The sequence below is a fragment of the Pinus tabuliformis genome, chromosome 9 (genome assembly GCF_031772625.1).
Source record: "Pinus tabuliformis cultivar Carrire ecotype Pingquan chromosome 9, CPIR1, whole genome shotgun sequence".
In the NCBI taxonomy this organism is placed as follows: Eukaryota; Viridiplantae; Streptophyta; class Pinopsida; order Pinales; family Pinaceae; genus Pinus; species Pinus tabuliformis.
The window spans coordinates 201676704-201748792 of record NC_142307.1 but is presented as its reverse complement, the minus strand read 5'-3'; positions in this window follow the sequence as shown (position 1 = coordinate 201748792).

The following is a 72089-nucleotide window of genomic DNA, read 5'->3' as shown; positions in this document are numbered from 1 at the left end:
GAAAATTACAGAGTTATAGTTGAAGGCCCAACCTTCAACTTCACCAGAAGTGAAGGAATAGCGGGCGACCACTGTCACAGAAGCAGTCGCTGCAGTGGATAGTGCAGTAGAATAATGCACACAATTGTTTGAATAGTCATTTGAGGTCCTGACCAGTTTGCAGGAGGACCCCAATGTACAATGGCTAGAGACAAAAGTGCGCAAGCTACAACAACGCTTCGATGATGTTAAGGGCATAACATGAACTGTAGCATTAACACAAATACTAGCCAAGCTGCAAGAGGCCAAGCAGCTGAAGGAACAAGTGGATGCGGTGCTACATAAGGAAGCAGTGTTGAAGGCAAGACTAAAGCCCTGCTTGGATGAGGCTTATGTAGTGACAAGATCTATTGAAGGAAAGCTTGCAACTTTGCAAGTGACGCAACAAAAGATTCAGGCCAACAACGTGGGAGAAATGACCTAACAGACAGTGGATGACATGCAGCAGGCAGCGGCACAATGCACGGCTGAGGTTGCGGTCATACGAGTTGAGCTAGAAGGGCTTCACATAAAGATCTCCACACCTACCGAGTGACACAAGGGCAAGTCAGGATGTTTGTGTTGGGGGCCTATTGGGAATGGGATCCCCGAAGGACAGTTCTGGGGCTAAAAGCCCATGTTTTGGTCAAACTTTGTAATAAAATTGTAAAGGCTCCGCATTTTGTGGTCGCGGAGCATGAAGGTGTCATAAGTCATAAAGGGTTTTCTGCCCTCAGTTTTGTAAAGTAAAGTCGGATGTAAGAGATCTACCCATGGTCTGTGGACCATGGGATTATATAAAAAGAGCTAAGATCTAAGTAGTTACAGTCATCAATCATGTAAGAGAGTTGTAACTCTAAGGTAAAAAGTCCAAGTTTAAGGTCATAGCGTAGGTAAAGGCTCTGCAGTTGAGTGCGTAGAGGCCTAGGGTGTAAGTCCGCAACTAAGTGCGCGGACCCTTATAGTTGTGTGCGCAGGGTGGATAGAGTATGTAATCACTTGGAAGATATCAATAAAGATAAATATTCTGCAATTTTTGTGTCTTTGTTCTGTTGAAACATCTTGATATGTTATGTATGAATTTCCTTTATTATGCTTATATGATGCGCGAATGAATGTAATTACATTGGAAAAATAAATGCAATTAAAGATATCTGTTTACGCAGTGTTAACTATAAAGGTTTGATAAGATAAGAAAGTCACTTAGACTAATTTTCGAATCTACACGGTTCGTTTCCATAGCAGCATGAAAGTACCTAAGCTACAGGTTAGGGCTGTGCGAAGGGCAATCGTACCCTTTCGTAGAGGTATTGAAGGGCAGAATAAAGGGCTCATCTGGCAAGCCCTAGACCAAAGTGACCTGCATGTTATAGACATTTTTGGGCATTGCAACACCAATCATAAATGTCCATAAACCAAGGGCTCTTAAGTCCCTAAAAGTGTTGTTCCAACCTCTAAAAGAACAAGGTCAACTGATTACATCTTCTCCCAGAAGTTCTCCATGAAAAACTACTCAGAACTGGTCAAAACTGGACCATCTCACCTACTCCATGGTCAAAGTGCGCTGCATCCCACCTAAATACACATGGGAGGTGCGATGCATACTGAAAAGCCCTTCTATGGGGTGCGATGGGCGAGAGTGGACAAATGGCAGGGTCAATCTGCAAGGTGGAGGATCATGGAATCTTCCAGAAACTTCTCCTGTGACACTTACCTCTCTACATTCGCCCAGGGATGAGTAAGAGATCATCAATCTCCAAGTGGAATCAAGAATTATCAGAGAGAGGACACTAATCAAATCTCAAAAGCTGGCTCACCCCCCTTGCAAACATCTATATATGAATCCCTCATCCTAGAGATCCTGAGGCTGGAATTTTGTATCTTGTAAGGAAGTGTTGCTGGTTTCTTGGTGTAACATCATAGTGTTGGGTGATCTAAGCTTTTCATGAGGTGAAGAAGGCCTTTCTTGCTGAGAGGATGATGCTCGGTCAGAACAATTGGTTGTAATCCTCTTTGCTATTCTTGATTATTAATAAATCTATTCAAGTTTTCCTCCACATTCTTGTATGATTGATGATATATGCATTTGTGTGGTCAATATATATCTGGTCCTATATTGTTTATGATAGTAGATCTATGTTCTTGGATAGTGTTATGCTGCTTTGATTCTATAGGTGCTCTTTGAAGCTGGGTAGACGAGGAAGCGAGTGGCAAAGATCTATCAGAAGGGAGAGGAATCAAGTAAGGAACCAAGCGCAAGACAGAGATTGGTCTCTTTCTTTCCCCTCTTATCTACTTCTCATAAAGGGAAATGAAAGTGGTTTTAGTTTGTTTGTTTCTAAGATAGCTACCAGCCTTAGTGGGACTAGCAGCTCTGCATAGACACTAGATTTCCTGATAACACTGCATGGAGGTAGGAATAGAAGGAATCAACCAACATCACAACCATCTCAGGGTGTAGAAACTTGGTTCCATCATCCCCCCATACTGCTTCAGGTGAGACTTCAGTACGCGCTCTGTGGGTTGATGCTAAAAGGGCTAGAAGTGTAGGGATTTGTTTGGCTAATTAATGCCGAACCTAGGTTAGGCCCCTCAAGCCAACATTTTTCCATGTCAAAACTTGCAAGCATGGAATCCTGAGGGTCAATACCACCAGTTTCTGAAAGCAGAGCTTTCCTTTGTGCAAGACAGGTTTGTAATACTTCGAGCACCAACATAACTAACGGTTGTTGCACCAAATATTCTACAATATTGTAGTTCTGGGCAGCACGTGTAGATGTATTTTGCGTTGTGCGATGAAGTGCCCCTTTTGGGGGAAAATCACAAGATCACCAACCAAACTTTCGATATGAAGATCGTTAGGCAGCGGTGGGTTTTGAATCGAGGAGGCTTCCTTAGCATTAGCAACTAGAGATCCATAAGATTTGGTTCTGGTTTGTGAATCTACCATTTCAAAGGTGTAAATGGTAGAAGGTCCTTCACCAGATAAAGGATGATGCAAACCGCCATTTCCCCCTTGCAGGGGTTGGGGTTGGTTTGCAAAGAGGTGTTGCTGCTGCTGAGTAGGGAAAGGATTATTTAGGACTGTAGGGGACCTGCCGGTGTCCTTTTTAGCGATGAAATCTGTGCATTCTTGGAGACACAAACAATGATATGTCCTGTGGTCTTCCACACAAATTTTGCAAGGGAACTAGGCAGGTTTGTCCTTTCCATCGTCAGGAGGTGCAACAACCTCCTACTTTGGGTTGTACTGCTTTGTTGACTGCTCTTCAGAAGGAGTGGTCTGTTTCTTATTCTTCTTGTTCTTACGACCGAGATTTTGTGTAGACTGCACAAAGTTTATTGTGGTGGTAGGAAGAGCATTCAATTTGGTAGAGGTGTCAATTGACAACTGGGAAATGTGACTACTGAGTTGTTTTACAACATCCCCAAAGGTTGCGCCAATAATCCCATCGGCATGCGCTTTGGGTTGCTGAGTAGTGGGAGCATTGGGAATGATGTCATATAAAGTGTTGGACTATGAGTATATCAAATCTAAGTGCTAGGAATGATGAATGGATTGGTCTTCCCTGACCACACCACCTAAGGCAACATCTTTAGTGATTTGGGGGAGTAGAGAATTGTAGAACCAATCCGCTAATAGATAGTCTAAGAGGGGAGCTTTGAATAGCCTCCGCCTACGTCTCCATTCATGTATATGATAAGAGATGTGGGTGGCGGTGTCCTGACATAATGAAGTGAGGCATTCCGTCCCAGTTTCATAGCAGACGGGTAGCTAGAAGTTCTTTAAGAATTCCATCACTAAAGCACCAAAGGTATTGACTGACGCATGTGGTAATTCAATGTACCACTTGGTTGCATTGCAAGTAAGGGTGCGGGGAAAGAGTTGTAGCTGGATACTATCATCCACCATGGAGTTATAAACACACCATAAATGATAGGTGGTGATGTGTGTACCCAAATCCTCCCCTTGTTTCCCCTCGAACTTCAGGATGTCTGTTGGGATTTTATGCGGGATTGGTGGCCAAAGTAAGTTGTGATAGATGGGGTCATTTGTGAGTTTGTACAAGTCGGGTATATCAAGTGTTTCCAAGAAAGGAAAGGTGTTTGATGCCCCCAAATCTGACCAAGGCGATGACATATGACTTGAGGATCCTTGTGGTCCTCCCATCATGTTTTTTCCAATATTATACACAGGTTGTGTGGTATAGTAAGTGCCTTGTGGTATAGTATTGTACTGTGGATTTCCATAGGGGTTGTTAGAATGGGGGTTAGAAGTGCCCCAAGGATAATGAGTGCCCTCTTTACTCATTTGAGTTTGTCAGTAGGGTGCCCATATGGATTGATTGGGACCTTGTTAAGGGTTCACACTCACCACATAACTAAATATAGGTCCTTGAGTGACATAAGGAGGGTTCATGTAAATCAATGAATGACCCTATTGACCTGTAAACAGAAGGGGAACTGTTACGTTCCTGGTCAGTATATGCATATTTGGAACTATGCTCCCAGGCATCTGAACCTGGGGGTTAGAAATAAATAATGGATTCCAACCATAGGGGTGGTTGAGGGGACCCGTGCTAACCATGCTATATTGAGCGTTATAAGGAGCGCTATATGTAGCACTTGTCGAAGGTCTAGGGGCTGACAAAAAAGGGGTGGAACCTAGAATGTACTGGGTTCCACTTGTGGTGGGTGTCATGATAGGGTTTGAACCTGGGATAGATGGGATAGCAGGGTTTTCCATTAGAGGTGCAGTACTGACTATTGACTGGGGAGGTGGTGGTGGACCAAAAGTGTCCACAAAAGCCCATGACCCATTAGTTGTCGATGGGATGGGTGGAAATGTTCCAACGGAAGACAAAGGAGGTACAAATGCAATGGGAATCAAGAGTGGTCCCAACGGATTCGTGATCAGAGGATTATGTGGAGGAAGGAATCCTTTCGTAAAGAAATCTTCCAGTAAGCTTGAATCGTGGGATGTCCAAACTAATTCTGTGTTAGATCTCAGATACTGATTGCTTGAATATGGGGAATTCAGTTCACTGGGGCTCAACAGATCCTCCACAATGAGTGGGGGAAGACCTAACAACCGTCTAGATTGATGATGAGGGCTAGATGTATCCATGGTGGCTGATAAATTTTATCTATAGATTTTATAGTGATATTTATTAAAGTCTCGGTGATAACAATCTGGCACTTAAAAAATAAAAAATACACTAAGGAAATCAATCAACAAGCAGAGGGAAATGACCTTGCTTGAAAAGCATCGATCATTGGAGATGAAACCCAATATCACAATGAATAACAGAGAGTTGGCCAAATGTACGGTTACGATTACTCATGAGCTTTGCTCAAACCTCAGATTAAGGGGCCAAGTACTATCATGAAGATAAGCACCCTCCCAAAAATCAAAGATATAGTAGGTTTGTCTATGTTAGGTACCAGGGAAGCCCGCCCCAGTCACCTTGTGTTCATCCCTAAAATTATGGCCACTAAGGATACCTCAAATCACAGACACTACCAAGGGGGATATAGTTGTAGATAGTAGATTGTGTGGGCAGGATACCTAAGTCCCTGACTCAGCTCCAATATCCCCGATACATAGAATACCCAAAGGAGATGTAAGAAAAGGAAAGCTACCTTCACTTACAGTCCAATGTTGTCTTGTATTTCGCTCCACTTTTACTAGAGATGTCCCGGATAGTATGAGTACAGAAGGATTTCTCTCTTTAATGACACTAGTTTTGGCATATGGTCTTGGGCAGTTAACTCACACTACCTATCCCAAGATTCTAGCCTAAACTAATGTGCATTTACTCTAAAAAGAGTTGCTGATTGATTTTATTAGGTAGATTTTAAATCTACTTCATTAGAGTCTTCAGTAGGGGTTTTGACATATGAAGTTATATGGGACTCTGACTCAAATCATGCAAAAACAATGCTTGTAAATTTTCACTTTCGATGAATAAGTTGCTTCTACAAAGGGAGAGTCATGCATACATCAAGATATATACCATGCATCCTATTTAGTAAAACACTAGCATAATCGATAGAACTTCAATGCTCACTAACAACTTTTCAAACCAAATAATGCAGATCTAACCAGCTAAGCAGAAAACAATAAAACAATTTGTATTTTTTCTTTAATGAAAACAAAAACTTTAAGAAGTAAAGCTATTTTCTTAAAAAAAAAAATTATTCAGGACACAGATTAGTCAAACAAGTGTAGATGCAGATCCCTGATCAATCTATAAGAATATTTCCCAACCCATGAGGTCATAGAGCTAGTTGTTTATCAAGAAATGGTTGGCTAACGCTCTGTACTAGAGGCTACAAAGAGTTAGTTTCAGTACTAACACACTATTTGTGAGGACACAGTGCTTTATAAAGCACTGTTTACACTAGTAGACAATGTTAGTGAGTTAGAAGGCTCAAAAAATAGGCCGTGGGGATCACATCTAAGGTTGAGCACTAAGATAAGGGTGTTGTATAGTCCTCAGAGGTCGGAAAGGGAATGAAGAAGTATAGGAAGGCCTGGAAGAAAGAGAGATCTAGGAACTTTCTAGGAAAATCGGGAACTAAGTGTAGTCCCCAGCAGAGTCACCAATTATACTATAGGAATTAATGCACGGGTGTTTGGTGATGTAGAAACCCTCAAGGATCTTCCCGAGATCCTTGGCAGATAATCAGATTAGTTGCAACTGTCACAAAGATGAATGCATATATATGATTAACAAATGTATCAAAGTGAGAAGGAATTATTACCTCGAGTCTTAGTGTGGTGTTGTTGGGGAGCACAATGTAGCTAGGTGGAAGACCCCTGAGCCAACTACAAATAAAAACTTGCACATAGAAAAGACAAGCGTAATATCACATCATAAAACCTTAATAAACAATGCATGAACATATAAAGATATCTAGTTGCATATATCTAAGCCACTCATGCTAACGATATTGAATAAACATATAAACAAGTTATACTACCAACATCTCGGAGTGGACAACACAGTTGCAGTTCTATATTGATGTAGAAAGAGTGATTACAACCATCATTTGTATCAGCCTTCCCTTACTCCTCCAGCTCCCCTCTCTCTCCCTCCTTAATCTCTTCTGATGCCTTAGTTTGAGACTCTACTCAACAGTCAAATAGGCAATCCTTTCAAATGGATCAATATCTTTCACAATGGCCCTAGCCTTGCATATATAGCATGTGAGGATAGGGTTTCCAAGTCCTTCATGAGTTCCATTAGGCAAAAGCAGTGATGTTTCCATGCCTTTGTGCTCTTTCCCATTTGCATACTCCATTAGGAATTAGTAATTCCCCGAAACAGGTTGAGTTCTAATGTTTCCTTGCTTTTGTGAGTTGACATAGGGGAGAATCTTGGGATATTTCTCAGTCAACGCATTCTCTTAACCCATAGAAACTCATTAGGGTTCACTAATGCTCTTCTCGAGGTAACAAACAGAGATACTTTATGCACTAACACACCCTTAGGCTTGCTAGGAAGCTTTATAAAGCAGGTTGCTAGTGTTTAGACAATGTTAGCTTGACAACTTGGCCTGTGAACTTGGTTAGTCCTTCAGTCATCATGTATTTCTCCTCTGAGCTGAGGAGGAGGTCATTTTCCTGTATAACAATTTCCTGCTTGACTTCCTCAACTAGATTCTCTATAGCTGGTACTTCTGTGGCTAACCTAATTATCTATTGTGTCTGTTGCAAGCCCGTTGGCTTCTTTTGAATATTGGTTGTGACCTGGTAAGATTCCTCTAACCAAGATTGCAGCTTGGCCTTAAGCTAGGCCTCCTTTTTATGTGTCGCCTCTATTTGCATGAGGAGTTGCTTCTCGTCCTGCAATTTGGCCGGGCGCTGCGTTGGTGCAATGGAGTGGGTCATTGCCCCGACTTTGTCATACTGCCTTTATAGCTCCTTGACCTATGTATTTAGTTTCTACGGGTTTGGGTCGTCCTACAAAGTTGTAACCAACTCCATTGTTTTCTCAAATAACGCTGAAGAGTCAGCGACTATGGCATCTAGGGTGGCCATTCCTTCTCTAATGCTGGCTCCGCGCTGCTCCCAGACTTGAGGCAGAGTCGTGGGTTGCAATTTTGACTACAACTTAGTTATTTTCATATTGAGTTCAAATTTAACTCAGCTAACCTCTGCCTTTGCTTCGTGCACCCCAGAAACTAATTTTCTAATCTTCACTTCTGCTATCCATCCTGAGAAATATGTATCTCGGGCTTTTTTCTCCATGCCTTTGCGACTGTGGAGTCAAGTCAGGAACTCTATTCTTGTAGTGTCTCCTTTTCTTTTAAGGCCTGCATCTTCTCAACAAACATCAGCTCATTGTTGACTCTATATTCACTAATGAGATTGAGAGCACACTACTCCTGAGCTCTCAATTCCTCTGTGACTCCTGCATGCAGCACGTGGAGGATCTTGTTGGGGAGCATTACTATGTTCAGCCCAACGTTCTTAAGTGTGCTTAAGGTTATGTGATCATCAGATGTATCCACGCGAAGGGACCCTTCTGGTAATGCAATTGTCCTAAGATTTAGGGTCCTTACCAATTCATCTTCTTGACTCGTCCCAAGTGCTAGGCTCACTTGTTCTCCGCTTGCTTGACTAGTGCACGCCTGTATCTTGCTTGCCTAAATATGCAACTCACACAGATCCTTTTGGATGCTCCCTACCATATGCATATATTGTTGCTCAAACTGATGCAAAAAATTAGTCGTAGTGTCCCTTATTTTATCCCCTATCTCATTGAGATCGCCCTCCATCAAGACCATGGGATCACCCAACGACTTGTTCGATTTTTTATTTTTCCGGGGAACTTCCTGCTTCCCCTTTCTGTGCTTCTTCATAATGAAGGGGGTGCTCTGCCCCTCATCTCCTTCACTGCCTTGTTCAGACAATTCTTCCTCATTGGTCTCTGGTAAAGGTGATTTTCCACTTCTTTGTGACTCGCACTCCTCCTTTTCTTCCGTCTCCTTGGTAGTGCACTCTTTCTCCATTCAAGCCTTTTTAAGGCTTCCTTCTTTCTTTGTGCAGCCAGGTTTAGCATAGCATACTTAGTTGCTTCCTTTCTCTTCTGTGCTACCAAACTTCCCATTCCCTTTATTCTTCTAGCATCTAAGTCTGAGGGGGCAAGCCACTCTATTGGCTATTGCATGATCAGCTCTTCTACATCTATATCCATCGCCTAATATAGAAATTCATGCCGTTTCTGATGTGGATCCTTTCGCGATTGGATATAAACTCTATGGAAATGAGCCTTGAATGCTACGTAGTCTGACAACTATGTATACAAGGTTGTGGAAAACCTTAGCCTCTTATTGATGGCCATGGGGAGAATTATTTCCATAAGGACCCAAAATATCTTTGTCTCTGTGATCCACATGGGGTCCTTTGTAGCCCACAAGGAGGCAAACTGCGCTGCCTCCGATAATCCTTCTTTCGGTGGAGGAAACTGGCTATCCTCTGGCAACTCCCATTCAACCAAAATAATAGATAAAAGCAAACAAGCGTAATTAAATGGCTTGGTCTCATCCTAGGCCTTGCGGCAATTCACGAGGAATTCCTGGCACAAGTACCTGGACCAGTTGAACTGCACGCCGTTTGTGCACTATGCAGCTACGGAGACTACGGGCATCAGAACTTCATCTGTGCGGAACTTCCTCATCACCTTCCCAGCTAAAATTTGGGTGGAAATTTGAAACATGGGGTCATTGATAGAGGTGATAGAATATCCTTGTGCCTTCTTCATGAGGTCGAATTCCTTCTTCATTATTTTTGCCAAATCTCTTTCTCCTATCTTTCCACCAAACTGCATGGCCAGATTCAATCCCTCATTTGGTAGATGTGTAATCCTATGGATGAGAATGTTAGTGATGGGGATAGGCCCTTCTAGCCATAAGCACCCATCGTGCACCAAAGTGAGCAGTTTACACGCACAAATTGTGTTGATACGGGTGCGGTGATAATGGGGCACCCACAATAAATTCAGTAATGCTGAATTCTCCACACCCTGGATCCATTCCACCGTCTCTAGCATGGTAACACTCGACTTCGTGTAGTAGATGCACTTCATATATTTATCTATTGTTAAGTGAGGAAACCTAGCATGATCTGCGAGGTCCCAATCTTCCATCTTCAACAGTGGGATCCATGCAAGCCACATACCTTCAGTGAGAACTTGCTCAGGTAGCAAGGGCATAGAAATGGAAAATTTATCTGATTCTGGATCCTTTGTGACCTTTGACTTCTCCTTGCATGGAGGTATATAGTCGGGTGGCTTTGTAATGGGCTCCACTCCCTCAGCATCTATGTCTTCTGTACCCTAGCCTTCCTCCACCTCTAGGTCAACTACCTTCTCAGGCTACTTGTCTTTCTTTTGTTTCTATGCCACATAATTCTTCCTAGGGGATTCGCGCACTGGTACCAACTTTTTCTACTTATCCTTCTTTGGTTTAGCTATCTGGGTTTCCCTTGCAGAGGTAGGCTTCAGCCTAGGTGACCTCGACTCCCTAGGCATAGGAACTGGAGCTTCCCTACTTACCTCTTGTTATAGACATATTTGGGCACTGCAACCCCAATCACACATGTCGATAAACCAAGGTATCTAAAACCCCTAAAAGTGTTGTTTCAAACCCTAAAGGATCAAGGTCAACTGATTACATCATTTCCCAGAAGTTCTCCCTGAAAAACTACTCAGAACTGGTCAAAACTGGACCATACAGATTGCTCCATGTTGAGGGTGCGATGCATCTCACCTGTTACACACAAGGGGTGCGATGCATACTGAAAATTCCTTCTGTTGGGTGCGATGAGTGAGAGCAGACAAATGGCAGAGGTAGTTTGCTAGGTGGAAACTCAAAGAATCTTCTAGAAATTTCTCATATGACACTTGCCTCTCTGAATTTTCCCAGGGATGAGTAAGAGATCATGAAATCTCCAAGTGGAACCAAGAACTATCAGTGAAATGACACTAATCGAAAACCTAGAAGCTGACTCACCTCTCTGCAAATATCTATAAATGGATCCCTCATCCCAGAGATCCAGAGGCTGGAATTTTGTAATTTGTAAGGAAGTGTTGTTGGTTTCTCTTTGAGACATTGTATTGTTGGGTGATCTTGCTTTTCATGAGGTGAAGAGGGCTTTCATGCTGGGAGGATGATGCTGGATCAGACAGCTGGGTTGTAATCCTCTCTTCTACTTCTACTATCAATAAAGTTATTTGAGTTTTCCTCCATATACTTGTGCACTTGTAAATCTTGTATTTGTGAATGCAATTGTATGGTTAATGTACATCTGATTCTACATTGTTTATGATATTATAGATCTCTATGCTTTGATGGTATTTTGCTGCTTTGCCTCTACAGGTGTTCTTTGAAGTGGGACAAGTGAGAAAGGAGTGGCGAAGCCCTATCAAAGGAGAGAGGAAACAAGCAAGGAGCCAACTGAAAGAATGAGGTTGGTGCTCTCTGCTTCTCTCTTATCTATCATCCATAAAGGAAAACAAAAGTTGCTTTGAATTATTTGTTTCTAAGATAGCTACCCATCTTAGTGGGACTAGTAGATCAAATAGCGACACTAGTTTTCCTTGAAAGAAAATGGCGACCATACTGGCGAACGAATAGTTTTTGTTTGTTATTGTTGTTTGCTTTATAAACTATAGACGGCGCCTGAAGTTAAGCCAGCTAGCCTTCGAACTGCACTTGCTATGTAAGTGCAAAGTAGATAAACTCTGCTTTAGTCAATCTCCAGGTTGGTTTATGAACTGAACATCTGACTTGCAAACATCCTAAGTGCCCTGGTGGTAGCTCAATAACCTCATAAGATCATACCCCTATACTTTGTGTTTACTATCTATCATAGCTTGATGAAATAGCTGAACTTAGCTGTAAATTTTGAGCAAAAACCAAGCTCAGTTTCATTCTCTAGACCATCGCACTGTCTCTCATTGGCAGTTTGGATGCCTCGCACCTCCCATGTGCTGCAGGTGAGATGCATCCATGTTTCCCTTAAGGACAGGTGTGATGATTGAATGAGACTGTTTCTCTCTCCAGAAATTGGTTTTTTCTTCATTTTTTTCAGCTCTATTAAGTAGTTTTACAGCCTATGATCAGTATATCATTGTTGAAGCCTTCTTCCTTTACATTATTTAGCCTCCATTGATAGGGAATTGTAAACGTTTTTTAATTTATTTTTCATCATTTATAGTCTTCCTTTGCAAATAGTAGCTTAATCGAACTATCGTCTTTTAATTCCAAAGTGTCGCAACTATCATTGTGAGTAAAAAAGAAGAGTGTCGTAAAGTCTTCCTCTTCTAGATAGTCAATTGTTCTTTTGCCATTGTATTTGATTTGAATTGCCAATATTTGCAGTGTCGAATGCAGTTTCCCATTCGAAATTGAAACTGTCGTCTTAGTGTTCCTTTCGTTTTTTGAAAAGAAATTGTTGAAGTGTCGCTTTGAAGTAGTTCATATCTATACTTATTTTTCTTTTTGGCATTCTCACATTAAGGAAACGGAAAAACAAATACATGCATCTGCATTTGCATTTAGACTGCTTGCGGAAATTGATTTAGGAAAAGAGCATTTAGTGTGTGGTCTCTGCTCTCTATTGAAAGAATCGTACTCTTCTTTCCTTAGTAGCTAGGAATTTCATTGATAAAAGAAAACAAACGACTATTTGTCATTTTAGATTGCATATTTAGGAATTTTACATCTACATCATGTGGTGAACCTTGAAAGGAAAACTTCTTAAGAAAGATCAACTATAAAATAAACCTCAATGAACATAAAAATGCTTTGGAACCTAACACACAACATCTAGAAGTCTAGGCTAGAGACGTATTCCGGCGTCGTAAAGCCTGGTAACTATCATTTTCATCGTAGGTTGGGTGATTCCTCCTCTTTGATACGACAAGTGCCAGTATGGACTTGTGCTCCCCATACCATCGAGTATATATTGGGAGACCACAATAGGCTGATATCCTTTATCCTTAGGAAGTCGTATCTGCTGCCTTATCGATCGCAATGCACTGAACACAACATTCGGGAAGATTGACTGCCATACGTACAGTCCTTGGTAATTTCTATTTAATTTACCACTAAGGTGTATATTGCAGTTTTTCGATTGGTTTGGTAATCCCTCTGTCGATATTTCCAGAGTAGTCACTTTCATTCCTTTTCAACTCCTTAAAAGAAAAGGTCCATTTGAGCACTTGGCACTTCAGGCTCATTAAAAATCGAAGGTGACTAGAGTCACCTTTAGCTTTTTCTTGACTCTTAAAAATTGAAAAAGCAAGTTGTGTCAAAGCGTCATAAAATTCATTTAATTTGGAATAACATTTCCCCTTTTAATTTTGAGTTGATCAAGTAATCCACAATCGTGGAATAAAGTCAATCAAAACCCTGTCGTTCGTGGAGACTAACGAGTCAACCATCTTTGACTCTGGAAGCGAAACCATTCCAGGCGAAATGGTCTCATTTAACTGGGTTGAAATCTCCTCGTTTATTTGAAACTTGTGTTTCAACATCATCAGAAACTCCAGTTATTCCAATTATTTCCGATACATCTGCCTTTATGGAAGAAGTTCCGCAGTTACAAGAGGACATTAGAACTGATCCTAGTGTAACGGTAGACACCTCAATACCTAAAACAGCTCCATCTAGAGCTGGTCCAGAAACTGAAGATCACTCTCCTGAACATCTGGGAGTTGAGTTCCAGAATTTAGAAGGTGTCACCCCTCGTGTATCTATCAGTACAAAAACTATACCTTCTTCGGCCCCAGAAATATTTTACGGACCTGACAGTCTACCTCTTCCACCTGGACTAGTTGCTATAGAAGAAGTTGTAGAGGATCTTCCATCCAGTACTCCATTGCATTTTGGAGCTGGGATCCACTTATACCCTTATATTCTTGAAGTTGGTTCTTTCAATCATCCTTCATCGCAAGTTCCTGTCGAATCACTAGGAAATCTTTTGGATAAACTGAATATGTCTGAACAACCATCAACATCTAGGACTGTGTCATCCGATATAGCTACAGTAGAACCTCCTGCTACCACTCCTATGATGTTTGCCAGTATACCATCCATCCCAACTAGTTATCAATCACTAGATGGAGTCCACCTAGGGACTATTTCGACAACATGGTCTGTTCCCATTAGTTCTTCTGGGACCCTATCTAGCATTTATTATGTTGAAGCTCAGCAAATTGATCCTGCATACCAGTTTCAATTTGGGGAGCCCAGTCTTCAAAGACCCATCTATCCTTTGAGCACTGGATTGCCGCCATACGAGGGGTAGTATGCTTTTCATTATTCCCTCTTGGAGAACAACTGTATGAGAGCTCACAACAAAATTCGGGTCAAATTGGAATTACATCCAGTGGTTGGACACCAGTACTGCCTCAACAACCAAGGTTTGTATATTCAATGCAACCAACCCTACTTGTGTCGAATATTACCACTACCCTTGCTATTGTGACTGTGTCGCAAGTACAAGCACGGCCTGTTGTATGTTAACCTCAAATTACTTAGGTTGTAGTACAACAACCTCTTGTCTCTACAGCTCCACCATAATCTCAGATTAGTGCTTCCTTAACTAGAACGACTCAGGCTCAAACAGGTGTTATGACTACGCATCTTGGTCAATCATCCAGTAATGGGCAACAACAAATGGTTCAACAACCATGGTTGATACAATATCAAAAACCCCAATTCCAGCAAGTTTACCGAGGACCTGAGCAACAAGGCGCTTTAGGTAATGGAAAACCGCATTGTCAAAATGGTTATCAACAACCGTTATATACTGGTTATGTCCATCAACCTTATCAAAGTTATCAGCATTAGATACATTATGCTGGTATGCAAAGACCCACTACTCAGGCGATCCCATCTTATCCTGGGTATGCTTCGCCAAACCTGAATCAACAGTTTCCCTTCGTAGCAACTCTGGAATTACCAGATTTGAACCGGTTAACCAATGATCCAATTGCCTATGCACCTTGGTGGCCGACGATTCCTCATAAAATTCCATCAGATATTCCTAAATTCAATGGAAATCCAGGTGAAGATCCATCGAATCATGTAATGACCTTTCATTTGTGGTGTTCATCCAACACCCTCAATGATGATTCGATTAGGCTTTACCTTTTTCAGCAAATGTTAACTGGTCCGACAGCGAAATGGTACATCAAATAGCCTAGAGCATCATTTGATAACTTTAGCGCCCTTGCCAATACCTTTTTAACCCACTTTTAATTACCCATAAGGTATGAAACAGGAACAAAACTCCTTACCAATTTCAAGTAGACAACCACCACTCACATATCTGATCATAGTCATGAGTGGTGACGATGTCATCGAATGGTAAAAACCTATGTTCTTGATCAACTTCTAGCGGAGTGGTTTATTAAGTCATTATTACCTTCTATTACAGAAGATGTGGCGAAAGGGGGAGTTGTCACTAAAGAGAAAGTTATTGCTCGTTCACAATATCTAGACTTGATTTATACTCAGTTTGGCACGCTCTATGACAAAATTCCTGACTCTCCTAGACCAGAATTTTCCTTTCCTCCCCCTCCTAAATCAAACAGGGACTCTCATGCCGGGGATGGTGTGATTGGCACCTCAAGTACGCAAACTGCAAAGGATCAAACTGGTAAAGTCCTTACAATTTCTAGCAAAAAGGAAAATGAAAAACTTCCTGCCTCAGAGGTTAATGCTGTGTCATCCGACAAAGGCAAAGAACCGAAGCAACCAGGAGGCAAGAAGAAAAGGGAAAAGAAAAAGAAGAAACAGGAAGATTCACCTCTTGAAAAATATTCTGAAAACCATACTGGGAAAAAGAAACAGGTCGACCATGTTTCATATGTAATGAAGAACATTGGATGAAAGATTGTCCACATCAAGCTGAGGTCAAGAAATTTTTAAAATCTTCAAGCACCTGAGTAGTGTTGACTGATCTGTTTCCAAACCAAGAAACCAATCTGATTGCTATTGATAATGCTTCCCCATCCCAAGTGCTTATGTTATCCGTGTCGAAGCAGCAAAATGATGCTTTGATATCAATGAGGAACAAAGATTACGGGAATCTAGAGATGTCGAACAACAACAAGGCTACTGATCAACCTAGTAGTTCGACAACAACTTCATCAGAAGCTGTGCCACCCATCATTCCTGACCTAACGATAAAGCCGCCAAAGGGAGTAGTACATAAATCAACATTTAATCCTCGTGCTCGAGCAACTCAAAATTATAATATACTAGAGGATTTGGCCCAATCGCCATCCGCTATGTCTACACTTGAAGTACTGCAGAATTGCCCCTCCCAAAAGCAAGCTTTATTATCAGAAATAGGTGGGATTGATCCAACGGATTCCAATCTTGTGGCCTTTAATCACAAAGGATATGAACCTCAATTACTGACCCAACTCGTTTTCCTTATACAGGTAAAAGCTCTCAACAAAACTGTTCATCAAACGATCATTGACAAGGGCACATCTACCTGCATAATGTCAATGAGCTGTTGGAAAACTTTAGGGTCACCACCCTTGTCACGATCATCAACGACATTGAAAGGGTTCGATGGGAGAACATACATGCCATATGGGATATTAAGTAACTTGCAAGTCGAAATGGGGGGCAAGACAGTAGAAATTGAAGTCAAAGTTATTGATGGAAACCTCGATTACAATATCCTACTGGGAAAGCCCTAGATTTATGCTATGGCTGTTGTTGTGTCAACTTATTTTAAAAAGATTGCATTTCCCTTCCAAGGCAGAATTACAATCGTAGACCAACTAACCTTTCTCTCCAACAGTTCACAAGTTACGGGAAGCATTCCAATGATCCATGGAAGCTCCCAATTGCTTCAAAATGTTGGAGTAGGCCTCCTAAAAGACCCTTCTTTAATGGGTACTTTTGCCCTCCCACCTCAGAGTAATCTGGAGGAAGTGGCCACAGTGGAAACTTGTAATATGGTATCTTATACATCGACAAAGATTAAGAAGATTTCCGAACAATTTTTTAACATGGATCATCGCCAGGTATTGCCTCCAAGCCCCATGGAAATTTTGTAGCAATCAATTTTCTTGGCATGGGCGGCAAACCAAAATCAACGCTCATTGAGTGTTTGGATAGATAGGTCTCAAGAATATGGCACCTGTTCAGATCCTTGGTCGCATGTACATTCTACAGACAAAGGAATCATTCAGTCAATGATGATAGGAGAGGCACCATGGGAAGACTACCAACATCGTTCCCATCTTCAATATAACGACGAAGATTATTCCAACGATCTTGATCATCCTTCTGTTTTTGATTTTCTATCAAATACTATAAATACCATGGATTCCGAATGAAATTTGTCCAATATTGAAGAAACTATCGCCATAAATATCTTAACCAAACCTAATGTGGTAGAGAATATTCATGTCAACAAATCTTGCTCTTCTTTAGAACTGGAAATATACTCTGCTCTCTTTCGCGAATTCAGAGATGTCTTTGCATGGTCATATGAAGAAATGTCAGGCATTGACTCGAGTGTCATTGAACATGAAATGAAGATGTATCCAGATGTCAAACTAGTAAGACAACAACTTCTACAGGTTCACCCAAAGAAAGCTATTGCCATCAAGGCAGAAGTTGAAAAGCTTTTACATGATGGTTTCATTTACCCAATTCCTCTAACTGATTGGGTATCGAATATTGTTCCTGTGATGAAAAAGCAAGGAACGATTAGAGTGTGCGTTGATTACAGGGATGTAAATCAAGCTTGTCCAAAAGACAACTACCCTACACCCTTCATCGACCAGATAATTGATGAATGCGTCGGATGTGAAATATTTTCATTCATTGATGGATTTTCTGGGTATAATCAAATAAACATCCGCCCACAGGACCAGTCGAAGACTGCATTTATATGTACGTGGGGCACATTCGCGTACCGTAAACTACCTTTCAGTTTAAAGAATGCAGGGGTGAATTTTCAGAGGGCAATGAACTACGCCTTCCATGACATCAAGCACATTGTTCAACCATATCTTGATGATCTACCGGCTCATTCGTGAAAGTGGACTGATCATCTGCAGCATTTGAGATCTATATTTCTACGTTGCCGACACTACAAGATATGACTCAATCCACACAAATGTGTGTTTTGTGTCAGCGCTGGTCATTTACTTGGTTTCGTAGTTTCTAAGGACGGAATTCGACTCGACCCATGTAAGGTTCAAGCAATCATCGACATGCCTCCACCTTCAAATTTGCTTCAGATTTAGAAACTCCAAGGGAAAGAAAACTTTCTAAGGAGGTTCATTCCAAATTACGCCGAACTTGCTAAAGGTTATACATTTCTTTTGAAAAAAGAAGTACCCTTCAACTGGGATCAGGTTGCGCAAGCTTCCTTTGATGCTTTAAAGGATTCCCTAATAAAAGCATCATTAATGTACGCTCCTGACTATCAAAAGGACTTTAACCTGTATCTTGCTGCAGCAGATACAACCATCACAATGGTCTTAGGACAAGAAGAGGATGGAATTGAACATCCAATCTATTATTTAAGACAAAACTTAAATGATATAGAAATAAAGTACACCTATGTTGAAAAGCTAGCTCTAGTAGTTGTTCAAGTAGTACAGAGATTTCGACACTATATCCTCTTTCACAAAACTACCATTCTGTCAGATTGCAACCCTATGACCTACATTTTATCATGTCAATTACTAGGGGGAAAATATTCAAAATGGATATCCATTTTGCAAGAGTTTGATCTGGAATTCACGAAATCCAAATCAAAGAAATCTCTAGTTTTCGTGGAGTTACTATGTGACCTCCCATTGTCGTCCAATGATTCAACATCTAAAGCATCAATCGTGGATGAATCTCTGTTTCTGATATCGTCAAGCGATCCGTGGTACAGAGATATATTGATTTATCTCCAAACCCAAACATTTAGGCCTAATACCTCTCGCTCCGAACAACGATGTACTCGATACCAAGCAAAAGACTTCCTTTACCGTCGTGGTGTCGATACAGTTTTGCAAAGATGTCTCACCCATGAGGAGGCTGAAAAAGTCCTGAATGATTGTCATTCAGGTGCATGTGGGGGGCATCAATCTGGTTACGCTATGGCACAAAAAATCTTATGAGCAGGTTACTTTTTGTTGTTGGGAAAAGTATCCAATTCGGAATGCCCCTATTCCACTCTAAGGTATGATAGTGCCTTAGCAACAAACGAGGTAAACTAATCGAGTATTCTTCTTTATGAAACGTGAATGAGGAAGAAGGATCTAACTAACCTGTGTCTTCCGCTAGTTTGTCGATCCAAATCACTCCTCTCTTCAGTAGCTTCCAGCTTCCTGCTCCTTCACCGGCCCAGCTTCACCGAATTCCTGCAAGATCACAAGAGAGAGAAACTACACGAAGATACAGATATACATTCATAAAAAGCTCAAGATCAGATTAAGCTAAACATGTAAGCATAACAAAACATCATTGGTACACAGCATGTAGGAGAAACTCAAATAGTTTATTGATAGAATAAGAAAGTCCAAGAGGAGATACAACCAAGTGAGTTCCGATCCAGCATCTACCTCCCAGCAAAGGAATCCCTTCCTCTCCTCCAACAAAGCATAAATCACCCAATGTACTAATCTCAATCTCAAACCAACAACAATTCTCTGCAAAGTACAAAATTCCAGCCCCTTGAACCTCTGGGTGAGAGATCCATATATAGATGTAAGCAGAGAGGATGAGTCAGCTTATGTTTTGACTTGTGGCTTCTCTCTATCAGTTCTTGATTCCACTTGGAGGTTGAGAACCTCTTACTCATCACTAGTCGAATTCATTGAGGCAAGTGTCATTGGAGAAGATTCTGGAAGCTTCCAGGTTCTTTCCACCTCGTTGAATGAGCTTGCCATTTGTCATTTCCCGCTCAGCGCACCCTGGTAGTGCTTCCACCTGCGTTGCAGTGCACCTAGCCAGTGTAGTCTCTGCATTTCAACGCAGGCAGCTAGTGGAGCCTCTGAATTGATCCTGAATTGACTATTTCTGAGTGGTTTTTGGTGGAGAACTTCTGGGAGAAGCTGTCATTGGTTGACCTTGTTCCTTTAGGAGCTGTAACAACATCTTTAGGGACTTTGGATCCTTTGAATTATGGACATTTCATGCTTATAGCTGTAAGGCACAAAAATGTCTATAACAGTTGCCCCCTAAAGTATGAGGCCGTTTATCGGGGTGAAATGCTTTATTAGGAGGATCCGAAGTTCATTCAATGCTGGGAGGAGACCTGCAATAAGATACAATACAATACATTATTTTCATATTGTTTTCATGATCTAGCTGAGGCGGGCATTCCCATGCTCAGCTTCATAAATTCATTTTTATGTACATAGGACAGACAATTGTCTGATGATAGACTGATGATCCTGCTGAAATCATCATCCTTTGGTAGGATGATTGTCTGTGCTGCAATGCTGTACATGTTAATGTCTTTATTTTTCCTGAATATATATCGCAGCCCGGATGGATGAAACTAGATCCGGGGTCTTCAAACTCGTTCGATCTTCACTCTAAGTACAAGTTGATCCATGTGAGAAATTATCTGAAGTCGAACATGGAAAGACATCGCTTGATTACCAGTCAATGAGGTAAACCGTTAACAAGTGCGAGAGGAATCACCGATAATGATAATGACCCTCAAGGTACTGCAGTACAATTCACGTGGTGTGAATAAAGGACTTGGCGTCGAACACCACACAAAATCTTTCGGTCGAAGGTCATTGATGTATACCTGTCGCCGGAAGTGAGAAACTTGCCATTGAGGCATGCAAGCTTCAAAGTACTAAAGGGGGTGTCCCTAGACCAACTTCTTGGATAATGAGCTGATGTCGACAAGAAGCGATCCGTCAAAGGAGGGCCTTAATGTATCCCACATCAGTGACATGGAACGGAGCAAATGATTTTGATGGAGGTGAAAACGATCTGATGATATATGGTTCAGGGTGGTGGTCATGAAAGAATGAAGGATAATGTATGGTAGTGGATGGGACACGGTTGACTTCTTTGGATGACTTCTCTTGAACATATCGGCGACACTTATGTGATGGATTGGTAGCATTTACCCCAAAGGTGGATGGTATGGCGAGACCATGGTGATGTGACTGGTGAATGAAACAACCCAACCCGACTCTGGCACAGAGTGGAAGTGTCATGTTCAAGAGCGACTTGCTACCAATAAAGTTCTTTGAGTTTCTTCCAATTTTTCCCCAGTCATTGCTGACCAGTACCTCTTTATTTTTGTCAAGCTTGAGGAGGATAACATATGCTTGTTCTATAATTTGCCCTTCGGGCAAACCCATCGCTATGTTTTAACGAGCCTAGCGATAGTGAAACTCGTTCTCGTCTAAAGACAAGTTTGTCGCTATTTAATGTTTTTAACGAGTCTAACGACAAAGATAACTCGGTCCTTTTCATTTTTAGAGAGTCTAAAAAGGTACGTAAAGTCAACTCCGAAAGTCATTTTTCGTCATCTAATCCCTTAAGTCCGAAAAATTATAAAACAATACAGAAGGGATGAGTTTTCAATAGTTTTAACGAGCTGAACAAAACAAGCGCTCGATCTTTTTGTGCAATAATCCCTCAGGTCCAAAAAGATTAAAATCTAGAGGAGGGATAGCACTTCCAGTCACTTTAACGAGCTGGAAGGCCAAAACTCGGCAATCTTTTCATATTTTACGAGTCAGATGAAAAGAGCTTAAAGAAGACTCGTCTTTTGAGGAACGAGTGATAAAACGGGTTAGCAGCTGATTCCAGGTAAGGGTTGGAATTTTCCAATCACGGCAGTGTCACAAGGATGGCTAGTGAAATCACTCTTCGCAGCTGTTCCTCAAAATGGGTAAACAATCAAATGGAGGTGAATGATCGGCCAATGGAAAAGTGGAGGTGACGGTGCAAACACGACCAAGGCTTTAGTGGCTGATAATGTTACATTCACGGTGGTTATTTACCGGAGGATAGTTCATTTTTTAACGAGCTTAAACACGGAAAAACACTGCTCGGTCTTATGTTTATTTTTTAACGAGCATGAACTATGTGCTAAAACTGCTCGATCTTATGTTTATTTTTTAACGAGCATGAACTATGTGCTAAAACTACTTGATAATCCAGTCATATGATAAGAATGTCTCATGTAAGATGCCATTTTTTATGGAGCTTGTGCCTTACCAAAGCTATGCCTCGCATCCTTTCGTTATGCAAGTTCGGAAACGACTAATCCTACGAGTTTAAAGGGTTAGACCTACGGGTTTAAAGGGAGGACCTAAAAATTTAAAAAATAAATAGCCGCTCCTTGCTTGCACTCCAAAAGGTTTGCATGCCCCCAGGTATAAAGTACGATTTCAAGGTTACCCCTTCTTAGTCCAATAAAACATTTGTTTTACCGGGAGAGGCCTACCTCTTTCAGGTTACCAAAAGATTGTTCTATTAATCTTTCAAACAAAACATTTATTCGGCGGTGTCTACCGAGATAGACAAAGGTGAGTGACAATGAGTGCCAAACACATAACTTTGACAAAAGAATCTTATTCTAGAATAACCCCTCTTCCAAGAGGGACGGGGTACAGACTAGTCATATTCTCCCACGGAAACCTACCCTATACCCAAAGTTTTCCTGCCGAAGCAGACCAGGACGCATGCCCCCTGGGTTCCAGTCATATCCCTCCGAATTACTCGCGCTCATCGGGAGGACGGACCGTGGGTTGAGACATTTCTTGCGTGAAGAGACCATTTAGGGATGGTATATGACTATTTGCGATGCGTGATCCGGGAAATGAAAGCTGGTCCATGAGCTTGACCACTCTTCCTTCGTGCGGAAAACACATTACTCTAAAGAATGAGGAGACGATGGCTCCCATGCAATATATATAGTCTCGTCTGAGGAGTAGTTTATAATCCAAGGGTCCTTGAACGACCATCACGTTCATTTGAACGGTCTTCCCTTTCAATGTGATAGGCACATTGGGGAGGATCCCTAAAGGTCGACTGGTTCCTTTATCAAAGCCTGTCAGATTTCTCATTTCAGGCAAAAGCGCTGGCGAACCAAGCGCTTTCCAAGCAGTGGAGGAAAGGATACTCACAGATGCCGCTTCATCAATGATGGTGCCAGCCATGACCATTCTGTATATTTGAACGATAATTCTGAATGGTATGCTTGCTGGCAAACGGGGTCTGCCTAGTTGGTTCCAGTCGAAGGAGACAACTAGGTTGCTTGGTGGTGGGACCGAGTAAACAGCCGGGTATCACTCTGACGAACTTCCTTCCTGCGATAAAGGAATGGGGGGAGTGCCCCCGTGCTCGTCGGAGTCTGTGCTGATGAAGAGAATTTGGATGGTGTCATCTTTATCCTCTTCAGTGACTGTATCATTCGAAGATAAATCCTCTGAAGGCAAGACCGGGTCAACTGCCGCCTCGACCTTTTGACTTTCGTTGGGTATGGATTCAACTAGTTCATCTTCAATGACCGGCACTTCAGCTGACCACTTGAGCGGGCCAGCTGGATTTTCAACTAACGAAGGACTCGGCAAGAGTTTTTTATATCCAGGAGGAAGTCGTAACGGTGAAACCAGACGATCATCCAAAACTCTTTTCACTTCGTCTAATAAGGGACAACGGTGGATGGTGTGATCGCCTTTGCACAGTCCACAGGGAGATCTAGCTCTCCCTTTTTGTCCAAGGACTTCACTTTCGCTAGTTGATGGTATGCATTCAACATGGCTATCAGAGGTTGATGCCACCAAATTGTGCAAACGGGGAGACCAGTCCCTTAGTATCTGAGGGATGCAGGGACAATCTCTGTGGAAGTGGTCTCCCTTGCATATGACACATGGAAATTTAGGCCTAGTCAGTGCTGTGTGTGGATTTTTTTCAGACGACACTTGTTTGCCCCCAGTCACTTTTGGCTCCTTCTTCTTCTTCTCTTTCTTCTTCTTTTCCTTCTTCTCCTTAGGAACTTGGTTTTTTGTTTTACCAGTTCCGTCAAGCGAAGAGGAAGGAGGAGAGGAAGAATTAGAGGAAGTAGAAGGCTGGTGGGCAACTCTGGACTGGTCTAACTATTGATTCGACTGTTCAAGAATAGTGGTGTTCTGAACGACATTGGTTGAGAAGAGCCAGACCGGCAAGCCAATTGTCAGTCCTGGAAGCGACAATGTGGCCATATGGGGCACACCAACATCTCCCCAAGAGGAGAAAGGACTAGGATTTCCACCAAGGGGAATTCCTTGGTTGGTGGGCTCCATTTTCTCAACCTAAAGATCAACGCAGGAAAAAGGGGTGATTGTTCCGTTTAAAATAAATTTTAACGACGCTTTAGACACAACTTGCTTTTTCAGTTTTAAAGAGTCGAGAAAAAGCTAAAGATGACTCTAGTCTCCTTCGATGTTTTAACAAGCCCGAAGTGACAAATGCTCGAATGGACTTTTTCCGTTATAGAGTCTGAAAAAGGCCAAAAGGAACTGCTTTGGAGTTCTAGGTAGAGGGTGTGCCAAACCTTTCACAAAACCGCAGAATACTTTTTAAGGTACGGATAAAGGTTTTATGCCTATAGGGGTCTCCCAATATATACTCGACGGTACGTGGGAGCACAATCCGTACTGGCGCTATCGTCTCTCAGGAGGAATCACCCAACCATCAGCGAGATCGACAGTCACCAGGTTTTACGACGCCGGAACACGTCTCTAGCCTAGACCTCTATGTTGTGCATTAAGTTACAAAGCGTTGTTAAGTTCATTCAATTTATTTTAGGTTGATCTTTCTTAGAAGTTTGCCTTTTTGGATCACCACGAGATGTATGATACAATTCCTAAATGCAGTCTAAAGATGATAAGCAAGCTTTTATATCTTTTCAACAATGAAAATCCTAGCTACAAGGGGAAAATGAAGACAATCTTTTCTCAAAGAGCATAGAGCACACTGTAATGCACTTTTCCTAAATCAAAGCATGCAAACTATCAAAATGCAAATGAACAAATGCATGTATTTGTTTTCGCTTTCTTAATATTGATGCCTAAAAAGAAAGCTGTTGTACAAATTTGAATTTGATTTCAAGTGAAAACATAAACAAGTTCCTTTTTCAAAATCAAAAAGACGATTACGACACTTTATGATTTACTTGTTTTGACACTAGAAATGCATAAATTCAAACCAAACGACAAAAGTAAAAGCTCAATCAATTGTGAACAGCAAACAAACTCACTCCTAAGATCAAAACGACACTTACGACAGGTCTAGATCTAAGGGCGACAGTATGACTAGTTTACTTTTGTAATGGGAAACTGCAAATGATGTAACAAATACACAAAGAACAAATACAGTTTCTTTATACAACTGAGGCGGAATTGAGGCAAAGAAAAGGGGTTTCAGATAGGTACACTGACTGATAACAGGCTGCAAAACAGAGATAAAACTGAGCAAAAGGAAGCAGGGAACCACAGCTGCACAAGGCAAAGGCTGATCAGCGCCCCTCAGCACAGAGAAACTGAACTTCAGCGCAGGTATCCTTCACGGGACCTGCGTTGAAATGCAGAACCTCTTCACAGAGTCTGCGCTGAAGCAGAAACGAGAGTTGTTTCTGGGTTCTGGGTCACGGTTTGCAGTTAAATCTACAGTTTTTGGCCGGATCAAAGCTATCAATTAGGTACAATTAGGAGGATGATTTAAAGGAGGACTAAGATCTATCACAAAGGGCTGTTAGAGCACTTGTGGATCAGTTTTTTCAAATCATAAAAATAGGCCCAGTGAGTGGACTAGAGTGGCAGATCTCTACTTTGCATTTGGAAATGGAAAATGCATTTCGATTCGGCACTCCTGAGTTTATGAGAAGAACAATAATAGAAACACAAATAAACTAACAAGATACTTTCCCCAGCGGAGTCACCAATTTGTTGTTGGGAAAAGTATCCAATTCGGAATGCCCCTATCCCACTCTAAGGTGTGATAGTGCCTTAGCAACAAACGAGGTAAACTAATCGAGTATTCTTCTTTATGAAACGTGAATGAGGAAGAAGGATCTAACCAACCTGTGTCTTCTGCTAGTTTGTCGATCCAAATCACTCCTCTCTTCAGTAGCTCCCAGCTTCCTGCTCCTTCACCGGCCCAGCTTCACTGAATTCCTGCAAGATCACAAGAGAGAGAAACTACACGAAGATACAGATATACATTCATAAAAAGCTCAAGATCAGATTAAGCTAAACATGTAAGCATAACAAAACATCATTGGTACACAGCATGTAGGAGAAACTCAAATAGTTTATTGATAGAATAAGAAAGTCCAAGAGGAGATACAACCAAGTGAGTTCCGATCCAGCATCTACCTCCCAGCAAAGGAATCCCTTCCTCTCCTCCAACAAAGCATAAATCACCCAATGTACTAATCTCAATCTCAAACCAACAGCAATTCTCTGCAAAGTACAAAATTCCAGCCCCTTGAACCTCTGGGTGAGAGATCCATATATAGATGTAAGCAGAGAGGATGAGTCAGCTTATGTTTTGACTTGTGGCTTCTCTCTGTCAGTTCTTGCTTCCACTTGGAGGTTGAGAACCTCTTACTCATCACTAGTCGAATTCATTGAGGCAAATGTCATTGGAGAAGATTCTGGAAGCTTCCAGGGTTTTTCCACCTCGTTGAATGAGCTTGCCATTTGTCATTTCCCGCTCAGCGCACCCTGGTAGTGCTTCCACCTGCGTTTCAGTGCACCTAGCCAGTGTAGTCTCTGCATTTCAACGCAGGCAGCTAGTGGAGCCTCTGAATTGATCCTGAATTGACTATTTCTGAGTGGTTTTTGGTGGAGAACTTCTGGGAGAAGCTGTCATTGGTTGACCTTGTTCCTTTAGGAGCTGTAACAACATCTTTAGGGACTTTGGATCCTTTGAATTATGGACATTTCATGCTTATAGCTGTAAGGCACGAAAATGTCTATAACACTTTTGGCCTACTATATTCAAAGATTGCATAATCGTAGTCAGAAGTTGCCATGCTTGTAAGATCTTCGACCGCAAAACCAGACTACCACCCACACCTCTGCATCCAGTAGTTGTTGTTGGGCCATTCGCCAAATGGGGCATAGATTTCATGACATGCAACCCCACCTGGCCAGGGGGCATGGGTATATCATAGTCGCAGCCGACTATTTTACAAAATGGGTCGAGGCGATGCCTACATCAAACAACAGTGGTGAAATAGCTGCTCTTTTCTTTTTCAATCATGTAGTCTCTAGATTTGGTGTCCCACAAGCAATAGTCACAAATCATGGATTGCATTTTCGCAATCACATGATGGTTGAATTGGCTGCCAAATTAGGACTGTCACGTGACAGTTCTACTCCATATTATCCGCAAGCCAACAAACAAGTTGAGGCCATCATCAAAGTCCTGAAGCGTATGCTACAAAGGATGATTGGAGTCCACCAATGGAGTTGGCACTTAATCCTGTACTTGGCCTTGTGGGCATATAGGACATCGGTGCGAAATGCGACTGGGTTTACACCCTTTCAGCTGGTGTATGGCCTAGAAGCGGTCTTACCGATTCAGTGTGAAATTTCATCTCTCAAGCTCACAATCGATTTACTTCTTGAAACTTCAGAGGAAGAGGCCCGTTTCTTGGAACTAATCCAATTGGATGAAACCAGTCGTGATGCTACTTTAGCTAACAAAGCTCATAAAAAACGAGTCAAGGTGCAATTTGACAAAAATGTCAAACCCCGTGTCTTCTTAGAAGGTGACCTGGTCTTGTTGTACGATCATGAATCTGATAAATTGGGAGCAGGTAAGTTCCAACCTTTGTGGAATGGCCCCTACATTGTTAAATGATTATTAGCAAAAGGAGCCTACGAGCTAGAATATTATGATGGGATTCCACTGTCGCAACCCCGAAACCGGTTGTATCTTAAGCATTACTATGCTTGATTAAGTGTAGTAATCTCTTTATACGGTTTTGTTACGTTTTTTGTTTTCATCAAGAGTGATCATTTTGGTTAGGTAATCCACTTTTCATTTTTTGCAGATGTCAGACCTGTTGGAATCATTCATTGGATTTGTCGACGGAGCTAGTCGTAGTACGCGGAATCTATCTTCTGTAGCCTGGGCCATTTTTGATCCAAGCGATGAGTTAGTGAGTTTCAGAGGGATATGTATTGGTCAATCAATGAACAACATCGCTGAGTACAGCACATTGATGGAGCTTCTCTCTGATGCCATCGCACATGGCATATGCCGACTTATTGTCAGGCTAGACTCATAACTCGTCGTCCTACAACTTACTGGCATCTATTCCGTTTAGAATCCAGCTATCTATCGTATGTTCCTAAGGGTCAAGATTTTGGAAAGGTAGTTTGATTCTATTCAATATCAACACATTTCCAAAAACTTAAACACATTAACTGATTCATTAGAAAATTATGTGTTAGATAGACATTGGCAGCATTTATAAAGGAAAAAGCATTTCAATCAACATTTGCATCAGGATCATATAACTTAACCAAAATAAAACTCCGAAAATCAAAAATATATATAACCGTTTATAGTTTTTTACAAAATGTTCTATGTCTAGGACAAAATCGGTCATACGATCCAAAAACTCAAAAATGCAGGAAAGCACCCTAGACTAATGGTGTTGGTGATAGAAAGTCACCACTTGTGCGATCATACGTAAGAGCCTAGTCCATCGATTCAGCATACTAGTAGTATGGCGTTGTAATTTCAGAGGTAACTCGTTGGTCCTCACATCTTGAATACCAAAAGTGAGACCCTGGATCGGATCCTATAACACTGCAAGGGACTCTGCTATGTCCAAATCGCGAAGGATAGCCCTCCCTATAGCCTCTCCTGCTGGAACAACAGCTGCTACCCTCGGGCACGTTGCTGGTCACACTAGTCCAATATCTGCACATATATGATTTCAATTAGTCTTGATAACCTTTAAAAAAAAACACAAGAACATTATAAAAGCAATAAACAAAGGAATGGTTAGATTTTTTTACCTATAACACCCCACTGCTTGCCAGCCGATAACGCCAAATCTGGGTCACCTCGGAAATCCATCCCAACATATGGATACTCAGTGAAGACCATCGCCTAATGGTCGAACCACTCAAAGAAGGCATCAGAGAATGAAATCTGTGACTGACCAGCATGTCTGGCCATGAGATCGACCCATCTCTACATCTGTGGTTCCCTCGGTGCTGGCAGTCCGAGTGAAATGCACTGTGGCTGCATCAGTGGAATCCTCTCCAAGGAAAAAGCGGTCAAAATGGAACCATAACCAAAGTTCTTGGATCTTCCGTTCTTCACCTTGGAAAGCTATTCTTTTATAACTGGAAGTACTACATCACACTAGTTGAATACCTTTGGTTTAAGGCATTCTAGGGCATACTGCATATAGAACCTGTTGGCCAAATGAAGAGCCTCGCTACTAGCCAATCTAGAAAAGGTGAATAAAATAGTCCTCAAGGACCGGTTAGTGACATCTCGAATATTAATCTTACCGTCCTTGCTCAGCTGAGACCCATCTCTACAAAACTGACGAATATAATCCCTCACGGATTCACCCCCACAGGCGGATCCTGATAGTGAGAGAGGGGCACCACGCCTCGATAACCCAGTCAAAAAGTAGACATCCTCAACTATCAAAGGGATGGATTTACCTCTAATATAGAACACTTGGTTGGTAGGATCCCATGCATCGAGAAGATATTGCAACAAATTGATTTGTTGCCTCATGCTGGATATGCGGAAGAATTTGAGCAAGCCACAGTTTTGCAATGCAGTAACCGTACCCGAATCATTTAAGGCAATCATATCCTCTTCTTCATGATCATGTTCACGCCATGTAACAACCATCTTGATCCATTGAATCTCTGAAAAAAAAACAAGAGATGAATTAGGATCTTGATTTGGGAAAAAACAGGCAAAATTTCCATGAAAAAACAGTGCATAAACTTCTCCTCCTGCCATTTTCGATGATGAAATACAAAGTATTTTTTTGAGGAAATAGATTTTTAATTTTTTGAATTAATATATTGTTATGGTTGTGATAGATGTTATAATTGTATCTAATTTTTTACGTTCATTTCAATTTGGAGTTTATTAAATATAAAGAAGAATCAATTTTTTGGAAATGTAAACCTCTTATAAAATGTATTAAATTTGACTCTCCTTAATATTTGATAATTTTGAAATATATATATACACATTCTAATCCGTAATCAATCATTAATGTTAAGCAATGCTATTTGATATTGGGTTAATATAATTTTATTATTATTATTTTTTAAAATATCATTTTTATTGTGTCCAAAAATAATTAGATATTATTAATAAATTATGTGCCACCACTATAAGAGTGGACATCAAAATTACTACTATGTTGGCTTTTATTTTTTTCACAATTAAAGTTTTTTAAGATTTATATTTGTTAAAAAAGGCAACAGATATGAACACATTTCATACTTATTAGTCCTTGCCGCCTACGGCATAGGACTATAGTAATCGATTTCGATCTAGTCTAATAAATTGGCACAAAAATTCATATACCTTAAAATTTATAAACCATGCTTTGTTACATATGATGTCCCCACCACATTTCTTTGACCAATTAAGTATAAAACTTTTTTCTATTGACGAACAGTGAAATTTTCATCTTATTTAGCCTCATACCAAGGCAAATATGAAGTCGAACTTAGAATAAGTATGGGTAAACCAAAAAAGTTCATGTTCACACAAACTAATGCTAACATTAATTTTGAACATTAGATGCTCAGATATATATGAAAACTTGTTTTGGAAAATTTGGTATCTACGGATAAATGCTAATTCCCTAGATAAGTAGCCATATCTATAACAACAGTTTAAAGCACTTTAGCCTTTTACTATAAGCAAGAGATAAGATAAAGAAAATGAGAAGACCTATTTGTAGTTCCGCTTTCCTCTTGTCTCCTTTGTATTGATCCTGTCGCTCCTTCCCGTACTTAACACGCTTAAGAAGTACCTGTAAACATCAACAGAAGACAAAGAACTGATCAAAGCAGAAGATCTATTGAATACAAGTAAATGGAATCAGATACATTCACACATATAAGCATCATATAAGAAGATAAGCATATGGGAAAAAGGTTCAAATACTTTATTGAAATAGAAGAAGGAATTACAACCATCAACTCTGATTTGAAGTCACTCCTCCATCTTTGATCCCATCCACATCACATCAAAAGCATGACAAACTTGTAGCATAACAATACCTGTCTCAAAATCAATTCTCATAGCAACATTATCTCCTTACAATTCAAGATAGTCCAGCCCTTGATCACTTAGATGAGTGTTCAATTTATAGGAGGATGAAGGAAATTATGTCATAAATGGGAGTATCGAATGGCCTTCCATACTTAGAATTAGTTCTATGGAGGAAGGGATGAGAGGATAGGAAGCATCTTAACTCATTCCTCATCCATTTTCGAGCTCATAAGAGTTGATAAGTGAGGGAAACTTCTAGATGACTCCAAGAGATAAGAATATTCCCAAAACACTATGCGAATTTCATTCAATCTCGCCCAGCGCAGGTGAAAGAGGGCCTAAGTGCTCTGTAGAGCACCCTGGCATGGACTCAACTGCTCTGTAGTGCACCCTTACATGGGCCTACCTGCGCTGGTCCCTTTAGAGGTCATTTCAGGATGTCTTCAAGTCATGAAACTATTTGGGAATGAGGCATTCAAAAGGGTGACTTGTTTAGGGTATGTAGCAACTGAAATTAGGGTTTGATGAGCCCTAAAACATTGACCTAGATGATGGGAGTGATGTGCTCAAATGGATCTGTAACAACGGCCCTCTAAAGCATGAAGTCGAAAAAATGTTAATGTTGAATGAAATTCTTTACGATGTGATACAGAGGTTTCTAAGTGGAAGGTGACCTGCATCAATTACAATACATATATCATGATATTTTGATTTTTTACATGAATTGCTGAGGGAAGACATACCCATGATCGGAATGACCATCAATGTAAAGCCATTGTACATATGATTTAGTACTCTTGAAATCACAGCCTAAATAGATGCAACTAGATCTAGGGTCTTCTATCTCGTTTTCTCAAGTACGAGTCTAACCATGTGAATATGTGATATGAAGTCGAACATGGGAAGACACTGTCTGATTACCGGCCAATGATGTAAGCCGTTGATAGATGCGAGAGAAATCACCGATAATGATAATGATCCTCAAGGTATTGCAGTACATTCTGCATGGTATGAATGGATGATTTGATGTCGAACACTATACAAAGTATTTCGGTCGAAGGCCAGTGATGTCAACCTATCGCCGGAGGTGAGAAACCTACCATTGATGTATGCAAGCCTCAAGGCACTGGAAGGATGTTTCTAAGTCAAATTCTTGGATAATGTGCTGATATCGACAAGAAGCGACTTGTTGCAGAAGGGCCTTGATGTATCCCACATCAAGGGCACGAAACAAGTGTAATTATTTTGGAGACGAAATTTGACTAACGACACAAGGTTCAAAAATGGTGGTCATGAAAATGAAGGTTTATGGTACTGTAAAGGATGAATTTAAATTGTATGACTTCTCTTGAACATGTCAACGACATTGAAATAAATTGCTCGCATTGACTCAAAACAAAGTGATGGATGGTATGATAACCATCAAGTTGATAACCCAACTCAAGTAGTCATGGTGATGAAGTGAAAATGTCATGTTCAAGAGCGACCTGCTACCATAAAGTGGTTTTCCCCCATTTTCCATTTTCCCCAGTCATTAATAACTAGTGCCTCTTTATTTTTTATCAAGCTTGAGGAGGATAACATATGCTTGTTGTATAATTCCACCCTTCAGGTGAATCCATCGCTATGTGATGTTTTAATGAGTCTAGCGAAGGTGAAACTCAGTATTGTCTAGATGGACAAGTTTGTCGCTATTTGATGTTTTAATGAGTTTAACAGCAAAGATAACTCGATCCTTTTCATGTTTAGAGAGTTTGAAAAGGGACAAAAAGAAAACTCCACATGTTATTTTTCGTTGATTTGTCTCTCAAGTCCGAAAAAACATAAAACAATACGAGAGAGAACCTGCTGACCATGTTCGGTCAACGTATTCCTTTTTCGTAGTTAATTTATCTTAGCTCGAAAAAGAGTTAAACTTATACTGAGTAGATGTCGTTTCCAATTCGTTAACGAGATGAAAAGGACAAGCTCTGGACAACCTTTTCATGTTTCAAGAGTCTGAAAAGAGCTTAAATAGGACTCCAAGGGGGTTTCTTTTTCGTTATTTAACAGAGCTCGAAAAAGAGATAAAAGTATGCTCTGTGGTCAAAGGTACAATTTACAATCGAGCACTTCAAATTCTATAAGTCAGCTACAAACCCTGCTCAAAACATCACCAAATGGATTAAAATACCTGTTTCATAGGTAAAAATAGGCAAATACTAATGTTTACTCGATTAATGAACATGAAATAAACATAACAGAAGTTTTTACCACAAAATTTTTACCATTTGATACTTACCATTCGGTTTTTACCTCGAAATTCATCAGCTAATTGCGAGAGATTCTGTGGACCATTTCTCATGCCGTCTGGACTAGGGAGGAGATCTACCCCTCCTCTTTCTTTTCAGGTCATTCTTTTATTGTTTCATGCAAGTTTTAGGGTTTTTTGGGGCCTCTGGGTTTTGATTTTTTCGCCCTGGGATCAGCGCAAGCTTTCACATTGAAAACTTTACTGAAGAACACCCTGATAGAAGGCTGCCTGCTCTTCTGTGCACTGTCTCTGTGCCTGGGCTACACTGGGTGAGTTTCCCAAATTTGATTTAGCTATTTGCTCCAAAAATTGTCTTATTTTTTGCATGGAAAGGATCCTAACTAAGCTTATGATTGGGTTTCAGGCTTTCATTGGATCAGAATGTCGATTACATGGCAAGAAAGAGAGCATGAGGAACAAGACATGGTTTCCCTAAACAATCCGAGTACAGTTGAGGCCCTAAAAATCTATGGGTTACTCAAACACTTCAAGTTGTCTGGAATGAGGCAACAAATAGAACTATTGCAGTTCCTTGTTCATGCATGGGATCTGACAAATCAGACTTTTCACATAAGGGAAAAAATGGTCCCTATTACCATTGCTGATATTTAATTTCTTACCGGACTATCGAGGCGAGGTGCCCCCATCTCACTTTCTAGATTTGCCCATGGAGGTGAATCAGTGAGGGATTACATTCGACAGTTTTTTCAGCTAGGTACACAACCGAGCAAGGATGGGAAAATAAACGTCAGGGATGTAGGTGATTTTCCTTTGAGAACGATCCTCTTCAAATTTGAAAAGTTGGTTGGCAGTGTGACACTTCATCCGGCGAACAGATCATATATGCGGTATGCACTTGAGTGTCTAGAGCCAAAAGTATTCAACTGGTGTGAGGCCGTACTTTCTTCATTGAAAGAACAACTGACCAAGGAAAAAAGTGGTAAGATGAAGAATTTCTGCAATGTTTCGATCTTAATCACTTTTACCTTAGAGAGAATCCCATTGATGCAATCACAACATGTATCACTGGGTGTAGCTAGTCCTGGAGATCCACGTATGCAGAGGTGGGTCGAATTGATGGCTTGAAATGCGGGTCAGTCAACAATCATTTTTTCCACTGCATTGTTTAGCTGGCTCGATCGACAACACCTTGTCATCGAGGAGCATCCATACTCAGGGATGGATTTCCGTGGAGATCCAGACTTGATTCTACCAGTTAGAGCACAATGGGGTGCTATAGGTAAATTGTTTGACCAAAGTGTTTTTGATTTTTCAAGTTTCTACATGTTTTTGTGTTTTTAATCTTTCAAAGACTAAATTAAAATCATTCGCATGCATGTAGGTGGGCTAGCGCGGAGAAACATTGGGAGAGCGGTCCTCCAGGGCTTGGATTTGGCCGAGACCATGGAAAATTTTAGGGGTTAATTTTCGCCCTTGGGCGAAATTAAGGGGTTTTATATTTTTATTGGGCGAATATTTTGTATCACAGTACATTGTTACAAATCGTCTCAAATTTATTTTATAAAAAAATTAGGTGTGGAGGTCAGCCCACCTTATTTTAAGGGAGAGAGTAAAAAAAGTAAATTTAGCCCTTGAAATTAGGAGTTACAACCTTCCATTCACCCTAATTTTCAATAATAGGTATTTATGATAGTTATTTCACCCTCCACATTCGGTGTAAAAAAGGTTTTTTTCTTTCATTTTCCCGTATTTCATGGTATTGGGGTTAATTTCGAGAAAATGACCTTATTTTTTGGAACAAATGGTCACAAAAGAATAATTCATTTTATTTAAAAATTCAAGTCTCTTATTTTCATGTTTATTTAAAGATTGAATAATGTTCTTGCCATATTCCAAGTTTGCATCTGTTTAGTCATAATCATATAAAGAATAATGGAAAACATTTTTTTTATATTTACTCCATAAGTCACCTTATATTTACGTGTAAATAAATAAAAATAAAAATAAAGTGGAGTATGGTAAATAAATAAAACCTCTTTTTATATTTACTCCATAACCCTCTTTCTATTTAAGAAGGCTCAAAAAAGAGGTTTTATTTAAGTGAATCCTATGGGCCAAATACCATATTTATAAAAGAGGTATGTTAAATTAATAAAAATATAAATAAACGAGAGGTATGGTAAATAAATAAAACATTTTTCTATATTTACTCCAGAAGTCACATTATATTTAAGAACATTAAAAAAATGTGTTATATTTAGGTGAAGCCTATAGGCCAAATACCATGGGCCAAATACCATGCAAAAAAACATTATTAACCCTAATATTAGTATTAATAAAAAAAAAGATGGCACTTGGTATTGACCCATGGCATTCATGTGGAATATAGGCTATTTAAAGGGGAGAATTAAACCAGCATAGATCCATCTTTACTCTAGATCTACTAAGTCCTATGAGGGATCAAATATCATGATATGCAAACTAGCATAAAGTGAAAAAATATTTGATCCTCGGGCTTGGTAGATCAAGGGTAAAAATGGATCTTGTAATTTAATGTCACTTAAACATTTTAATTTGGTTAAAATAAAAAAACAGAATAAAAATCAATTATTAATTTTATTAATTTTTATAAATTACTAATAGTAGTTTTTAAGCTCCAGGTTTATGATAACCCATGGTATTGACCCATGGTAATATCATGGTATTCATGTGAGCATAGACTATTTAAAGGGGAAATTCTATCGGCTTATCTCCATCTTAATTCTGGGTCTACTAAGTGCTGAGAGAGATAAATAGATTTCATCCCTCCAAGAGTGGTAGAAGTGGAGTTAAAATGGATATAGGTTGGTTTTTATGATAATGAAGATATTAAATAGACTTTGAAAATTATATTATAAAAAGAATCTTAAAGTGAATGGTTAAAGCTACATTTAGTCACTTCATAAAATTTAGTAAAAAATACCAATATCTCCATTAATATTGGTTTTTCTGATTTAACAAAAAAAAATTCAAAACAGTGAAATCTTATCACTCTTTCCGCATCACCTGGCAGAAGAGAGATAGTTAGTGCCCAAATTTTCCACCATTTTTCAAACGTTCTCAATATGATATCTTCATGAAAAAGTTAAGGTATTGATGTTGGATTAGTTGTTTGAAAAATATGTTGGTTTGTACAACCTTTCATCTTCTCTGTTATTCTTAATTTTTCGTAATGATCTGTAGGGGTTGGGCCAGTGCTTGAAAAATATGCTGGTTTGTACAACCTTTCATTTTCTCTGTTTTTCTTAATTTGTCGTAATGATCTGTAGGTGTTGGGCTAGTGCACCACATGGGGTTGGGCCAGTGCACCATATTGTCCTAAAAGGCAGATATTGTGCACCAAAAAGGAAATTAATCCACATGTTACGGTGTTGTTAAAAAATGCAAGACGTATGAAAGTAGTGAATTATGCTAATAAGAAATTTAGATTGGGAGAGACGTAATTAAATTTTATTATTTAATTGAATATTTCCAGTTAAAATAATAATAAATCTATATGTATATATTAATATATTGATTGGAAGGCTTCTGACAACAGTCACTTCTTTCCATTAGATCCCCTTCAGGCCTTTGGGATACCTACTACTTTCTTATATTATATAGTTGGGGCTTGCTACTTGTTGGCGTGTTGGGGTAAACAAAATGTGTTTTCTTTATCTTGCAGTTAGAGTCTATGGAATAAGAAAGAAATTTGATAGCTTGACAAAAGTGGTACAAAATATGTTTTTTGTTTTTTTGTTTTTTTTTTTTTTATCTCGTAGTTGGACTGTATGGAATAAGAAAGAAATTTGATAGCTTGACAAAGGTGGTAGAGAAAAGATTAATCTCTCCTACCTTGACAGAACTAGTGGTCAAGATCAACCCCTACAAGAAATTTGTTGTGGAATATTATCAAAACTAATAGAAGGATATGAAAAAGTGTACAGTGAGAACCTTGACAAACATGGCCACTGAAACTTGCAACATTGTTTGTTGGAAGAGAAAATTATGTTTCTTTTTTCCAAACATATATGTTAGTATATTACAATTTAATGAATATGTTTTCCTATTATCATATATGGTTTCATACTTTAACAGAACATTCGCCAAGACTTCACTTTTTATTATTCAGGGAAAGATTTGCCAAGATCTTACAAGATTTTATAATTCAGTGATAGATTTGCCATGACTTTACAAGATAATATAATCCAGTGAGAGATTCGCCAAAAAAATTATATATACATATTATATTATTGATAAAATCGCCTCCCATTTTTCCTATGTATCATGGGGATTCACCCATTTATTATACATATAAATTTAGGGTGGTTCTTAAAATTTTCCCTGGCTGAGACCTTGACAGAGTTGCAAGATCACATAGAGGGATTAACCCTTGGTATTCCGGATGTTTGGATCGAGGAGTTACCTATGAGGCTGTAGTGCCACACCATTGGTGTTCCTAGCCGCTGGATGAGGCTTTTGCGCATGATAGCACAGGCTGTGACCTATTATCACGAGCATCACTAGGTCTACTTAGGATGTTTTGCATGCATTTTGAGTTTTAGGGTCAGATGACCAAACTTGTCTTGGACACAAATTTTGTAAAAACTTTTAGAACATCTATCTACTTTACTTTCAGAGTTTTCTTTGGTTATATGCAATCCTATTCAACTAATGATGTGAATTGAAAATGTTACTTTTACATGTGTTGCAAATGTCTATTTAACACATAATTCGCTAGAGAATCAGTTAATGTGTTAACGTTTCTAGAAATATGTTGATATTGAATGTATTCAAAATGCCTTTCCAAAATACGAACTTTAAAGAACATACGAAGAATTGTTGGGTTTCGGACAGTATACACACTTGTAGGTTGTAGTACGATGAGTTGTGAATCCAGCCTAACGATGATTTGGCGAATGCCAAGTGAAATGGCATAGAAGAGAAGTTCGATCAACGCACTATACTCAGCGATATTGTTTGTTAAATGATCGATACAAATCCTTTGAAAACTCACTAACTTGTCACTTGCAGCGAAAATAGCCCATGCTTCTAAAGATAGGTTCTACATACTATGATTAGCACCATTGGCATAACCAACAATGGTTTTGAAGATTCTGACATCTGCAACAAATGCAAAGCGGATTACTAACCAGATAAAAAACTCTAAAAGACACACACTGATACACATACATGTAATGAAAGCATATATACAGTTAGTTTTACTACACTCAATTAATCATAGTAACATTTGAGGTACAGCCCGTTTCGGGGCTGTGACAATGGAATCCCATCATAATCTACTAACTCATAAGCACCTTTTTCCAAAACACGCTTGACAATATAAGGACCCATCCACATCGGTTCAAATTTCCTTGCTCCAAGTTTATCAGCTTCATGATCGTAAAGCAAGACTAGGTCTCCCTTTGAGAATATACGAGGCTTGACATTTCTATCATATTGCACCTTGATTCATTTCTTATGCGCTTCATTAACCAATGTGGCATCATGACAGGTTTCATCCAGATGGATAAGTTCCAAGAAACGTGCTTCTTCTTCAGAAGTGTTGGGTAACAGGTCAATTGCGAGTTTGAGAGATGAAATTTCACATTGTATCGGTAAGATTGCTTCCAAGCCATATGCCAACTGAAAGGGTGTGAATCTAGTTGCATTTCTCACCGAGGTTCGATATGCCCACAAGGCAGAGTACATGATTTAATGGTAGTTTTGTTTATGAACCCCTATCATTCTTTGCAACATTCGCTTCAAGACTTTGTTGATGGCCTCAACTTGTCCATTCACTTGTGGATAATAAGGGGTAGAACTATCATATGACAGTCCTAACTTAGCAGTCAACTTGACCATCATGTGATTGCGAAAATGCAACCCGTGATCTATAACTATGGCTTGTGGTACACCAAACGGGGCAACCATGTGGTTGAAAAAGAAAAGAGCAGCTGTTTCGCCACTGTTGTTTAATGTTGGCATCACCTTGGCCCATTTGGTAAAATACTCAACGACAACTATAATATACCCATACCCCTTGGCCGAGGTGGGGTTACATGTCATGAAGTCAATGCCCCATTTGACGAATGGTCCAACAACAACGATTGGATGCAATGGTGTAGGTGTCAATCTAACTTTACAGTCATAGATCTAGCATGCATGACAACTTCTAACGAAAATTATGCAATCTTTGAATATACCAGGCTAGAAGTAACTGGCACAGAGAATTCTCTGCGTGGTAGCATAACCAGATAAGTTTCCACCACAAGCACCTGAATTGAAATCATTCAATGCTTTCTCAGCTTCCTCATGTGTGAGGCACCTCCATAAAATTGTATCGATACCACGACAATAAAGAGTGTTACCAATGATAAGATAATATTTAGCTTGGTATCGGTTACATTGTTGTTGCGAGCGAGAGGTATCAGGCCGGAAAGTTTGGGTCTGGAGATAGATCAGTATATCTCCATACCACGGGTTAGATGATGATATCAGGAATAGAAACTCATCTAAAATCGATGGTTCAAATGTTGAATCAATGGAGGTCGAGGGAAGGTCACAATGTAGCTTGACGAAAACTAGAGATTTCTTTGATTTGGACTTGATGAATTCCATATCAAACTCTTGCAAAATGACTATCCATTTTGAGTATTTTTCCCCTAGCAATTGACGTGACAAAATATATGTCATAGGGTTGCAATCCGAAATGACAGTGGTCTTTTGGAGCAGGATGTAGTGACGAAATCTGTGAACAGCTTGCACAACTGCCAAAGCTAACTTTTCAACATAAGAATACTTACTTTCTGTATCATTGAGATTGCATCTCAAATAATATATCGAATGTTCAATCCCTTCTTCCTCTTGGACTAAAACCATGCCAATGGTTGTATCTATAATGGCGAGATACATGAAGTAGTTGTTTTGATAATTCAAAGAATACATTAATGACACTCTAATTAAGGTATCTTTAAGAGCATCAAAAGAAGCTTGCACGACCTGATCCCAATGGAACGGTATCCCCTTTTTCAAAAGACGTGTAAAACCTTTGGCCATTTTAGCGTAATTGGGAATGAACCTCCTCAGAAAGTTAGCCTTCCCTTGGAGTCTCTGTAACTGTAAAAGATTTGAAGGTGGAGGCAAATCAAGAGTTGCCTGAACCTTTAATGGATTGAGTCGAATTCCATCTCTAGACACTATGAATCCAAGCAATCAACCAAAACCAACACAAAACACACATTTGTGCGGATTGATTCGTATCTTGTAGTGTCAACATTGTGAAAATATTGCTCTCAAATGTTGGGGGTGACTAATCTGCTTTCGTGAATAAGCAAGTAAATCGTTAAGGTAAGGTTGAACAATGTGCTTGATTTCATGGAAGACATAGTTCATTGCCCTTTGAAATGTGGCCCCTACATTCTTCAAACCGAAAGGGAGTTTCCTATACGCAAATGTGCCCCATGGAAAAATAAAAGCTATTTTAGATTGGTCCTGTGGGCGGGTATGGATTTGATTGTAACCAAAAAAACCATCCATAAATGAGAAGATTTCCAATCTGAAACATTCATCAATTATCTGGTTGATAAAAGGAGTAGGATAATTGTCTTTTGGACATGCCTAATTTACATCCGTATAATTGACGCACACTCGAATTGTCCCTTTTTTTTCATGACAAGACCAATGTTGGAAAGCCAGTCAATAAGAGGTATAGGGTAAATGAAGCCAGTGCACAAAAGATTTTCAACATCTACTTTAATTGCAGCAGCTTTCTTTGGGTGAACATGTCAAAGCCACTGTCGTACTGGTTTGACACCAGGATACATTTTGATTTCATGTTCAACCTTACTAGAGTCTATACCTGGCGTCTCCTTATATGACCATTCAAATATATCTCGAAATTCATGAAAGAGAGTACAGTAATTATCAAGTTCTAATGGAAAAAAAGATTTTCCGACATGAATGTTTTCTACAACATTAGGTTTGTTCAAAATATTAATAGAAATCGTTTCTTCAATATTTGACAGGTTTTGCTCAGAATCTACTGTGTCTATGAAACAAAATTCAAAAGAAAATCAACAACTGAAGGGTGGTTAAGTTCATTTGAATAATCTTCAATTTCATCTAGAAGATGGGAACGATGATGATAATCTTCCCAAGGTTCTTCTCGTATCATCATTGATTGGAAGATTCCTTCATCTGTAGAAAATATACGTGAAAAAGGATCTGAAGAAGTACCATATTCTAATGAATGGTCTACCCATACAATTGGTGAAAGTGGATTTGGGTTTGCCACACAAGCTAGAAAAATTGATAGCTATGCAACCATAATGGGGCTTAGCGGCATAAATTTAGTATTACTATCAACTTTAGAATTGTTGGTAATCCTCCTTAAATCAGATGAGGTGGAGGAAATGTGTCTCCAAGTTTGGAAACTGATCAGTTAACACTGCAGATGTGTTAGAAGTCTTTAAAATCTTAGAGACTTCCGAGCGGTGTGGACAATCTCTTGTAAAATTCTCGTCATTACAGATTAAACATGGATAACGAGGTTGCCTTTCCGAAGTAGAGGAATCAGATGATTTCTCTTGAGGGGGATTATCTTGCTTCTTCTTGTTTTTCCCCTTCTTCTTGCCTTTTGGTTGCTTTTGGTTCTTTCCTTTGTTAGATGACATGACATTGACTTTGAAAGCAAGAGTGCTTTCTGATGCATTGGAAGTTTGATTGGAAATGGAAAGTGTTTGACCAAATGGTCTACCTTCCATTTACGTGCTTGAAGAACCAATCATACCGTCATCAGCATGAGAGTCCTTACTCGATTGTGGAGGAGGAGGAATAGTGAAAGCTGGTCAGGGTGCATTCAAAATCTTGTCGTAGAGCGTGCCGAATTGTGTATAAATCAAATCCAAATATTGGGCACGAGAAATTACTTTCTCTTCTGTGACAACTCCACCTTTTGCCACATCCTCGGTGATTGATGGCAGCAAGGATTTTATAAACCACTCAGCCAAAAGCTGATTAGGAACATAAGTCTTAACCATTCGACGACGACGCACCACTCATAAATATGATCTGATATATGAGTAGTAGTAGTCTGTTTAAAGTTGGTTAGGAGTTCTGTTCCAGTCTCATATCTGATAGGTAACTACAAGTGGGTCAAAAATGTGGTGGCTAGAGTTGTAAAGTTGACGAAAGAAGCTCGTGGTAACTCAATGTACCACTTCGTAGCGAGACCAATAAGCTTTCTTTGGAAAAGATGGAGTCTAACTGAGTCATCATTTAAGGAGTTTGATGAACACCACAAATGAAAAGTCATGATATGATTTTATGGGTCTTCTCTGGAATTTCCATTGAATTTTGGAATGTCAGAAGGTAACTTATGTAGAATCACTGACCACCAAGGTGCATATAAGATTAGATCATTAGTGAGCCGGTTTAAATATGGTAATTCAAGAGTTGCTACAAATGGCAACTATCGCTTCAAGTCAGGTTGAGCATACCTAGGATATGATGGAATTTCCTGAGCAATAGGTATTTGCATACCAACATAGGGCATCTATATCTGGTAACCTTGATAAGGTGGTTGTTGAACAAATCCGGTATAGGGTGGTTGTTGATAACTAGGTTGAATTTGTGGTTGTCCATAACCAACAAGGCCTTATTGACCAGGACCTTGGTAAGCTTGATATTGTCCAAACCCAGGTTGAGCTTATTGGGCAGGTCCAAATTGGGGTTGGAATTGCTGGAACTAAGGCTGTTGATATTGGGGCTGCCATGGTTGTTGAATCAACTGTTGTTTTTGTTGGTACAACTATTGTTGATTTAACGGTTGTTGTTGCCTAGCAATGTAAGGTTGACCAGGTTGTGAATAAACTATACCAGTGTAAGCCCGAGTCATTCCGGATAAAGGTACACTAACCTGAGTTTGTTAGACCCGAGACACAAGTGGTTGTTGTATAACAACTTGAGAAACTTGGGCCTCTTGACTCAAAAATTGTGGTTGCCAGGTAGAAGGACCAACTTGTATAGGTTGAGATACAATTATTTGAACTTGTGACTGCAGTACAGTGGTAACAACAGGTGTAGTAGGAATAGCTGACACAGTTTGCATCGGTTGTGTTGGATACACAAACCCTAGTGAAATGGCATTGTTGGTTGCCATTGATAAACTCGCATTCCAAATTGACCTGAATATGACGGGATACTCCCATATGATGGTCCTCCAAGATATGGAGGATAAGGTAAATAGGCATATTTCTCTCCATATGGTGGCAATCCAGTATGTAATGGATACATAGGTTGTTGCTGACTAGATTTCTCAGTTTGATATTAATATGCAAGATCAAACTGTTGAGTTCTCGTAAATAAAGAACCAGGTAAAATTCCAGTTGAGGACATTGATGATGACCACAGTGTAGAAGCAACCCCTGAGTGGGTTCCAGATAAATATTGGTAACCAACCAGGATGGATGGTTCACTATATAGGTGTGACTTAGGAGTATTAGAAAACATCAAAGAGGTTGCGACAGAAGATTCTGTCGTCGCTGCATTAGATGATACAGTCTGGGATGTTGACGGTTGTTCAACCATAGTTAAATAACCCAATAGATGTCCTAAATAATCAACGAGTACTTGAAAAGAAGCAAGATCAAAAGGAGAAATAAAATGAGGAGTATAAGGATAAAGATAAAGCCTGGTTCCAAAATGGAATGGGGTTCCAGGTGTAGTATCTTCTTCAAATTCTTCCTCAACAGAAATTAAACCAGGTGGAAGAACTTCACCTTTAGGTCCATAATAGACTTCTGGAACTGGTAAAGTAGAAGTTTCAATAGTTACTGATGTCTGAGGGTTAACCGGTTGATCGCCTTCTGGTAAAGTAACAACTTCTGAATGTTCAAATTCGAAGTCCAGATGTTCTGGTAAAAGAACAACAAATTCAGGGAGAGGTTCATGAACAACTTTAGGTTCAGAAGTAACTTCTGTTTGAACTGTGATGGGTTATCGATTGAATTTTGGTTGAACAGATTCAAGTTTAGAAGTAATTTCTTGTTGAGAAACATCAAGTTGAGGATCAACTTGTTGTTGAACAACTTCAGTTAATGTTTCACTAGTATAAGTTATAGTGTCCTCAGGTAATTGTGAAACTTCTTCTTCAGTAATGGATGTACCAGAAATAGTTGGAGTAATTGGAGTCTCAGTACTTACCGAAATGGATGATTCTAGTAATTCAGATGAAGAACCAATAGTTCTTGATGTACTTTACTCAGTTAAGCGAGACCACTTTGACCGAATAGGTGTAGCTTCGGGTGGCAAAGGCAGTTTACTCATTGTTCTCCGTGAATGATGGGGTAAGGGTTGATGTTCCTCCATGATTGTTGACTAATTTTATTACAAAAAAAAAATAAACAAAAAGGGGTAAGCTAGGCAAAAGGTTTACCAAGCAACTGTGAACTACAAAATACCCCCTGGCGAACCAAGAAGTACGGGTAGGCAATCTCCCCGAATGTTGTGTTCGGTGTATCACAGTGTACAAGGTGGTCGACTCGGTTACCTAAGGATGGATAGCAACCTAGTTTTGTCCTGCCATATATACCCGAAAGCACATGGAGGCCCAATCCGTATAAGCGCTGTCTAATGCAAAACTACACAGTGAGATCATTACCATATACTTTACGTACTGAACACCGCCCTATATACCCGAAGGTACGTGGACGAGCTATGATATACTCATGTACGTGGAATGAGGTATCACACTCAAGATGTATTGCAGACAAGTTAGCGACAACTGCCTTGTTTGACGACGCCGAAACACGTCTCTAGCCTAGAACCACTAAATGTTTTTTGTTAGGTGACAATGCACCATTAGGTAAATTGATGTTAATTTTAAGTTGATCTTGCTTAGGAATTTTCCTTTCAAGTTCACCACGTGATATATTCTGAAATTCCTAGGATGTAACTATTATGATAAGCATTCTTTCCATTCAATTTAAAAATGAAGATCTTAGCTAATAGGGATAGAGCAATTATATTTCTTTCGATCAAAGAGCAAAGAGCACAATCTAATGCAATTTCCCTAAACTATTCCTATGAGCACACACAAACTTTTTCAATGCAAAATGCATGTATTTCTTTTCTATTTCCTTAATGTGAATATGAACAAAAGGAAACTAATGCACATACAATCAATCAATCTTTAACAAGAACGAAGACTTTACGACAGTTCTGTTTCGAAGGAAAAGAAGATTTTTATGACACTTTCTTTCGAACAAAGATTAATTGACTATAATCTAACTTTTACTATGGATCGATAATGACAAAGAAAACATTTAAGAAACATTAATCAACCAAGTCAAAGTAGGGCTAGAAAAGGAGATAAAAACTTGTTTTCTGAGACGTGACATTCATTGATCAATCATCAAGCAATCAAACAGAGGAAATTTGGCAAAAAACTCAATCCAAAGGTGGGAAACTAACCCTAAAAGGATCAGCGTAGCCCTGAATCGGGGATAGTACAATTCAGAGCACTGTCCCTAAGCCAAGAGTGCTTTGCAGCGCACTGTGTCCCTCACAAGCCTGCGTTGGTGACAGTAAGCCATTTCAAGAGGCAATTTGACACAGTTTTGACCAAAATTCAATGCATAAGAGTTGAAATACAATCAATGAACACAAGTATGGTCTACAAGAGTGTCATAGGAGGTGGATAAGCTACTAGGAAGGATGGGTGCTCCCCAGCGGAGTCGCCAATTTGTTTTGGAGAATTTGGTATCTACAAATAAATACTAATTCCCTAGATAAGTAGCCATATCTAGAACAACAGTTTAAAGCACTTTAGTCTTTTCATATAAGCAATAGATAAGACAAAGAAGATGAGAAGACCTACTTGTAGTTTTGATTTCCTCTTGTCTCCTTTGTATCGATCCTGTCGCCCCTTCCCATACTTAACACGCTTGAGAATTACCTATAAACATCAACAGAAGACAAAGAGCTGATCAAAGAAAAAGATCTATTGAATACAAGTAAATGGAATCGGATCCATTCACACATATAAGCAACATATAACAAGACAAGCATATGGGAAAAAGGTTCAAATACTTTATTGAAATAGAATAAGGAATTTCAACCATCAAGTCTGATTCAAAGTCACTCCTCCAGCTTGGATCCCATCCACATCACATCAAAAGCATGACAAACTTGTAGCATAACAATACTTGTCTCAAAGTCAATTCATAGCAACATTATCTCCTTATAATTCAACATAGTCCAACCCTTGATCACTTAGATGAGTGTTCAATTTATAGGAGGATGAAGGAGGTTATGTCATAAATGGGAGTATCGAATGGCCTTCCATACTTAGAATTAGTTCCATGGAGGAAGGGATGAGAGGATAGGATGCATCTTAACTCATTCCTCATCCAATTTTGAGCTCATAGGAGTTGATAAGTGAGGGAAACTTGTAGATGACTCCAAGAGATAAGAATATTCCCTAAACCCTATGTGAATTTCGCTCAATCTCACTTAGCGCAGGTGAAAGAGGGCCTAAGTGCTTTGCAAAGCACCCTAGCATGGACTCAACTGCTCTATAGTGCACCCTTACATGGGCCTACCTGTGATGGTCCCTTTAGAGGTCATTTCAGGATGTCTTCAAGTCATGAAACTGTCTGGGAAGGAGGCATTCAAAAGGGTGACTTGTTTAGGGCATGTAGCAACTGAAATTAGGGTTTGATGAGCCCTAAAACATTCATCTGGATGATGGGAGTGTTGTTCCCAAATGTATTTGTAACAAAAATATGGCTCCCAAATAGCCTAAGATCGAAAATAGTGTCCACTGCTTTACATGTACCCAACGGTTATGTCTGCATAGGTTCTTTTTGCATATAACAGGTGTCATACTAGGTTAACAGGTGCCATACTAGGTGCCACACACTGTAACATTTGTCTTGTCATAAAACTTCCATCACACTGTCATTGTTGCAGAAGAAAACATGAACAATTCAAGAAAACAAGAATGGTTATCCAAACAATAATTGCTATTGGGTTGTAGCCGCTCTAACTCTGTGGGTGATCTCTGATCTCTGCTGAACTGACGTTGTGGGTGATCTTTGCAGGTGATCTCTACTAAACCAAACCTGGTATAAGTAGGAGACGGGCTCAAACCTTTTCCTGTTGAACCATAAGCCCAGCTCAAAAATGAATAATGATAGACTGCTCAGCCTGAGTTCTGCTGAAGTCCTCCTTCTGCTTGGCTTGAGCCAACTGCTCAGCCTGATTTCTGCTGAAGTCCTCCCTCTGCTCGACCTGAGTTCAAAGCGGATTTATGTTAGGTATTTTGCATTCACTTTGCAATTATCCATAATCAATTTGTATCCCTGTAGCATCCACAAAAAATTTAGCTTAATAAAGCCCAGGAATATGATGCTACAATAATTTTAGGTCAAGGTCAATTGTTTTGAGTAAAGCCTGAGAATATTGTCACCATTCAGACTTCAAAGCTGGTTTCCAACTGAATTAGTATGAAAATGAATTTTAACAATGGTAGCATAATTGTTTTGCTACAAAATTAAATAGAAGAACTTTAAACTAGGACCATGTTTCTTCTATATTTAGTTGATGCTACATACAACTTTTGTAGATGATGCAAGGCCAAACTAGATGCCTATCAAAGTCACCTGTGGAAACTGAGCAACTTCTTCCATTTCTAGATGATGCACCTCAACCCTCATTCCTTCCATCAACTCCATATTTTTATTTCCTGCAACAGTGCCGAATTGTTGCATAGGAAATTAACAAAAATACTTTCAAACAGATGGATTCCTTCTATCAACACTGCACCGCAAGATCAATTCCCTTCGAATCAAGAGGGTTTCTGCACACAATAAAATAAAATAACTGCTCATTGTTTCCTTAAAGAAGTAACAGAGATACCCTTCAAATTGTCTTCTTTGCTTGCCATATATCACTCATTCCTTAAGAAACACGCCCGCCTAAAAATATCCAGCCAAGTATGAGTTTGAGTTCTCGGAAATCGAATTAGTTAGCTGTGGTTCATGCCGTCTATCACCCCATTATCAGTGGTCCTACTTTTTTTCATACATTGGACCGTTTTCATGGGCATTTACACAGCTACCACCATTTCATTGTGAGCAGGGGCATTGCACAGAGAGATATTGACATGCTTCTTTGACATTGTTGGCATGCTAGGTTCTACATCTGCATCTAATCCACTAAACCTCGACCCCACTTAGCTCAATTTAGTAGTAAGGATAGGTTAATAGGACATAAAGAGGCATGTGTCATACATGTAGGTGGGTCACACATATGGCACTATGCATGGTGATCATGGCAACAAGTAAAATGGTTCCCACGACAAGTGGAATGGTAAACAAAATAAATATCATATATTTAGTAAATTCATGTTTTTCCTTATTAATCGAGTGGTCGTAACATAAGTTTTGGTCCATTTTTTGTTATCAAAGTGAAGAGACGCCCAGGTCATACAACCAAACTGATTCTGCATGAACAATTGGTCAAACATGATAAACTAAATAAATATCATATATTTATTAAATTGATGTTTTTCCTTGTTAATCGAGTGGTCATAACATAATTTTTGGTCCATTTTATGTTATCGAAGTGAAGAGACGCCCAGGTCATACAACCAAACTACTTCTAGTAGCTCAGGAGGAAATACCACCACCTGCTCTCTTAGCAGACAACACGCCTGGTTATTGCAGCCCACCCACTTTCAATAGCATGCCCAGTTCATGTAGCCCGCCCATTTTCAACAACTTTAGTGATGGGAACGCCATACCACCACATGAAAGAAGGATTCATAAATAAAGAAATAGAAGAATAATATATCTCACATTCTAAGAAGAAAGAAAAAGGAGGAAATGTCAGACTCTTGTGGTTCAAGGACCTGATGCGCAACAGATATATATTTATATCAGTGACGACTTATCTAGGTCCCTGAGCTCGGTAATTGAGGGAAGGATACTGTATTTCTAACCCTCAATCGAGAAGACTATACAATTACATACTCTAAGTAGAGCTAGCTCTGGTAATAATTATCAGGTCCTGAAAGAGCTATTATTTCTTTCCCTCAATTAACTTAAGATTTTCTATTTTCCTTACTAACGAGATTATCTATTCATATATTTCATGATGATTTGAGGTAACTTGATGGTTGTCTCATCTTCGTCTCTCCTCTATAGCACTCTCAGCTCCCTTTGAGTTCTTATTGCTTGGTGTTATCGAGAAAATAACTTTTGCTACCTTAATTTCCCCTTGCAATATCGAAGATAATTTTTCTCTTTTTGCCTACTAGGGTTGCAAGAAATTCGGAGAAATTGGGAGCACAAAAGAACACATCCAAGTAAAATATAAGACCAATTCTAATGAAGTATTATAAGACTATCTTACACATGGTGTTCAATGCTGCATGAATAGTGATACACCTTTGTTTGGGCGGGATTTTTTATCCTCCTAGCTTCCACCTATGTGAGATAGGGAAACCTGCGACACAAGGAAACATATATGGGAAAGAAGCTATGCGAGATAGGGAAATGTATATGGGAAAGAAACTATGTGAGAATGATAATGGACCAAAACCAGAGCTCATTAAAGAGAAAGAAATATTTTCCATGTACCTTCACATGCATCTAAGGTTCTGAGGGCTTCACCACATGCCCTACTCTTTGGTTCCGAGGGCTCTGCCTCTTGCCCTACCCTTGTTCCGGTAAGTATAAGGGTATGTGTGCTTCCCTTATTTTTGGAATTTGCCTGCCTTTTCATTGATTACGGATGCTGCATCCATACATTCACAATGCACACATACATCATAGAAAAGTGCTAGAATTTCATTTATGTCACCAACATTATAAAATAGCACTAGAGACTGCATAAATGTAAGAAATCTAATCTTTTGTTCTTAGATCTAGAGTGAAATTGAGCAGTTCAAGAGCTTCAAATTATTATAAACCATCTATATTTACTCTGGATGTCAAAATTCATAGTATTTCTCTAGTTGTGATTGTGCACTGTAGCTTCTTTATTTATGTTTGGGGAAATTCCTAATGCAGAAAGAAAAAAGTTAGATTTTGTTTCAACCTTTCTATCATTAATTAGGAGAACTTTTATGCATAGTACTCTCCTATATAGTTAATTTTGTTTTACCTGCAAATTAGGACCCCTATTCACTATTGCTGTTGGCTATATCCAATTTGGATGCTCTGCCTTCCTATAAGAAGGCTTTGTTTATATACTGGCTTAGTTATTCATACCAATATTGTAAGCTTCTCTAAGCAATGTATAGCATAAACTAAGCTGTTAGCTATATTAGGGATACTATGTTCTAATACCAATTATAGAAAAGAAAAAGAACCACTTAGAGCGTAAGTGAATAAGAAGCCATCCCTCTGGATAGTTCTACATAGTCTGGTTTGGTCACCATATATAGATAGGGGTGTCCAGAGGTAAGGTGTTAGTACTCAGTGGTGTAGTGAGCTCACCTGTCTAATAATTTGAACTGGTCTCTTGAGTCAAGGCACATAGGCTTATAGATCCATGAAACCATTTGTATCAAGTGAGCTTAGTAATGTTGTTCAGTAGCAAGGATATTCACTCCAGCCAAAGCTTCCTTGAAGCACCTGACAATGGAGAAGATCAGGCGACATGAATAAGTGATTGTAACTTCAATATATGTCTTTAAATCACTCTATTTATGATACTTTGGCCTAAAGTTTGTTCTGTTAGGGGGTCAGAGTGTATTGATAATGTATTGACAATATTTGAAATCTGTATCATTTGATCCCATAGAATAACAAAATTCTTTGCTTGCTAAATATGACATCTTCTATGCCCCTTGTGACATTTTTCTCACAACCAAGTCTGGGGTAGAAATGCTCCCACCATTGTAGAACATGGCCTTCAAGCTTCAATCAGGAAAAATCAATCTTTTGCTTCCTAGTTAGAGCAGGTTAAACATTGCTTAGTATTGCTTTGAACATCCACATAGGGCAGGGACTAGTTGCCCCGCAACCCCTCTTGTTTAAGTATGTTGTTGTTAGATTTGTCATTCACTACATTTTCGACTTACCGATGGAATTAACATTAAACAATGATTTCATATAAATATTACATTGCTCCAGATATTCGAGAAAGAGGCATTGTCATGATATTCAATTGTAAAATGTTTAATTGAAGATTAATTTTTTTCTTTTCTGCAAGCTTATATTTTCAACTTTAGTCATTATAGAGATGTAAAATTTGATGTAGATATTATTTGGAAAAGAAAATGGCTTTCTATTAAAAGGGTTATTATACTAATGTTCTAAACTTCTCATGTTTTTTTTTTTGGAGTTTATCTTGATATCACCATGGAATTATTTTGCATTATTGCCTCGATAAGGCTCATGTCTCTTTTACTTTTGTTTTAATATTCCATGCATTTGGCTGAGAAGGGTTGTTGTTCACTTATGGTAAGAAAAGTTTTCAACTCATTTTCACTCCTTTGGATTAGATATTAATAATATTTCTTTTAGAATATAGTATTTTTATTCTTCATAATATATTATCAAAAATATCTTTATGCTTCATAATAGATTATCAAAAATAACTATTTATAGAAGACTTAAGAATAAGGTTAACAAAAAATATTTGAGGAATAATTGGTTTTTACTGGGAAAGCTAATTTGTTGTAAAAGTCATCATTAAACTATACTGATATACATATTCAAAAATATTATATTGTCACTCAAAACTATTTTAGGGATCATTCTCTCATATAGCCATAGCCATGGCTTTCACATTAGAAAATATAGGGTTTATTCTCTCCAATTCAAGATGCTGACTAATTATCACATGCCTCTTGATTAGCAAATATGTTTATGTAATTGAAAGAATAAATTATAAAAATGTGTTGATATTTCATTTTCAATCTATATCTATTCCATGTTAGCTACACATTCATACACTCCAAGGAAAACACCACGTGGTAGAGGTTTATAATGTTACTAATCTATTGTAGCAGCTACAACTACCCTCCAAAATTTTTCCCATGCTTCAATTTTGGAGCCTTCCTTCTTAACCACAACAACTCATCTCGCAATGATCCAGGTATTCATGCTTTGAATTAGACTTATTTTTTCATTGTGGATGGTGTTTGATTACTTAGTTGATTTTTCTAAGTGACAAGTTGATCTCCTAACTTGGTCCCATAGAAGTTCTGGGCTTGCCCCCAGAAACTACGCAATCCTTAAGGGCAACTAGTCTTGAAGATGGGAATTGCGCAGTCCAAACTGCCAATGAGCTTTGAGCTTAGAAAATGCATAGTAATGAGGAGGTAGCCTATCACTGAGCCTAGAAATTGTGCAACCCTCACTGAGCTCAGAAACTACACAGTGCACCGAGTCGGAAAGTTGCCCAATGCCCCGGAACTGCGCAGTGCGCTGAGCCGGAAAGTTAACCAGTTCCTAAAACTGTGCAATGTTTCTTAGTGGTGCACATGGCAAGTTTCCCTGTAAAATAAAAAAGAAAATAAGCAAAATTCATCCCTAAAAAATAAGGATCTATTTTAGTATCCCGAAGAAGGCACTTGCGCTATTTTTAGAAACTTTCGCCAAGTGTCGCTTTTTCCTTGATTTTAGGCATGCACGTCATAAACCCTAATTTTTCCAAATCTATTTAATCAATAATACTATAGCTCATTATCAAATTCGATCTTAGAGCTCTAGCATTCCAGAGGAGATCAAGGAGCCTTCAGTGCAATCGTCGTTGCTTTTCTGGGTGATTTTTGCTTTTGTCGTCTTTTGCCACTTTTTTTGTCACTTTTGTTGTTTTTCATTTGTGAGTGTTGTTTCACTTGTTTCTCTTCAATATTGCTAGTGTTTTAACTTGTAGAAGTTTTGTTTCAAGTTTTAGATTGTCTTTCCCAAGTGTTGCATTAGTTTTCCTATTTTTGCACTAATGGTCGACATTGCGGCAACTCTCCTCACTTACTTCGCTTTCCTTCTATTTGATCAATTTTTGCACTTGATTCATATGTATTCATCTACACTTAGTTAGATTTTCACTCAGATTCACACTATCTCTCAGATATTCTTGTTTTTCACACTTCCCTTGGGTAGAGATAGGTTTCCCTTGGTCGGATCTCACTTTGCACAGCTGGCACTGTGAAATCTAGAGGCTCAAACCACAAGAGCTTGGCCTCTAGAATTGCGCAGTGCGTAGTTCTAGGAGCCAACCTCTCAGCTTGGCCACTGAGATTGTGTAATGTGAAGTCTCTCCCAAGCTGTTGCCCAGGCTGAACTGTGCATTGCATAGTTTCAACCAAAAGGCTCCCAGCTTGCCAGTTGGGACTCTGAAGTGCGCAGTTCCCACTAGGACCCAATCCTCCCTATTAGAAAAATTTCACAATCCTTCCCATTTAGTGCCCCGTTTTCTTCTTGAACTTGCCTTGTAAGTTGTTTTTGTTGGAAATAATACTGAGAGGGGGGGGTGAATCAGTATTATCAGATCAATCAAACTTTTCAATTTCATACTCAGAAACATATACGCTACTTCAATTAAGTGAACCCGCGTGTACACGCTACTGTATCTAATGAAACTCGCGTATATCCAGAGATCTTATAATTCAGTTAGCTTAATCTTCAGTAAATGCATCAGATCATTATTAAGCATATTAACAGTAAACAGGTGCAGAATAACAGAACAGAACATCACACAAGAGCCACACACATGAACACAAAGATATAAGGTGGAAACCCAATGTGGGTGAAAACCACCTGCTGCAAGTCATCTCAATCTTCTTCTTAATAAGAAAATCCTTTTACAATATTTGTACTGGTGCAGTCTTATACCAGTACGGGAGCTACAACCCCCTTTGCTCTTGTACTAGCCGATCCATTTACTAGTACGCAGGCTGCTACCTGCTACAATGCTCCAAAGATCTCCTTTAGCTTTTGTACTAGCTTAGATACTAGTACGTAGGTGCTTGCCTACAATCTTCTCACCTCCAGGTACCACGTTTCATCAATTTTCATACTGGATACACTGAAGCACAACCCATAATCTGAAAGGCCACGTTTCATCCAATTTTCATACTGGACCCATAACTATCATTGAAGATAAAAACAATCATCAAACTCTGAATCACTGAAACCCTGTTAACAACAGTCACCAGAACACAGAGCAGACACAGAACTCTGTAATAACCATCAGATCCATCTGCAACTTCAAATATTAAGATTTACAATGTATACGCTACTTCGATGAATCAAACCCGCGTGTATACGCGCTTTTATCAAAGCCAACCCGCGTACAGATCTAAAAATAATTTCTCATAACTTGCAGCTGTACCAGACATCAGTCATACTCATAACACTTATAGAACAATACATGCGTCAGTATGTAGATCTAGAATAAGCATCATAAAGATAGTTCATTTCAAACCATTTGATCCCGATCTCTCCTTAGATCTTGCTCTCCATCAACCTATGAGATCTCTCCTTAGCTCAGATCAAGCAATGCATCATCAACCCATAACCCTGCATACTGGATCTAATGCTTCATCAGATATTCAAGACATTTCAGATACACTTGCCTAATGATTTCCTTCCCTTTATATAGCCTTAGGCCTTGTTCAATACCAAGAGCCAAAACCATAGAAATCCAATACCATCAACTTCAAAACTAGGGATCAACACGTCCGCCGAGACGCCAAGGTCCAAAACCATAGGCACAACTTCCAAGGAATAACCGCCATGGACCAAAGGTACTTTTCCACATACACGCGCTTTTTCTGAAGCCAACCAGCGTGTACACGCGACTTGGGCTTAACGAACCTGCGTGTATGAACTTTCTCTTCTTATAGTCTGATCATCAATTCCTTGCTGCTGACCTTCTGTACTATGATTTGTCATCAGTGAGGTTTGCCATCAAGGACAACACTTATCTCATAATGCCAACAATCTCCCCCTTTGGACTTGATGGCAAAGCTAACTTGTCACACTTAGAACTATCATCTGATTCCTTTGAGCTGTCCTCCATCAGTCACATCTGATATCTCTTCTGAAGATTCATCATCTGATTCCTTTGAGCTGTCCTCCATCAGTCACATCTGATATCTCTTCTGAAGATTCACCCAGTTATACATAAGTGAGATATTCTTCTATGAGAGGGTTGCCATCAAGTACAACACATGCATCATAATGCCAACAATCTCCCCCTTTGGACTTGATGGCAACAACACCAAATCACTCTCCCCCTTTGACATCAAGGGCAAAGGGTGGACCAAGATATTCTCTTCCTTTGCTGAATCATTCCACTGTCCATACTCCCCCTGAGTACCTGCTGAAATCTCTGAATAATCACCCCCTTTGTATATGCCAAGGTGTACCCATCTGTCCATGCTCCCTCTGAGTGCATGCTGAATCTCTGTACCGTTGAAGTGTGTTGTTCATGCTCTTCCTGACTGTGGGCAAGATCTGCAAAAGATGTTCTTTAAGAAGAACATGACTCTATACATCATAAAAGACCTTCCTATCACCAAAGACTCATACATACATCCATCTCTCAACTAAGTGAGGATATACAAAAAATTGACTCATCCACCCAACCGAGTGGGGATACATCAAAAGTTTACATATGACAACCAATCATATTGCATCAATCATCCCAGGCATAGTGGGGAAACCAAAATAGGCCGTTACATGACCTTGACACCATGAAAGAGATACCACAAAAGAGATATATGACATAGAGACGTAAGAACTAGACCAAGACTTATGAAAGTCACCAGCAGCATCTGATAATCACCATTCAGATCAACAACCAAGAGATCCTTCTGTTCTCCTTTCGCCTTTGTTCCATCTGAAACCAACAACAAAAGTGAACCAGAACCAAAAACTTTAAGATAATGCCAACAATGCATCATTGGAAGATTATCTGCTCCCCCTGAACCTGTGCCAGATGATCTCTGTCAGACCCATATCAGACTTTCTGCAACCAACATTTGTCCCTGCTGATTTTCTTCAAATATCCATATACGCGTCTGTATACACATAAACAGGCGTATATACGCAGATATCCCTTACGCAACACGCGTACACCATATACGCGACTATCCCCTTGTAAAACGGCGTATGCACGCGGATATCCTTTAAACAACACGCGTACACAAATTTCCATATCAGCAACCTGTAAATGTCCTGTAGAGAATAGGTCATCAACCTATAACAAGGTATGTCTGCATCAATTCATCCCTCAGAGTCATTCACATGTGTGAACCCACCATAGCCATTTCATCAAGGTCAAGATCTACAAGATCCAAATATCATTTCTTGGGAACATCTGCATCAATCATCATATGTAAGTATCAATCCATCATCATATAGATAAGAACTCTTCACCATGTCTCCAATAAAGCAACTTTGAGTAGTTATCCATGTGTCAGCACTATGTATCTTGAGCTCAAGCTCATTTGACAAAACTTCTTGATATCATCAACAGCAACAATCCTTATCCACATGAGTGCCTGCATCATAACTGTATGATCTTTATGCATATGACAACAGCAGTATATAAGTGACTCATCATCAAGTGAGGAAGATGTGTATTCAAGCTTTGTACTTCTCCTTGTTCTTATGAAGATCACCATGTAAGCACCATACATGCATCATCAAAGAATCAACCATAAATCTGATCTGAACATCTTCTATGTAACTTCAAGATTCATATGAGAGTTTATCATAGACAACTCACAACATCATATCATAGCAAGATATATCATTTATCCATATAAGAATCATCACCAAGGATTATAAACCATAATGCCAACAATGAATTACTAAGGGCATATGCTCCCCCTCAACTAGTGCCATCTGTTAGATCTGATCATGCATATATCATCAATAAGCATCAAAACATCATCATCCTCAGGTTAGGATCAAAACACTTCTAGACATCATACAAGTAACAAAACATTTCCACACATCCTCAGCAGACTGTAACCAATAGAGCAAATAATAGACTGAATCATATCAGATCCTTTTTCTGATCCTGTCCCCACTGCTTTTCCTCAAACTGACATATACGCGACTTTGCAGTGTCTAACTCGCGCATATACGCGACTTCCCTTTAAGGAACTTGCGTATGAGATTCAGAACGCTGAAGTTTTACACTTTCATCTCCCCTTGAGTTTGATATGTCTGTGCTGTGCTGTGTCTCAGTACATTGTGCTGACTGTACTTCCTTTTTCCTCCATATCTTCAAGTGTGATGAGGTTTTCTCCTTTCGGTGTGATGTCCATCCTTTGTTCCTGCATTCCTTTGCTATATGTCCAAGCTTGTTACATGCATAACATCTAACATGTTTCATGTTCCTTCTGTAGCAATCAGCAGCTTTGTGACCATACATATTGCAAGCAAAGCAATATCCATTAAAGTACCTTGATTGAGATGACCTGTCCGCATAATAGTCTTGAACTCTTCTTCTTCTACATCTAGCTGCAACATGTCCAAGATTATGACATACATAACATTCAACATTATTCATAGGAGGAGTAAAAGATTTTCTTTGAGGAGTCTCTTTCCTTGATTGTTGATGGGGTTGACCTTTCATCTCTTTGTTGATCATTTTGGATTTCTCTTTAGAGTTCCTTGCCTCACCTTGTGAACTAGATTCACCTTCAACGGATTCATGAAAACCAAGACCAGTCTTGATAGCAGGAGACCTTTGACTACTAAGAATATCATCCAAGGCTTTAGTACTATCTTGAAATTTCAAAAGTTTATCCTTTTCTTCTAATTTACCTTTCAAGATATTTACCTCAACTTGAAGTTGTTCCTCCTTTTCTAGATATTGCTTCTTCATGTCTTCTCCATCTTTTCTTCCTTCTTCCATTTGTTGCCTTAGATTGAGTATCTCCTTTTCTTGCTTTTCATACAGATCCTGCTGAATTTGACGAACTCTGAAGGCACATTCCAACTGTGATTTTAAGCTGATGACTTCGTTGTCTTGTTTTTCAATTGCTTGGTGTAGATCTGTATTCTGCTTCTTTGATTCTTCAAGATCTCCTTTTAGTGAGAGGATTGTAGCTTCAAGATTTTCATAGTAGCTGGATCTATCTTTGAGTTTCTTGATGGTTGTGCTTCTTTCGTTGACTTCTTTTCTTAATGATGTCACTTCATGCTGCAATTTTTGACATTGGTCTTCCTTGTCCTTGAGTAGCTTTCTTACCTTGTTTCCTTCTTCTAGTTGGGCCTTTAGTTTGGTAACTTCTTCTTTGAAAGCACATTCCCTTTTGTTCAATAGATCTTGTTGATCTTTAACTTTGTCTTCAAGCCTTCTAAATACTGCCTCTATTTGATACTTTTCTTGCTCACCCATAAAAGCATGTTCAGTAGTTTCACTATCACTTCCATCACTTTCACAAGGAAATATAGCAGGAACATCAGATGATAACACATTCATACCTGATAATGATTCTGAATCTGATTCTGAATCTGAAGAACTTCTTATACCTAATCCCCAATCGATTCTCCCACTGTCATAGTCCTTCTGAGATGTCTTCTTCTTCTTATGAGCTTTCTTCTTAAGCTTCTTTCCCATTGTTCCAGGAATCTCCTTCAAGCGATCAAGCTTCTACCAAAGGACCTGCTCTGATACCAATTGTTGGAAATAATACTGAGAGGGGGGGGTGAATCAGTATTATCAGATCAATCAAACTTTTCAATTTCATACTCAGAAACATATACGCTACTTCAATTAAGTGAACCCGCGTGTACACGCTACTGTATCTAATGAAACTCGCGTATATCCAGAGATCTTATAATTCAGTTAGCTTAATCTTCAGTAAATGCATCAGATCATTATTAAGCATATTAACAGTAAACAGGTGCAGAATAACAGAACAGAACATCACACAAGAGCCACACACATGAACACAAAGATATAAGGTGGAAACCCAATGTGGGTGAAAACCACCTGCTGCAAGTCATCTCAATCTTCTTCTTAATAAGAAAATCCTTTTACAATATTTGTACTGGTGCAGTCTTATACCAGTACGGGAGCTACAACCCCCTTTGCTCTTGTACTAGCCGATCCATTTACTAGTACGCAGGCTGCTACCTGCTACAATGCTCCAAAGATCTCCTTTAGCTTTTGTACTAGCTTAGATACTAGTACGTAGGTGCTTGCCTACAATCTTCTCACCTCCAGGTACCACGTTTCATCAATTTTCATACTGGATACACTGAAGCACAACCCATAATCTGAAAGGCCACGTTTCATCCAATTTTCATACTGGACCCATAACTATCATTGAAGATAAAAACAATCATCAAACTCTGAATCACTGAAACCCTGTTAACAACAGTCACCAGAACACAGAGCAGACACAGAACTCTGTAATAACCATCAGATCCATCTGCAACTTCAAATATTAAGATTTACAATGTATACGCTACTTCGATGAATCAAACCCGCGTGTATACGCGCTTTTATCAAAGCCAACCCGCGTACAGATCTAAAAATAATTTCTCATAACTTGCAGCTGTACCAGACATCAGTCATACTCATAACACTTATAGAACAATACATGCGTCAGTATGTAGATCTAGAATAAGCATCATAAAGATAGTTCATTTCAAACCATTTGATCCCGATCTCTCCTTAGATCTTGCTCTCCATCAACCTATGAGATCTCTCCTTAGCTCAGATCAAGCAATGCATCATCAACCCATAACCCTGCATACTGGATCTAATGCTTCATCAGATATTCAAGACATTTCAGATACACTTGCCTAATGATTTCCTTCCCTTTATATAGCCTTAGGCCTTGTTCAATACCAAGAGCCAAAACCATAGAAATCCAATACCATCAACTTCAAAACTAGGGATCAACACGTCCGCTGAGACGCCAAGGTCCAAAACCATAGGCACAACTTCCAAGGAATAACCGCCATGGACCAAAGGTACTTTTCCACATACACGCGCTTTTTCTGAAGCCAACCAGCGTGTACACGCGACTTGGGCTTAACGAACCTGCGTGTATGAACTTTCTCTTCTTATAGTCTGATCATCAATTCCTTGCTGCTGACCTTCTGTACTATGATTTGTCATCAGTGAGGTTTGCCATCAAGGACAACACTTATCTCATAATGCCAACAATTTTGATTTAAACTGACATTTACTTGCCATGAGTGCCTTATCTGTCCCATAGGCACAATAGTCGTTGAGAACCTCTCTAGCTGTCATTATTACCATGACATCTAATAGAGGAAAGTCAAAGGAAAGCACCGATATTAGTATTGGGGAAGCAGTTGAGCAGACATCAGTTGATTTACTAGCGTATGTAGATACTAAATTTTTCATAAAGAAGGGAACAACACTAACATGGAAATAGATTAAAGACACTTTTTCAAATGACTTTGAGGTAGATTTGGAGGACCGACAGGTTTATCTTAGCATCCGATAGTTAGGGCTATACAAGGTTGCATGCAGGTATCTCACCTTCCCATGTGCATACATCATTAGTTGGATTGTCTCACATACAAATGAACAGACTATGACATTGAGAAGTGCCAGTGGGAAGAAGCTTGCCACCTTCAGGGAAGAGGACTTTCAGTAGATGTATCACTTGCCCGAGCCAATAAAGCGCATGGACTCACTCTTTTATGCCACTCATAGCTATGTGAACACAAGAGACGTTGTCAAGCGCTGGGTGAAAGATCCATCAAAGTTTCAATAGACACCCACCCATGTGTACAAGACAAAGTCCCTCGGGAAGGCTTACCAGCTCTTGATTATCTTTTCTTGCAAAATATATGGTCAAGAGAGCACTGAAACCTTTCTTGAAGGGTGGGCAGTCTTATTGGACTAGTTGGTGAACGATGGGAGGACATTCAACTAGTCAGATATAATGGCTCAACAATTGAAGGGCCATGTAGCACATGCTCAAAATCTACCCAAGGGTGAGCGAGCAAGGTTTTATATGTCTGCATACTTACTGGATGTAATTTGTGTGCAACAAAAATTCCTTGGCATGAACTAGACATGGACACCATGAGAGACTACCATGAAAATCTATTGCAAGTTAATTTGAGAATGTAGTGATTGAGGAGTAATGGCATGACTAACTGACCACTTTATCATCCCACTATACAAGCTTATATCTAAACAAGATCCACCTTGCATGTCCTGAGAAGCAATGGAGGCAATAATATACATTGCAAATTGGTATGCCTCACTAGGTGGCACCTTCATCAGAATGTTTGGCAGAGAGAAGCCTCTGCATTTCTTACCAAGGTATGCCATTGATAAAATGATCATGCAAGAAGTATCATACCATCTTGCTATAGGGTTGTTGGCAGCATTGCATAGGAAGAAGAAAGAAACATGGTCCACTCTTCCTTTGCGGATCAAATTATATGAGATAAAGAACTTGAAAGTCGCAGATGTCGAGGCTAAGGAGATAGTGAAATTCGAATTCATTACTAAGGAATTTAATTTGTATGATCCCCATAGTATTTGCAAGGACCACTATACGAGAGTTTACTTTTCGTGGATCAGATAGGAATTTCATTGGTCAGAGGAGGATCCTTGGAGGTATTTCTATAATGCCTCCCAACTCAATGGTCTGGTTAGTATAGCAAGGACTTGAAAGGCTACTCCACAGAAAAAAATAGTTCCAGAAGCAACATCAACAGAAGGCAACAATCCCATTTAGGACAAGGGAAAGAGGATGATTGTTGACAGTCCAAAGGGAGAGCAAAGCTACAAAATGAAAGCAAATCCTCTTATTGCAAAATTAACTTTGGCGGAAAAAGAGAAGAGGAAGCAAAGGATGTAGAGAGTAGAGCAGAGGATGAGAGAAAATCAGAGGTTGCAGGAAGCAGAACTAAAGTTGCAGGATAAAGAGAAGAAGTTGAAGGAAGAATAGGAGTTGAGGAGGAGAGAATGAGAAGAGAAACGGAAGCAAGTGTTAGCCTCCTATTGCAATAGGTTTCATATTTCATGATTGACTGTTTTACATGCCAAATATGTCATCTTGTCATGCTGCAAGGTTCCATATTTCCAAGAAGTTCCATTTTGAAGAATCATAATATTTTTGAAGAATTTTACAGATAAGGGAAAGCCAAACAGCTTAATCTTGGCTTCCCTAGGTTTAAATTGCTTGTTTTAGAAGATAGAGAATGAATATCTGTCCAAACAGCTTAAGCTTGGCAAATCAGTAGCTAGGTAGAGAAATGAAGGAGCCCAACTGCTCAATCTGGGACCTTGGAAGATATAAGGGTACATCTAGATAGGAGGGCAGTCAAAAGAAAAGAAGATAATCAGGGTCTGCAAGTCTAAGTGCACCCATTCAAAAGGAAGAAAAAATGTTAGGTAAGTAGGCTAGGTAAGTAGTTTTGTGGTTGCAGAATCAAGCTATGTGATCCATTTCATGTTTTCAAGTGTTATATCTATTCATATAACAGTTATGAGGCAGTTTTTCATTTGGAGGAGCTCAAGCGAGGCATGTCTAACTCCCCCTTCTTCTTATTCCCCAAATCATTCACTAACTTCCCTAAAGAGGTCAAGATCTGCTTGATATCTCTTAAGTTTCATCATTTGTCATATCATTGGCCTAAGTGAAGGTTTGCTTTGCTAAGGAGTACTCTTATTGACTCTATAAATCATTTTTCCCTTTTAAGTAGCCTAAGATCTCTAAACTTAGCGCTTTCTTGTCATTTTTATATTAAATTCTAACATTATTATGTAAATCCCTATCTATTTCCCCTTTCCCCTTACTAAAAAGCACTAAATAGCTCCCCTATGTACATACCCCCATCCCTTGGTACTATAACCCTATAACATCAGTTTGGGGGAATGCTGAGTTCATTTGGGGCTTAGCATTAGCCCTTCCACGTCTTAAACCTAGAGTTACCTTAACCTCTGGTTAAACTAATAACCATACCCCCCCCTGTCACACGGAATTGGTCAAGGGTGCGGACATAGCTGACCTTCCTAGAAGTATAAGACATTCTAATGACAAACAAGACAAAATGGAGTGATCTTTCTCTAAATACACCTTTTACAACATGAAAACTACAAGTGTTTAGGCTTACCTTATTCCAAAACGCTGTTGTTGAAGTCCGTTCTTGACGATCCGGATGAGCTCCTCCTTCAAGTCAATTCCTGCAACCACAAACAATCAAACAATTACCAAGCACTTGCATTTCATATAATAAAACATATATTCAACATGCAGACCAAGGAACACATGAAATAACTCATTAACACAAGCTATTGAGAAAAATAAACCAGTTTGTATTAATAACGAAACAAAGAAACTCTTACAACCTAGCCTTGGTGTTGTGCAAGTTCCTCCCAGGGTCCATCAAGGGTTTTCCTCTACTTTGACAAAGCTCACCCTCTTCCAAGTAGAATCAAGTAAAGACAATCTCTCCTCACAAAGGCTCTAATGGAAGACCTAAATCCTGCAGCATTTACCCAAAGAAAATGTATAGCTCCAACCTCTCCTCCCTCTGGCTCAATGTCTTTATTTATAGTGCTGTAAAGAGGTTATTCAGGTCCACCATCAATGGGATAATCCCCCTCTTTGGGTGGGATAGCTCCCTTATTGATGGGATAAGTTCCCCCTTAATAGAGATACATGAACCAACTGGAGGCGCATCCAATTCATCAAACCGACCTCTAGAAAGTTCTAGAAGTAACCACAAGTAACTTTTTTAAGATGAAACTCGCGCATTTTGCCTTTTACAGAAGGACGCACCTGTCCCTTAACATACAGAGCGTCCAAGGACGCACCTTTTGTGAACATGGTCAGCGTCCCCGCAGGTAAGGCTAGAGAGAACCTGCGACCCCAGAGATAAACATATTTTTGACAAGACTTTCTCTCTTCTTTGAGTTTGAGATGGATAGCAGAGGCATAAGACTTGCCTAAGAGGGTAGCATGACTGTTGATTTGAGCCATACTAACTGTAAGTGGTCATGGTGACATTGTTTAGTGTAATAGGTTGCCCCCTAAAGTGCGAAGCCTGGAATAGATTAGGGTTTTGTAATTCTAGGAAGGGTGAAGCGCTTTATCATTTCAAGGATTGTCTTGTGGATGACCTGGTTGGAACCTGCAATTTTCAACGCAAAATACATATATAAGATTATATCATCACTGAGGTAGGCATTCCCATACTCAGATTCAAAACTTTAACTAATGGACTAACTATTCTGATGCAGGAATGATCTTGCAGTACATCATTTTTATAGACTTTTGTAGACACAGTATGGACGCAGCCATCTGTTTATGATTAGTCTACATAGATAATGAATACAAAACTCCTCGCAGCCTGGATGGTAGAAACTAGATCCAGGGTCTTCATTTCTGCTTCCCGAATTGGTACGATTCTAGCCATGTGATTAAATGATTCGATGTCGAACATGTTAGAAACCACTTGATTACCAGTCGATGATGCAAACTGTTAACAAGCGTGAGAGAAACCACCAGTAATGTCAATGGTTCTCAAAGTACCAAGCACAACCCGTGAAATGTGAATAGATGTTTTGATGTCGAACACTTCACGGAATCCTCTGATCGAAAGTCAATGATGTAAACTGACGTCGAAGGCGAGAAACCTGCCATTGATGCATGCAGACTTCAAGGTACTGTCGATTCCTAAGTCATCTTTCTAGATAATGTGTCGATGTCGATAGAAAGAGACCCGTTGCAGGCAAGCCCGCAACACGAAATCATTGTTCAAGTTGAAGAAATGTTGCTGTAAGGACTGACTCAGGGATGGTCAAATGGATGAGAAGTATTTTGCAGATGAAAGTTTTTGCTTGCAGACCTCTTGAACACATAACGACACAACAGATGGCTTGGTGACGTATAACTCAAAGTTAACCCCTGGAACCTGGTTAAAGACTTTCAAAGTGATTTGGTCAACTGTGAGGTAAAAGATTTCCCAACCCAGGTGAATGAAAAGTGTCGTGTTCAAGAGTGGTAATAAAGTTTCTTCTGAGACAAATGGTGACAAACAGGTTCATTCTTCTCTCTTTTCCCCCACCATTTCTGGCAAGTACCTCTTTATTTTTAACAAGCTTGAGGAGGATAACATATGCTTGATTATAAGCTCATCCTTCGGACGAGTCCAACCTAGTTTAAATTCGAACCCTAGGAAGGAGTGGTTCGTTCCTGTTTGTAATTGAACAGGTCCTCTACTGTAAAAGTTTAACGAGCCCAGTATAGGAGAAACTCGGCGTTTTTCAATTTTAGAGAGTCTGAAAAAACTAAAGAGGACTCCACGTTGAACTTTTTCGTATATTTGTGTCCCTCAAGCCCGAAAAAGTATAAAACAATACCTGGGGGAACCGCTTGATCTTGCGACCAAGGAGTACTTTCATAATTAGTGCCACTGACCTGAAAAGTAAAAAGCGGTCAAGGACACGTCGTTTTATTTCCGTATCGAGTTTGAAACGACAAAAACCCGGCAATCTTTTCCTGTTTTTACGGTCGGAAAAGAGCTATAAGGGGACCGTCTTTTAGTTCCGTTTTAACGAGTGTAAAAGAAAAGCTCGGCAATCTTTTCATGTTTTAGGAGTCTGAAAAGGGCTTAAAAGAGAACTCCAAGGTTTCACTTTTTCTTAAGTTTTAACGAGTTCGAAAAAGGGATAAAAATGTACTCATGGTTTTCACTTTTTCGTAAGTTTTAACGAGTTCGAAAAAATGATAAAAATGTACTCATATGGCCGACTTTCAATTTAATTTACGAGCAGGAAAAGACGGAAAGAACTCGACATTTTTCATTTGTTTTACGAGAATGAAAGATAACAAAATAATCTCGGGATTTTCATGAGTTTAACGAGTCTTGAAAATAACTGAAATTGACTCGAGATAGGTTTCATTTTTACAAAAGCTTGAAACAGATAAAAACTATGCTTCAAATTAGTTTCATTTTTACACAAGCTTGAAACAGAGATAAAACTGTGCTTGATGCCCCCTAAGCATAACTGTTAGAGCGCATGCCCCCCAGCTTCATTTCATTCAACTAAGGTGGATGAAATGAAGGTTCAAGAACGAGATCATTTGAAAGACTCGACCTAAAACTGTAAGAAAATTATGCAAAAACTGAAATAACTAACCTAAACGTACAACTTAACATTTACGAGATCTAGTCAATCTCTCGACTCAAGTAGAGGAGGATTTGTTTCATTTTTTAACGAGCTTGACACAGGAAAAGAACTATGCTCGGATTCAGTTTCATGTTTATGCAAGCTTGAAACGAAAAACTATGCTTGTTATAAGTTCACATGCCCCCAGCATAATGATGCAAATCAAGGTACATGCCCCCCAAGCTTCATTGCATTCAATGAGGTGGATGGAATGAAGCTTTACTTTCAAAATCTTGGAAAGACTCGTGGGAGTTGTTTCATTTTTTAGTGAGCTTGACACAAGACGAGGAACTATGCTCATAACTACTTTCTACAATCTACCTAACAAAAAACTATACTCTAAAAAACCTTGATTCATTGTTTAACGAGCTTGACACAAGACAAGGAACTGTGCTCTAAAAAACCTTGATTCATTTTTTAATGAGCTTGACACAAGACAAGGAACTATGCTCTAAAATCCTTGTTTCATTTTTTAACGAGCTTGACACAAGACAAAGAACTATGCTCATGACTACTCTCTACAATCTACCTACTTAACCTACCCGTGTTTCATTTTTTAACGAGCTTGACACAAGACAAGGAACTATGCTCAAAAAGTTCGCATGCCCCCAGCATAATGATGCGAAATGAGGTACATGCCCCCCAGGCTTCATTGCATTCAACCGGCTGGATGAAATGAAGGTTTACTTTCAATATTTAACTTGAAAAGGGAGTTGTTTCATTTTTAAAGAGGTTGACACAAGAAAAGAACTATCCTCATACCTGATTCATTTTTTAACGAGGTTGACTCAGTAACAGGAACTATCCTCAAACCTGATTCATTTTTTAGTGAGGTTGACTCAGTAACAGGAACTGTCCTCAAAACCCTTGTTTCATTTTTTAAACGAGCTTGACACAAGATAAGGAACTATGCTCATAACTACTCTCTACAATCTACCTACATATCCTAAAATCTAGCTGATTCATTTTTTAATGAGGTTGACTCAGTAAAAGAACTGTCCTCATGCTAGCCTATTTCATTTTTAAACGAGGTTGATACAAGAAAAAACTATCCTCGTACTCACTGATTCATTTTTTAACGAGGTTGACTCAGTAAAAAGAACTTTCCTCGTACCATCCAGTTTCATTTTTTAACGAGGTTGAGAGAGGAACAAACTATCCTCGTAACAGCCTATTTCATTTTTTAACGAGGTTGATACAGGAAAAACTCTCCTCGTATCCAATTTCATTTTTTAACGTGGTTGAGATAGGAACAAACTATCCTCGTTCATACTGATTCATTTTTTAATGAGGTTGACACAGTAAAAGGAACTTTCCTCACCACCCTACTTTCTAACTATCTATATAACCTATCCTTGTTTCATTTTTTAACGAGGTTGACACAAGACAAGGAACTTTCCTCGGAACTCCTTGTTTCATTTTTTAATGAGCTTGACACAAGACAAGGAACTATGCTCATGACTTCCAGTTTCATTTTTTAACGAGGTTGAGACTAGAAGAAACTATCCTCACTACAGCCTATTTCATTTTTTAACGAGGTTGATACAGGAAAAAACTCTCCTCGTATCCACTGATCATGGCTTCCAACTGGAAGAAAGACATGTCAATGGACATACCTTGATCATGGCTTCCAAGAGGTCTTCATCAGAAGGAAGAATACTTCTTTGGAAGGAACACATGTCAAGGGACTCAAAAGGGATAAGAACATCGTGTTCAAGTAATCCCATAGAGTTTTCCATGTCAATTACCGGAGCTAAATCAAAGGAAGATGAGCAAACAGTGAGAGGCTCACTTACATCGGTAACTGAAGTCATGGGACCAGTTGCCACATAATTAACCCGTGGCAGGGTAGATACCACTTTAGAATCAGGAACATTTAGGGGTGTCATATTATTGGTAGTTGAAACAAGACTAGGGAACGAAAGCTGGTCTACAGTCACAATACTGCCATCGTGAGGGAAAGACATCACGCGAAAGAGTGTCGATACGACAGCTTTCATTGCATAAACATAGTCTCGCCCAAGGAGTAAATTGAAATCCAAGGGACCTCGAACTACCATAAGATCAATACAGACAGTTTTACCTTCCAAGGTAATAGAAAACTTAGGAAGGATCCCTAAAGGTTCACTAATGGTTCTGTTAAAAGCTTTCAGATTCTGCGTAATAGGCGCAAGCTGAGGGGAACCCAAAGCTTTCCAAACAGTTGAGGATAAAATACTAACAGAAGCACCTTCATCTACCTGAGTACGATGTATGTCCCTACCACCAGCCTTGACAATGATTTGGAAAGGGATGGAGGAAGGAAGACGAGGTTCTGTCAGTCTATTCCAATCAAAGGAAAAGACCTCAGTGCTTGGAGAGGGTTCTATAGAAACAGGTGAAATACCCCCGGTATAGAAGAATCTGATGTAACAAGAAGAACCTGAGCGGTATGAAGTTCACTCTCTAAAGGGAAAGTGGGATCGACTGAATGTGAAATTGAATCGACCACTTGATCAACTAACGGATCATCAACCTGAGTGACATGAGTTTCACTCTCCAATGGAAGAGTGTGATTGACGGTACTTGAATTTAGATCAATCACTCCGTTAGATGACGGTAGGTTGGGAGAAAGTTTACGGTAACCAGTTGGAAATTCTTGCTGTAGAACAGTAAGTTTTTCCAACAATGTTGAGGCTTCATCCATGTGAGGGCAAATGTGAGTTTGATGACTCCCTTTGCATAACTTACAAGGAAACCTAACTTTACCCTTTTTCCCAGAAACCTGACTATCACTGGTTGATGGATCAATGGAAAGTTGATGAGATTTTTCTGACCATACTTCCAAGACCTTTGGAATACCAGGACAATTGACAAGGAAGTGGTCACCCTTACAAAGCCTGCAAGGGTATTTGGGTTTACGGTGCATGTCGGAATTTTCCTCAACACAACTAACACTTACAGCCATGGTTGGTTGGTTGACTTCTTTCTTATCTTGCTTCTTCTTCTTCTTCTTCTTCTTCCCTTTCTTCTTCTTCTTAGCCTCCTGGTTACTAGCATCAAGGCTTTTACCAGGCGAAGAGGAAGAAATGGAGGAAGAAAAATTAGGCGAAGAAGGTAAAGGGTCAACAGAAGGTTGGTCATGTTGAGATGGTGAACTCTGTTGAGGTGAAGCATCCGGTTGAGATGGAACAATTGGAGTATTTTGGGCCAATGAAGTTGAAAATAACCATATCGGTAAACCTATTGTAAATCCAGGTAATGACAAAGTAGCCATATAAGGAGGACCAACATTTCCAAAGTAAGGAAAAGTACTAGGATTCTCATTAGGAGGGGTTCCTAGGTTGATAAATTCCGGAACATTTGCCATTATATTCAACTTCAGTGAATTTTATTAACAATTTAAAACTAAAATTAACAATTCACAATTCACACTTAACAACTAAAATTCACAATTCACACCTATGGTCTCTAAAAGTAAAAACAAACAAATTAACACGCGCTATCAAATCTAGGAGTCAAACCACACACAAACAGTAGCCTTCCGGACCGAAAACACTAGTTGGTGATTAAGCCCAACCTCGCAGAATCCAGTACAGAAATAGTGGGTGGAACAGTTACCCCGACAACCTGCTTAATGAATAGACTGGACCAAGTTCCTCCACTTTAACCGTCTCGAGTGAAGTGAAACCCCCAGAAAATCCAAGTGAGTATAGCCGACGTCTGCTCCAGGTACAGTGGGACCTTCCCTCCACCGTCACCTTGGGTAGAATCCTAGAGATTATGGTCACTAAGGTTACCAACGGCCACAAGTACACCTGGGGGAACAGTCTAAACTCCGACAGCACGCAAGGGCAGAGTAGCAAGCTCAATCCCCTTACCGGCTCCTTGACAGTAATCCAAGGTTTACCGATAAGTGACCCCTGGCTCCTCGACAATGGTTAATCCGAGGTTTACCGTTTGTAATACGTACTGTCTGGCGTCGTTCTCAACGAGGGGGGAATGATCCCCTCACTGGTTCGGACACGAGCTCGTGCTTCTCCTTTAAGAGGAGCTTTCCCAGAGTGTAAATGTAACAATTGGATTTGATTCTATCACAAGATCGACTACTTGTTTGGTTTTACTGTCTTGGAGAGTTAAGTACTCACCTACTCCAAGACCCTAGCCTAAGCTACGTTGGTGTTTCAGAGCCCTAGAAATGTAAAAATTACTAGATGAATTTTAATTAAGCGCTGTGTTATTAAGGCTGTTATTACTCAAAGGGGTAAATGGAGATGAAACCAATGGTGTTATGACCCGACTCAACTGAATGCAATCGAATATGATAATGCAATCCTTTCAATTCGATGAATCCTAACTAGAGTAAGGAGAGAGTTTCCATTCACTTCCAACAATGCAAAAAATTGATCATTAAGAGAAAATTTAACAAATTCTCTAATGCACTAATTTCATCAAGAAAAACTAATGCAAATCAATTCCAAACCAATTTTTATTTTTATTTTTATGTAAATTCAAATCAAAGAAAGCTGATCTAAATCTACGATTGATTTTTCAGAATGTAAACTATGCAATTGTAATCTATGCACAATTCACATGAAAAGTATGCAAATGTAATCTATGCACATTTTTCATTCATATTCTGAAACTGAGAACTCTAATTATGCAAATGTGATCTATGCAAGAGAATTCTCAAACACAAGATGATTCTAATGTAATCTAAGAACCAATCAAGTGCAAGTCGAGAAAATTGGGTGAGAGTTCCAAAGATCAAAACATAAAAACACTCAAAGGCGATTAACACTCATACACAATTTAGCCCCCCCGGCGAATGAGGGGGAAATTTTTTTTGCAAAAACAAAAGCAAAAAGATGCAAAATTGTGAAAAGACTGAGACAAACCTCCAAGTAATGATCAAAGGAAATCAAATCAAGAATTTCTCAAGAAAGAGACTCAAAACACCCAATTGATGAAAGCTAAGAGCAGGAACAAGCTTAGGTGAAGATTCTGGACAAGGGACTAATGAATCTGGGCAGAAAAAACTAAGAAAAAACAAAATCTAAGAGCAAAAAAGGCAAAAAAGGAGTTTTCCTAAATTTTTACAGGAAGACGCAGGCAACCCGTTAGCACAGGTGCGGGCCCGCTCTGTGCACACAGCAAAAGTGCGTCCAGGGACGCACTGTGCAGCACTCAGAGGATGCGTCCGTCTGAAAAACTCAAGAAAAACCAAAATAAAACTAATCCTAAGCTAACCCACCCAGAGACAGAATCACAGAGCCAAAACCAGAAAAATAAACCAATTTTCTCAAAGCAAAGTTCACATAAAGGAAAAGACTTTTCATTAATGGAATCCCCAGTG